This window comes from Phragmites australis, chromosome 22 (genome assembly GCF_958298935.1).
Source record: "Phragmites australis chromosome 22, lpPhrAust1.1, whole genome shotgun sequence".
NCBI lineage: Eukaryota > Viridiplantae > Streptophyta > Magnoliopsida > Poales > Poaceae > Phragmites > Phragmites australis.
The window spans coordinates 6115280-6187103 of NC_084942.1; the positions used below are offsets into that span (position 1 = coordinate 6115280).

At 43.7% G+C, this 71824-nt stretch overlaps 3 protein-coding genes, 1 non-coding gene and 2 pseudogenes across 6 annotated transcripts; 1 reads left to right on the forward strand and 5 right to left on the reverse strand.

Moving 5' to 3' along the window:
- Window positions 1-17556: 17556 nt before the first annotated feature.
- Window positions 17557-19188, reverse strand: LOC133905254 (peroxidase 43-like). Its single transcript, XM_062346987.1, has 4 exons — window positions 18740-19188; window positions 18450-18635; window positions 18191-18353; window positions 17557-18105 (listed from the first exon to the last, which is right to left on the reverse strand). The coding sequence occupies exons 1-4, from the start codon at window positions 18968-18970 to the stop codon at window positions 17684-17686; spliced, it is 1002 nt and encodes a 333-aa protein (XP_062202971.1). The 5' UTR covers window positions 18971-19188; the 3' UTR covers window positions 17557-17683.
- A 3356-nt stretch (window positions 19189-22544) lies between these two features.
- On the reverse strand, window positions 22545-26290 carry LOC133904485 (pentatricopeptide repeat-containing protein At2g46050, mitochondrial-like; annotated as a pseudogene).
- Window positions 26291-45502: 19212 nt separating this feature from the next.
- On the reverse strand, window positions 45503-45610 carry LOC133905597 (small nucleolar RNA Z279/snoR105/snoR108). The gene has a single exon (XR_009907649.1). It is a non-coding gene; the product is annotated as a small nucleolar RNA Z279/snoR105/snoR108 (small nucleolar RNA).
- A 1188-nt stretch (window positions 45611-46798) lies between these two features.
- On the reverse strand, window positions 46799-51136 carry LOC133904934 (probable thiamine biosynthetic bifunctional enzyme, chloroplastic). The gene is made up of 9 exons (XM_062346587.1): window positions 50791-51136; window positions 50629-50703; window positions 49860-49935; window positions 49696-49771; window positions 49428-49562; window positions 48858-48922; window positions 48630-48757; window positions 47723-47979; window positions 46799-47633 (listed from the first exon to the last, which is right to left on the reverse strand). Exons 1-9 carry the CDS (start codon window positions 51067-51069, stop codon window positions 47105-47107), a joined length of 1620 nt encoding a protein of 539 aa, XP_062202571.1. The 5' UTR covers window positions 51070-51136; the 3' UTR covers window positions 46799-47104.
- Window positions 51137-53646: 2510 nt separating this feature from the next.
- On the reverse strand, window positions 53647-62700 carry LOC133905588 (protein FLX-like 3). 3 transcript variants are annotated; one of them, XR_009907645.1, is made up of 6 exons: window positions 62427-62700; window positions 61111-61759; window positions 60865-61010; window positions 59903-59982; window positions 59663-59800; window positions 53647-54865 (listed from the first exon to the last, which is right to left on the reverse strand). XR_009907645.1 is itself a non-coding variant. In XM_062347410.1 (6 exons), exons 2-5 carry the CDS (start codon window positions 61740-61742, stop codon window positions 59717-59719), a joined length of 942 nt encoding a protein of 313 aa, XP_062203394.1. In that variant the 5' UTR covers window positions 61743-61759; window positions 62427-62700; the 3' UTR covers window positions 53647-54865; window positions 59672-59716. The 3 variants fall into 3 exon arrangements, 1 of the variants encoding a protein (XP_062203394.1); XR_009907644.1 differs by having other exon boundaries at window positions 59564-59800; XM_062347410.1 differs by having other exon boundaries at window positions 59672-59800.
- Window positions 62701-66362: 3662 nt separating this feature from the next.
- Window positions 66363-69164, forward strand: LOC133904486 (disease resistance protein RPS2-like; annotated as a pseudogene).
- The last annotated feature ends 2660 nt before the right edge of the window (window positions 69165-71824 follow it).

Sequence of the window (71824 nt, forward strand, 5' to 3'; positions counted from 1 at the left end):
TAGGAGGTGTTTGGGCTATCCCTCCATGCAATCTTTGCATGTAATTCAAGTTTTAACTAAATTGGGTTTGGTCAAGGCTCTCCAAAATTGCCCTTCGGTTATTGAATTGTATTTTAAGTTAAGGACGACCATGACAGTAACCAAGCATGCTTCAGCTTCCTGGGGAAAAAGTGCGTAGGTCATTTCTTTTCCCACAATTCCGTGGTCAGAGTAAAAAAAAGGAGTCAAACTTTAATAAAGCACTTCCTCGTGGAAATCAGTAAACGGTCCAAGCCACATTGCTACATTGCACTTGTAGTACCTCCTCCACATCATCATTTTTTTTCTTTTGAGAAATAGGTTGACTTTATTCTATCAGTAACAAACGCAGTACAGTTAAAAATCTAAAATTTATATAGCAAAATACACACAGGTCCCAATCAGCAACACCCCGAAACTTCCCCAAATGCCGCTGCCAAGCTAGATCGGAGAAGTCGATACCGATATATCCACCACCGACAAGGTAGGGCTATTAAAGACCAATAAACTTTTTTGAGCCACCAACAATAATGCAAAATGTTATTAGGACGCTGAACGAACCGATCGATCCGTCAGACGGGGTAGGATACACCTTCCCCCTTTCAAAAAGCTCCCGAGCGGAAGTGGTTCGGAGGCAACACCGAGGCGATCGGCGTTCGACCGACCCCCTCGCCCTGACGGCTTGCCAGCCTCGATGGAGGAGGGTGGTCCGGTCCTCCCGATGGTCAGTACTACTGTATCTAGTAGTTTGTTTACTTTCCAGTCTAGGTGTTATGTTAGTTTGTAGTTTCTTTTAGTGGATGTAGGGATAGAACCAATGGTACTTTTGTCCCTCTTAATTTCTTCACAGAGAAGGAATCAGAAGATTCTTTTGTTGTCTAACTTATTGGTTTACCGTATTGATTTTTGGTGGTGTTGTTGTCTCCGACCTATTGGCTTTCTGGATTGCACTTGGACTACTTTGAGACGACAGTACATGGAGAGCACGTCCAGTCCAGCCCAGCACAGATAGTCGGCCCAGAATCAAATGCTCAATCGGTCCATGTAGTTCCTCAGCTGCCACCGAGATAAGCCATAGGTTTCTTTGGTTTATAAAAATCGGTTTCTAAAACTGGAAACCAATTTAACCATGTAAATATACAAAACTAAAACTAATTAACTGATTTTATTTTGGTTCGGTTTCTGGGTTTTCAGTTTTAAATGAAGTTTCCACATGGGCTGCTGGGGAGACACGAGTGGGAACTTTTTAATATTATTTTTAGGAAATTATAGAAATAATATACTAAATCACAAATTTTCAAAAATATTACCCTATCACGGTAATAATTTTCACACATCTGTCCCGCAAAAATTAATTTTCGCACTTTGATCCCGCATAAATTAATTTTCACACAATGGTCTTGTGAAAATTATTTTTTAAACAAATTTCCACGCTACAGTGCCATGAATTTTTTTAAAATTAATTTACATAACCAATTATTTTTTATTTTTTATGCATGCAAAAAAATTATGTATTTTCAATGTAAATTGTTATTTTGTTGTGGTGCACAATCTTTTTTTACATAATTCGTTGTCATTTTATTTGTTTAAATGATAAAGTAGTAGGCGGAGCACATCCCATACGAGGAGCCTAAGAGTCTGTTTAGCAAAGCTCTCAGAGTAGTTTCCCAACTTGAATCAGGGGGAGTTCTGCTAAACAGCAGCTTTCAGCTTTTAGCTCCATAAGTAAAATTTATGGGAATGATTCTCTGAAATGAACTAAAAGTTATTGAGCTAAAAAAGTAGCTTCTCCTGATTCACTTTTCATACAGAATCACTTTCTTCATATAATTTGTTATAGAGAATCGCTTTCAATCACAGAATCATTTTCCTAAAAATGACTTTTTATATAGAATTTGAATCAGAATGAGATCTAACAAATAGACCTAAGTGCACGATAGTAATTTGATGTGTGATAGCATACTTTCTGCATTGAATGGACTATTATTGCACTAGCTCATGCCTTTTTTCTTTTCATATATAGCTGAGTCCCAGTTTCCATGCTTTTCTGATGGAGCCACAGTTTTTCTTCCTAGCTATAATTGAGCACCCGTGGGTGTGCTACGCATGGGATGTCCATTGCAACATGGGTCATATATTCGATCCGGAGCATGGACATTGTCAGCCTGACGAAGTTATATCGGCACACGCAGCAGTTGAATTACGTAAAAAAAGATTATGCACCAAAACAAAATAACAACTTACATAAAAAAATACACACAAAAAAATTTGCATGCATAAAACATGAAAATTAATTTTCGCATATTGGTTCTGTGAATCTTTTTTAATAATTTTTGCACTACAGTACCACAAAAAATTACCGCGAAAATTATTAAAAAACTTCACGGGATCAAAGCGCGAAAATTATTATTTTCACTCAACGGTTATCTGAAAATTAGTTTTCTCACTTTCGTCCCGTGATAGGGTAATATTTTTGAAATTTTGTGATTTTGTGTATTATTTTTGTAATTACCGTAGAAAAAATAATATTAAAAAAACTCGATACGAGTGCGTCCTTCGGCAAGGCTGTGGACGAGGGCTTGTGGGTATGCGCTGCAAGGTGTGGACCAGGGCTGATCGGACCGAGATCCTCTGCGACTTTGAAGAAAATGCAGATCACTGTGGCAGTCGCTACAGTGATTTGTGAGGGAACAAACAGTTATGTACAGTAACACTGTAGCAAGACAGTGCTCCTGTTTTTATGAGTCGAACTGATCTGAGCCATTGAATTTTGATTAAACGATTGGAAATAGATCTTAATGTACCTCATTGTTCACCCTCTGCATTTGCTTCAGCACTGCAGAGGATCTCGGTCCGAGCTGATCTGGGTGTGGTGGTATCATTGTGGGTGAGGGTAGTGACGGCTTGGGCAACGGTATGAGATTGGGTGAGGTTAGCAATGACAGGTGTGTGTGTGGGTGAGGGCGAGGGAAAGAAAAATTCTACTATGTAATCATTATACAGATCCGTTTGTGTAACTAACCAACAAAAATATTATGTTAGAAGTTATAAAAAAATCAAAAAAAAATATGATAGTGTAGAGTACACTATCATCTACTATCTCATAAATTTTAAGCTCAAACAACAACTTGTATAAGGAGAAACAAAAAAGAGAAATTTCATCTTTGAAAGGTATATATGTATGAATCATTGAATTTTCTCCTTTTTTTTATCTATGTACAAGTTATTATTTGAGTTTAAAAGATAGTGGATGATAATATACTCTACACTATCTTATTTTTGTTAGAATTTTTTATCTAACATGAAGTTTTGGTTAGGTGGTTAGCACAATAGAAATTTTCGTGGGCTAGGGCGAGAGAAAGCATGGCGGGATGGGCGGATGGAGGCATGCACACATGTGGGAAATGGATGAGACTCTGAGATGGTGAGAACTTATGTGCCTGTAGTGAAAGTGCGTGACGGTGTGGGAGGACTGGGTCAGAGGGCTGAGCTGCGGAGACCCTTGTCCATCCATTCACGATCCAATGGTTTACGGCGGAGTGAAGTCATAGGGATCCTGATACGAGCTGTGGAAAAGATAGTGTGCGGCAGTGAGCAGCGCGGTCAGCTGTGTGGTTTAGGGTTTAGTGGTTTAGGCACTGTGCCAAGGTTAAATGGGCCTTGCTGCCTTGGCCTTAGGGCGAGTACATGCTAATGTGCGAAAAGGATTGGAGATATTACCGTTATTCGGCTATTTTGATTTCTAGAGTCTTAAAACCGAACAATTAACTGTACCAAACAAATTTATTTTGAAAACCATTTTTTTTCTCGAATACGCAGGAGGATTGCGCATCATTGTATTAAGTAGGAGAAAAAATAGAAAGTTTGAGTACAGATGCAACATGTGGGGCCTGACACCCTCACTAAGCGGCATCGAAGTGCCGCAAAGATTAAGAAACTACTCCCAGATAAAATGACCTAAGTGACGTGCACCCACCATGAACCATAGCTCCGTGTCCGCCTTGATCCGCACGAGGAGCTGTGGCACCATTGAGGAGTGATGATCGAAAAGCCTGGTGTTGTGTTCCTTCCATAGATGCCAAGCTACAAGCATGAAGAGCGTGTTGGTGCCTTTCCGCATAACCGCCGGCTGCAGGGAGACGATGTGTGTCCACCAGTCTTGCAGGGATGCTTCTGAGAGGAAAGTGCAACACGATGAGCCTACGAAAGAGACTCCCACCAGATCGACTTAGAGTAGGAGCACTCAACCAAGAGATGGTCAACACGGTGAGCCTACGAAAGAGACTCCCACCAGCTCGACTTAGAGTAGGAGCACTCGACCAAGAGATGGTCCACTGTCTCAAGCTCCTGATTACATAGCCAGCAAGTGGAGTGAGCTTCCAACCCGTGCCTCAGGTGCCTATCCACCGTCCAAATATGTTGCCGTGATGCGAGCCAAATGAAGAACTTTACTTTCAGCAACGCCCATGTCTTCCAAATCCGACCGGCTCCTTGGTAGCGAACACCACCACGGTGAAGCATGTCGTAAGCTGAGTGTGTCGTGTATATCCCATCCGTGGTCCAGCGCCATACATAGACATCATCTCTTTGATCCTCCAACCGGATCTCTGAGAGCCGAGTCTAGAGCGTGATGTACTCCATGAGAGCTTGCACGGTTAGTGCCCCATTGATGTCTCGTATCCATTGCCAGCCATGTAGTGCTTGTGCTACCATCTGAGTGCAAATAGCATGACAGCTAATCGTTGCCCAGAGCACAGGTGCCAGAGACTTGATCGAGTGCCCGTTGAGCCAAGCATCCGACCAGAAGAGAGCACGCTCGCCATTACCAAGTAGTACAAAGACGGAGGCATCGAACAGTGCTTGAACCTTAGGCTCAAACTGCAGCTGCAGTGCCGACCAAGCCCGATCTCGATCAGTTTTCTACAGTCAAAGCCAGCGGAGGCACAGCACATAGTCGACAAGCCTGAGATCGGGAATGCCGAGGCCGCCAAGCTTCATCGGCCTGCAGACTGCACCCCACACGACCGCACACTTTCCCTGCACCAACGCATCGGTCCCCGTCTAAAGAAATTTGCGACGAATTGCATCAATTTCCTTAATTACCCAAGTGGGCAGTTTCTCCGCCATGAGGTTGTAAATTGGCATGGATGAAAGGATGGATTTCACAAGGATTAGGTGCCCACTCTTCTGCAACAGAGGCCCCTTCCATGACGGTAACTTGGCGATGAAGTTCTCCACGAGTGGGTGAAGCTGGGCTTTCAGAAGTTTCCTAGTGGACAACGGGAGTCCTAGATACTTGATCGGGAATTGTACAATCTGACACTGAAAGTTGGCTTGAATTCCTTGCAGTGCCTCCTCATAGCCAAAGATTGGAGTGATGGAACACTTGTCTAGATTTGTCATTAGGCTTGAGGCGGCCCCGAAGATGTCCATAATGCTTGTGATCACCCAAGCTTCTTGGAGCGTCGGCGAGGTGAAAAGGATCACATCATCAGCATACATGCTACATTGGTGCCTGATCACCAGATGACCAATAGGTTGGAGGAGGCCATCAGTGCTCGCCTTGGCAAAGAGCTGATTAAGGACATCCATCACCAAGATGAAAAGAATGGGAGACAACGGGTCGCCCTACCGCAAACCACGTCTGTGACAGATGAGCGGACATGGCTAGCCATTGAGCAGCACTCACGTCGACGATGTTGAAAGCAGAATCGTGATCCAATTCCTCGAACGCTGCCCGAAACCCCAAGCTTGCAAAATCTCCAGCACAAACAGCCACGCAACCATGTCAAAAGCCTTGGAAATGTCCAGCTTGAGCAGCAGCTTGGGTATTTTCCTGATCGACCCTTAATAAATGCACTTTGACTGAAGTGGATGAGCTCGCCAACGCACAGCGTGAGGTGGTTTGCCATCATCTTCGAGACCAACTTAGGGAAGCTGTGTATCAAACTAATCGGTCGATAGTCCTTTGGGGTTGCGACGTCCGGCCTTTTGGGTAGCAGGTAGAGCAGAGCACCATTCAAGGAGTGCAAATGCCACCCATCTTGTGCGAAGAAAGCATCAATCGCTTTGACCACATCACCCTTGATCCCTGGCCAAGCAGATTGGTAAAATGCATCGTTGAAACCATCAGGCCCAAGTGCCTTTTCTGACGGCAAATCGCAGATCACACTCCACACCTCCTCCTCGGTAAATGGTGCCTCGATGCAGGAAAGGTCCCGCAGTGAAATCCCCAATGAGTCCAAGTTAATCGTAGATGTTCTGTCCACCTCCACACCCAACACCTGATCAAAGTAGCACTGGAGAACATGCGCTTTCTCCACATGACTCTAGACCGTGTGGTCTCCAGCCCGTAGGCTGGCGATATGGTTATTTCGCCACCGATAACAGGCATGCAAGTGGAAGAAACAGGTATTAGCATCGCCCTCCCTCAGCTGTGTGATCCTTGATCTTTGTCAAGCGATGGTACGCTCCAGGGAAGACAGTCCGAGACAGAGACACTTCAGTTGCTTGCGGAGCTCGAACTCGTCATTAGAAAGCATCCTGTTGTCATGCGTGTGATCAAGCCTCATAATCACCTCCTTGGCCAGAAGTAGCTGCATCTTGACATTTCCAATTTTCTTAGCCGCCCAACTCTGAAGCTCTCTCGTCGTGTTATGGAGGAGACAGTCAAGACACCGGAAAGGGTCACAGACAGTCTCCGAGCAGTGCCAGCCCCTTTTGACAGCATCGAGAAAGTCATCGAACTTCATCCAAAAGATTTCAAAGTGAAATCTTGGCTTGGTCTTAATGGGTGCATTACATTGGAGTAGAAGGTGGCATGATCTGAGATGTCCGTTGATAACCCCTAAAGGAAGCAGAAGGGAAAGAGCTCCTCCAAGTCCAACGTGGCTAGCGCACGATCAAGCTTGATGAGTGTCAGATTGGCACTCTCGTTACTCCAAGTATAGGTACGGCCGTGCAGGTGCATGTCACGTAATTCAAGTTCATCGACAACTTGGCAGAAACGCATCGTGTTGCGCCGATTGATGCGCGTGTTGTTCTTATCCGCCGTGTCCAAGATCAAGTTGAAGTTGCCAAAAATGAACCAAGGTCCGGGGCAAGCGTCTCGAGTAGCCTGCAGCTCCTCCAAGAAAAGTGCCTTATCATTATCGTCCTGAGGACCATATATTGAAGTCAGCCACCTAGCGTGTTCTGCGGTGAGGAGGGAAATCTTGGTCGTGATAGAGAAATAGCCAATCTGCACGGTGTACATGGTTGTGACATCTGAACGACTGGCAATCAACACACCACCCCGAGTGTGGCTGGCCGGCAAATACAGGAAATCTTTAAAATTGGACCCAAGCATCAAGAGTACAATGCCGGATATTATCACATCAAGCTTAGTCTCCTGAAAACATAGAATTGGTGTCCTGGTGTCCTCGACGAGGAGACGGATAGCGTCACAACGAGCCGCGGAGTTAAGACCCCACACGTTCCATGAAAGGATAGCAGTTTGATCCATCTAAGCAAGCACAACAACCGCGGTTTGCGACCATGCACAAAAATCATGGCAATTAGAGAGCCGGCAATCCAACAGTGGAAGAGGTCTTGCCGAGGGACGGGAAGAGCTCTTTGACTGCCGCCAGATGCTTGTCGCTCAGTTTCACATTGAAGAATTCCTCATAGGCCTTCCTCTCCACCACAGTAACTGGTGCAATCTCAGCAAGGATGCCGACACAACGCATAAGCATGACCTCAGCGCACTTTGCCATCTTAACCTACGACAACATCTGGTTCACAATCTGCTAGCTTCACTTCGGTAGCGGAGCAGGCACCACGGCAATAGTGCGTGTGTCAGGAGCCGATTTTGAGGCAAGTGGCGTCTGAACCTTCCTCTGGACGTAGTTAGTAAAGACCCTTAGATCGCCCTCCGTGATGTTAAGGATCGCTTTCTAGGATACTGCGTATCTGGCCATTTGGCAATCATTTTGTTGAGTTGGGCTGCCAGAATGGTGAGGAAACTGTCGTCGAACCATCCGAGAAGCCCGCCGAGGTAGCCTGGCTGACCGTAGCATCCTTATCATGCACGTTATTATCAACAAGCAGGCACGACATGATGGTAATGTGTTTCATCTGACAACGGGATTGATCGCAAAGCCGGTGACCCGGCCGCATAGCTAAAGAACAGCGAGCGTGGCGCATGGAAGACCGGCCTCCATGGCCCACGGAAGTTGACGTAGCGTGGGGGCCCATGGCGACTTACAAAGCAAGCTCCAAACACAAGTCGCTAGGAGAGAAAGCGGTGGCCATATGACCAACGGGGCATTGAATTGCTTTGGCACGACACTGAGAATACACGAGAGTGATATGTTGCGACACCTCAAGAAAAGCATGGGCTCGGTTGACTATGAAATCACGGGCACAGAGCTCCACTGTCATGGGGTCGTAGATTCTCTGGTGGACATCGTCATGGGTGGGGATGGAGAAAGCAATAGGGTCATGCGTCCCTATCTACGGTACACCAAAAGTCGACAGCGTCTAGCCAAAGCCCACCTGATGAGGCATGTGGATGGGCGCATCCTCAGGTGGCGCGACAGGGAAAGATCCGAATTGGATGCGCATGGATACCGAGGACGGGGAAAGGACCCCATCCACCCAACAGACACCATGAGCGTAGCTAAGGTCCAGCGCTAGAGCAGTCCCGGCCATCATGAAATAGTCCTGACCGCCGTAGAGGGAGGCCTGAGGCAATGGAGCAGTTCCAACCGTCGTGGCCGGCAATGGCAAGAAAGACAACTGCCTCCCTAGAGGGAGGCTTGAGTGGCCCATGCCACTGCCCCGGCAGCCGACGAACCGGCCGGCCCCATCATCGGAAAAAGCAGCGCTGTCGCTGCTGGAGGAAAAAGGAATGTGAAATTCCATCAAGGAGGTAAGCCGAATGAAGCTCAAGGTCCGCGCCTCCATGATGTATGGTAGAATGCAGCCAAGGAGTTTCTGCATGACAGGGTCTTTGTAGCGGATGGTGTGGGCAGGTCCGTGACCTCCATGACCACCTTGTCGGGGATTTTCTCCGAACGGTCGCACCAAGCAACAACGCGGAGGTTCGCAAGGTTAGGCCAATTTGCTGGAACGGCCTCGCCCTCGAGCCTCTCAACCCAGCAGTGAGAACCCAGAAGATGCTGAGCTAAAGAGAAGGACCAGGTGTGAGGTGGAACGCCACGTAGGGAGATGATGACACGGTAGGCCAAAGTGCCATCGGCAGCATAAACCAGCCTTTGTCCAAGATCGATAAAACCAAAGGATGTCGGCCGCCAGGGGCTTGCCACTGGAGGCAAGGATGGTGTCGTGCGCTGCTTGCGACCGACAGACGATCAAGAAGCTTTTGGGGAAGAAGACCCTAACGGTGAACCGCTCCACCGAGACTCCAAGGACATCGAAGATGATGTTCGACAACTCTGGGCCTGGAAACCCAAACGGGCACGATCCGCATAAGCCACCGGAGATGTTTTGAAAACCATATTAAAAACTGAAAAACAACTAACCTTAAAAATTGGTTATTTTGGGATGGTTTTGGTTTGTGTTTGGTTTTTGGAACTTTTTCCCCAACCCTAGGCTCAAGGCGCCATATTAGTATGGGCCAGCCTAAGGCACGGTTTCTGAGAGTTTTTTTATTTTATATTTTTTGGATTAAAAAATTAAATAAAAAGATTCATCGTGGAAAAAATTACAAAACTAGACGCCTGCAGCCCCCTGAGAGGGCTACAGCCCTCTGGGAGGGCGGTTAGGCCTGCTAACCGCCCCCTGGGAGGGCGGGTGGCCTAACCGCCCCCTCAGAGGGCGGCAAGGGGGCTAACCGCCCTCTCAGGGGGCGGGTAGGGCCTGGGAGGGCGGTTAGCAGCCTAGTCGCCCTCTGAGGGGGCGGTAATGGCATTTTTTCCCCGAAAATTACAAAATTGTGTGTATTTCATCATAAATTAAAATAGGGCATTAAGAAAATTTGGAATTAAAAATATTGAAGAGGAGTGAAAACGGTATACTGAGGAAGCGAGAATTTGGAGTAGGTTATGTAATAGTCGAAGAATAAAAAATTAGTAATTAACACTCGCAGCATATTACGTGGGTATGTGGTGCGAACGACGACAAACATAGTATTAAACATAGGGTGAAAACATTACATAAGACTGTAACCACGACGACACAGTGAGGAAACGAAGGTGGCATGTACGGTTCATACTAAGACCTACTTATTAATGCGTCGTTCCTAATCATCACATGCCTTAGGGAGTGGAAATATGTCGGGTTACATTAGATACTCTCTACTGAGTGCATCTAGGATATTTTCCCTTTCGGAGGGCATCGGGACCTGCCGCCTTAGCACGGCGGGCTCTCTCCCGCTTCCTTACCCTCTCAACTTCCCGAGCCTAAGCCACAGTATGGTCTTGCGCCGCCTTCCTCATGCGCTTTTCTTCCTCACGCTTTAGGTGAAGTTCCTCTTGTTGTTGCTCGTACTCCCGACGTGCATACGCTTCCCTTCTCCACCTCATGTTCATGTCGACCCACTGCTTCTGTTTCTCATTTTGCTCATTATCGAGCCATTGAATAAAATCACAGAGTGGTGGAGGGGACTGAACAAATAGAACAAGATGAGCAGTTAGTAAAACATGGTGCGAAATCGGCAGAGATGTGGCTGATATTTGTTGTTATACCGGTGGATACTCATATGTTCCATGTTGAGGCTTGTCATATTCGTAGTTGACACACATGAAAAAACGCAGCCCATAGGTGTATGAGATGTCCTACAACTCGCGGAGCCTGCAAAGGTCACCACAAAAGTACATAGGTGGTTCGATACCTTGAGGGATGAAAATCCTCCCATGTTTCTTTGGTGGGCTTGCTGGAGCTAAGGAAGATATTGCACTTGAGAGATCTAAGAAATGAGTGGTGCATCAACGTATGGAGGTTCAGCTATTTATGGTTGGGGGAGGCAGGGGCATTGGATTCGTTCTTGAAGAAAGGAGTGAGTGCAAGGGCTCAGATGGTGGCAGGAGTATTAGATTCCATCTTGAAGAATGGAAAAGTTGTGTCATTGATGATGGATAGAGATTCCATATTTATTGGTACCTGTGTTGTCATTTATTGTGTGGTAAAAGCTGTCCGGCGTTGTCACTTCTTGTCTAAAGCCTACGCAAGGAGACATGTGTTGTCATGTCATGGTTAAAGTTCAGTAGTGTGGTCACTTCGTGATTAAAGTTACACTCCCGACAGAGTAAGCGATGTGTCACTTCTTGCATAAGTAGCTTTGTAAGATATACATTGGTGAGGACGATAGAATGTAGCGTGTGGTCATGTCGGATTAAGAAATGCAACTAGGATACCATTGTTTTGGAATAAGAAATGCAATTACGACATGCTAAGTGGACCATAAAGAGTACACATGTCTGAATACGTAGGAGTACATCGCGAATCGAATATGCATATGTAAGTTACAAAAATAAATCTAAAATTCTACTGCTATCTCCCCCGCTGCCGTCGGTCGTGCCCCCCATTGTGGTCCTGATGCCGCTGGTTGACCCTCACGTGGCCCCTGGAGTAGGTGAGGGGGTCGGGTGGACTGATCTGTCTGGTAGGCCTAGTAGGGAGCACCGGTGTCGATGCCTCGTCCTGCGTGGGCTGTGTCCGAAGGGGAGCACTGGGTACTTGGGACCGCTGGAAGACGTCGTATTCAGGTGTGCCCCTAAATAATTCATGAACAAGGTTGTACGCGGGGTCCAGGCCAGCCTCATCCTCCTAACTAGGGTATGATGACTGTGAAGGCTCTCCTGGCATCCATGTGTACTGGCTGGAGGGGCCTACAAACAAATAATTATGTTAGATATGAACAATGTGGAAAGGAAAGTAGTAGTAAAAAATGCACAATTGTACCTGTGTGGTATGCCGGTGCAGCAGAAGATGGCCAGGCGGGCGTGCCGTAGTATGGCTCGAACGGTGCTAGTGGGATAGGGCGTGGGGCCGCTGAAGACGGACCGGCCTCATCACCGAAGTAACCTGTGCATAATATTAGCTTAATTTACTGAATATATTGAAAACGGGGATGAAGGCGGCGCCCAATACTTCAGGGTGGACGCACATGGCTCAGTCTATGAGGTTGCGTCAAGGCTTGTGTAGTTGCACCTAATGAAAGTTTAATAATCAATGCACTAGTAAGAAACGAATATATTTGAAGATCATGCGAATTAAAAATTCGTACCTATTTGCTCCAAGCCTGCATGACGTGGTAAAAGGGGTCGTGTGGGTGCCGACACTGATGAACGATAGTGCACATCTGACCGCCGAGACGACTCGGCGTGGACCCCACTAGACCTGGGAGGTGCTCTAGCTACATCTGTGGTGGATCGGCAGGAGGCAAGCTTCAACACACGCGCGGTCTTGTTGAAAACCCACTTGATGAAGCCCGCAACATCCGACGCACTGAGGTGTTGGCCTTGTCGGAGGCGGTCCATGGCACCAGCTGCATCCCTATGGACATCGTAATGATATCAGCGTGCAGATACGAACAAGAAAAAAACAATTAAAATATACAGGTTTTGTTTGAGTATGGACTACTGACTTGTAAGTAAAACGTACCGCTAATGCAGCATCCTTGTCCCAATGCACCGGGTATGCCTCCGTAGTCGACGCGATGGGGGGTCGGACACCCTCAGGGGTGTAGGTAACCCGTGTGCGTGTACGTGGAATGTACCACCGTAGGTAGTCGTTGAAGCTCCGCTCGTTGAAGGACCGCGCCTCCTCCACGACATCCTGTAACGCTTGGACCCATGCTGCCACGTAAGGGGCCAAGCAATCTGCCCAGAGGTTGCCAGCCGGCTGGCCTTTGCGTCTGTACCTGCAAGTGAACCATGTTAAATGTAAATCACAGTAAGACGAAGGTTACGAAAATTTTAATTATGCATATATACCTGTGGACGTGCACGGGGACAGTACGAATGTGGACGAGAGGGAATGCCTGGTGACGGCCAAACTGCAGCATGACGCGGTGCGGTGAGTACTCCTCGACGTAGATGTCGAAGACAAGCATTGCCTTCGTAAGCCAGTAATCCTCATCGCGGGTACACAACGGCGACAAACCCAAACCTGCAAGGCCATGGACGGCCAAGATGTTGTACGGCTGTCATACCACGTCGTTCGGACGTAGCCTATCGAACTGGGCCCGAAAATGCTCGTAAGCGCTGCAAGGCTGCTCATGCGCCTAGTGTGGCTGTGTGACAAACATCGTTAGAAATCATTAGAGATAACAAGCTGCAGAAGAAGTGGACACCCGACAAAAGTGGCTAGTGGCTCTTTCTTTGTGCACGTGTCGCAGAGGGCCCGATACGTCGCAGCAAGGACAGCAGATGCCCAGCTGAACTGTGGTACCTCCTTGCCATCACCATCCACTATCAACCTGGCATACGGCACAAGCGTCCTAGCAACCAGGTGGCCTTAGCCGCTGGTGAACATAACCCACCCAAACAGCCAAAGCAGATAGGCCTCCAAATGCCTGGACACTGAATTTGCGTTGGCCTGGGGGTGTATGTACGCTGCTGCAAATATGACAGGTGTCAATAATGATCATTACTAGATACTCAAATAGTAAATGATACGTTGTATTGTACCGAACCTAAAACTGTAGGATCCACTTCTTCGTTGGCCCTCGTGCATCGGACAAGAACTCAGGCACGTAGGGGGGTGCATCCGCCTTCCGCTCAACGATGCCAAAGCGCTGATGCATGACGTTGATCCAGTCAGCATCCATATCGATGACCCCAACCGCAGCTCCGGCGCAAGGTAGGCCTAAGAGATAGGCTACGTCCTGCAAGGTCGAGGTCATCTCGCCGCACGGGAGATGGAACGTATGTGTCTCCGGCCTCCATCGGTCGACCAGGGCTGCTATCAGCGACCGTTCAAAGTAGAAACGACGCGCCGCTACCTCGAGGTTCTTCGTCGATTGGGCCTCAACCAAACGGCAAAGCGGTAGGAGTCCCGCCCCTGCCAACCTAAAAGTATTGAAGTACATCAATAATATGGAATTACATCAGTGATATGACAATTTCGTATGAAAGTATCGAAGTATCTGTGCTTCCATCGATCGTCGATCGTAAGCAGCTCTCCAGGGCCCCGTGGTTGGAACACTCCTAACTTCGTCTGGTGCTCGGCGGACAAAAAGCTGTGGTGCCTCTTGTCCACTGCAGGGTCCAGAAGCTCGGGGGTTGCAGGGTCCGCCATATCTGCATTTAAAAGATATGTACATTAATGCATTGTTAGATGTAGACAGAAACAATATACATTGAATGCAAATTCACTATATAACTATATGCAACATGAACACATTGCGACATGTACTTACAAATGAAGGTTCAAATGCTAGAAATCGATGTACAATTAAGACAGCAAGCTACGCTAAATACAATCAGACTACAACGCATCATAATACTCACCTAGACAACAGGTGCATCAACAGGTGTATTTTTAGGACAATACTTGTATGTGTGACCTGTTTCATTGCACTGAATGCATCGCTTGACCCTAGGACCTACCTCGGATTCATCCATATCATTGCGAATCCGCCGAGTTTGTTTGCGACCAGGTGTGTTCTTCATCTTTTTCAAATCAGGCATATAGATTCTTGAAGGCCCTGGATTACTTGTAAAAGTGTCAACAATGACGTAACCATACAACTCATGATTCTAGGTGTTCAGTATTTGATCTTTCATAAAGTATTTTAAAACATATTGCCTGGGAAGTATATGGTGCTCCGCACACGTAGCTATGACGTGTGTACAAGGTTTGTGGAGTAATTGTGGCTTCTGGCAACTACATTTGCAATAAAGGCAGATGACACGTTCCGGTGGACGAACTCTATTTCCTCAATGTGAAAATTATGTTCCTTAACTATTAAGCACTGCCAGTAGTCTACCCATTTCCTTCTGAATGTGTGCACCCACCAAGGACACTGAGGCACCAAACACTTCACATCTTACTCCCTTTTACTGGATTTAACAACCTTGAACTGCCTTCGAAGAGACAACGATCAAAATTTAACTGCATCAATAACTGCCTCCTTTGTAGGGCACATAGCACTCTGGGACACCTCGTTCTCATGGTACTGCCACGGTATCTGATCAGCCTCGCTAACCACCAGCTTTGAAAATCCATGATCCCTCCACTCTGTAGGCACTGGAGCTTTACCCTCCTCGTCAGATGAATCCCAATCCGCAAGGCCTTCCTCCAACTCTTGATCCTCCAACTTCATCTCTTCAATGATGCTAGAGATATGCTCTCCTTCATCGGCTACACCCATCAGTTGCAGCTCTGGAATATCTCCAACATCTTCCCTGGTCTCGACATTAACCTGCTCCGATTCATCTTCCACTGCCTCACTTGGTCCTGCTACTGCTTCCGCAGAGTTCACCTCAGTTTGATCTTTCAGGTACGCCTCAACTAACAAAACCAGAGGTAGGCCACGTTCACAAGATATATATACTGCCTCCAAGTTGATGTGGTTTCGATGGGAACAAGCTCGCCAAAGTATCCATGACTAGCACGGCTGAGGACAGCTTTCAGCTTTAGCTCATGTTGCTGCGGATCTAGTTGGAAAAACCGCATGAGCCATTTGGACACACCCACAATGGTCCTCTCACTAGCTTTACTAAGACCCTTCATGACATGACGAAATCCATACAGATCTACACCGTTAGGATCGTACCTAATTTCACCCTAACCATAATATATCTGAAAAATTAATTTATCTGTCATCCCTGGAAACACCCGCAAACATAACCAATGTTAAGACCGACGAACTATATTTCTCATTATCGGAGAAAATAATTTACCGACATCGATTCATACATAACAATAAGTTTTCAATAATAGTCCTACCCAAACTTACCTACAAATATTACTCTATACAATCTACATTTAATAGCTATTCTACTATGTGGAAATTAAACGCTACCATTTTCTAAACGCTACATCCTAGGTTCGCCTATTATCATACAGTGCTAGCTCCTAGGTCGCACAATACAACTCTACAATTATTATTCTATAAAATCTATATTTCTGAAACTAACATAGTAAAAATAGTATTCTATATCTCACTGCTATCATACTATGTTCTAAGTAAATTTGATAATTTTCTACTAAACATAGCATTTCTAAACCCTAGGTTATACATGTCTAAAACCTATGTCATATACTACTATTACACTAATTAACAACAATAAAAAGAAAAAAAGGACTTACCGGAAAGTGATCTTCAAATCCGTGGATCAAATGCAGCAGGGCTTCACTGAGCTCTCTTCCTCCCCTCTCCTCTCCTCTCTTCTCCTCCCTCTTCACAATTTTTTCTTTTTTCTGAATAAAATATGATTTTAGACTATTTTTAGCCCCTTTTAAGAGGATGGCGGAGGGGTGGAGGCCGGTTGGCGCGGGCGGGCAGCCCCCCTAACCGCCCCCTGAGAGGGCGGACAAGAGCCGTACCCGTCCCCTCAGGGAGCGGTAAGGACTGGGCAAGGGCGGGCACCCCCTTGCCACCCTTTGAGGGGGTGGTTAGGCCACCCGCCCTCCCCGAGGACGGTTAGCAGGTCTAACTATCCTCTCAGAGAGCTGCAGACGTCTAGTTTTGTAATTTTTTTCACGAAGAATCTATTTATTTAAATTTTTAATAAAAAATATATAAATAAAAAAAAACTCGGTTTCTGATCCTTCCAAGCGCGGGCCTGGCCTGTTTCTCACAGACCGGGGGCAATGGACCCAAGCAGGTCTAGTATGGGCCTGCATGTATGTGAAACAGCCCAATTTACTGAAGAGATTTGCACCAGTATTTTCAAAGTTTTGAACTAGTTTCAAGCGTAACTGTGACAAAACTAAGATTTATATGCCCGCGACAAGTTCAATTCACAAAACATGAACAAGTGAGCAAATTTCACTGTTAAGCTGTCGGCGAACATAATCAGATGTATTTGTCGGTTGCTACCCAACCCTCGTTTGGTTTTCTGGATTTGCTAACCGTCATCAGCAGATATTTATGCTCTGTTTCGCATTACGGTGGCTTTTTAAAAATACTGATTTTTTTAATCTGGAAGTTGTGGCTAGTTAGACGTATCTTTTACAATCCATAAAGCTACTATAAATATTCTCATAGAAGACTAGATTCTGCGGCGCAGCTCAGCACAGCACCGCGACCATAAACTGTCCTTTGATCTTCAGCAAAATCTACTGACCAGACGCGGTTTAGTTGGTGCTGCACGGCCCAAGAAGAAGGTGCCAGCATGATATATAGTGACTAGGGATAACTAGGGTTTCTTTATGCTGCTGTTCTTGGCAGCAATTAGTATTTCACAGTTCATAGCCGGTGAGTTACGACAACCACACCGGCTTTATAATCTTTTTTAGGGCATCCGTGCATTCACCGGCACCACGCATAGACAGCCTAAATCGACACGTGCAGTACTTGCATTGCATTGCTGCAACAAAAGTTCTTGTTTACCTCCATCGCACAATTTCTCCATTTTTGTGGAAACATTTCTCTACAATTTCTGACTGAATTTTTGGATCAATCCATTCTTTCCAAAGAAATATACACAACAAGTCCAGAGTTCAGACAAATTTTGTTCCTCGTACTGTATAATTTCATTTGCTGATCGAATCAATCGCTGTTGAACGAGGAGCACACGTCCCTGACCTCGCCGGCGTCGCCCGTGATGGCGCCGATGCTGCCCATCCTCACCATGGCGTCCGCGAAGTCCTGCTCGAACCTGCCCGCCGCGGCGCCGAGGTACGCGTCGACGAGCGCGCGTGTGGCGTTGCTGGCTTCGAGCGCGGCGTCGGAGGCGATGACGGCGAGGCCCACCCGGATGTTGCGGAGGATGGAGTCGTCGAAATCGGACTCGCTGCCGCGGTCTAGCGACAGCCGCGTGTTGAAGTCGCCGGGCGCGCACCGGGCCTTTAGCTCGACCAGGAACGCCGCTGGGATCGACGGGTCGGACCCCACGCCGCCGCCCGGCAGAGGGTAGTTATACAGCCGGTCCTTGACGAAGAAGCACGCCGTCGTGCCCACCGTGTGCGCCGCTGCGGTTGCGTTGCATTGCACGACGAAGTGTTAGTGTCTGGGCATGCACGTGCGTGTAGGTAGCTAGGTGTAGACGTGTAGTACCTGTGAGGAGGACGAGGTCGCGGTCGTCGAGGCCGCTCGCGGCGAACCTGGACCGGAGCACGTCGATGGGGTCGCCGGCGTCCGGCAGCACGTCGGCGTCGCGGAGGTTGGACGTCAGCCCGTCGCGCCGTCCCGTCGGCACGTCGAACGACGGCCCGCCCGTCTGATGGCATGCATGCATGCATCGAACAGCGTCAGCTAGCTAAAAGCGTAGTACAACGTGCGCGTGTGTACGTACGTGGTCTTGGTTAGTTGTTACCATGGCGACGGCGTCGCGGGCCGCGAGGGCGATGATGTCGGCGCATGAAACGACGCCGGGGCACTGCTCCTCGAGCTCTGCCTTGGCGGCGTCGACGACGTCCTGGCCGCGGAGGCCCTGGTTCTTGCTGTTGTCCACCTCGGCGTCGTTGCTCGCCCTCCTGATCAGCACCGACGCGTCGCACCCCTGCGATACCACGGAGCGCGACCGCCGGAGAACGAAGTCACAAACACATAAAGCACTGCTAACCAGCCGGACAAAGACACGACGACGCACGCTTACGTACGTACCCTGACGAAGCAGTCGTGGAATTGGAGGCGGAGGAGCGCGGGGAGGATGGTGGGGTCGTTGCCGGCAGCGTCCTGGACGGCGGCCGTGACCGTGTCCTCGGCCTCCGGGCAGGAATCGGAGTAGAACCCCTCCTGCAGCTGCCCGTGGACGACACCGACCTCAAGCAGCAGCACCAACAGCGCCATTCCTAGCGCTGCCGCCGCTCCAGGCACCATGGCGTGTTTGGCCATCGATTCCAGGAAGACGAGCAAGCTAACAAGTGATGGCACTTAGACAAACAAGAAGAGCACAAGTGAGTTTCTTGTCTTCAGGAATGTCTTCACAGTATCAGTGGCGGATCTAGAATTTATCGATGAAGTAAGATGAACAGTGACTTGGAACAAAGTGTGCTTAGTTTAGAAAGCAAGTGTGGGTCTCACTCTCACATATGGCTTGCTTCCATAGATTGCTTGACTTATGTGCCAAATGAGCAGTCCCAAAAGAGCAATCTTAAATAGAATTCAGAAACCACAGATAGATTTGCAAAGTTGAAAGATGAGATGCATTGGAGTGTGGTTGGAGCAGTTGGGTCCGATAGGAGGAAATTGATGGGACTCCTTGGCACTCTAGAAAAAAGTTGGAGCCATTTATGTGCATGATTTGGCTGTTCATGGCCATATCAATTCCACTTTCTTCTGTACCATCTGGTGACTGAGACTTACATTACATGCACCTGGCCATTTTCAAGTTGAGATCATATATAGAGGACAAATGAAAATACATACATATATATGAATGAATCTCAATGAATTCTGCCTCCTAGTGCCTTTTTCTGTACAAATTGCCATTGCTGTTGTGTACAAATTCCCCTTTGAAGCCGACCAGTTTTTTTCCTTTTCTCTTTTCTTTCAGCTTTCCAGAAAGTTTTCGACAACGATGTTTTGCAGGATCAAGCATACCATATCGGGAACAGCACACTAATCCACGGGCGCGTGTTATCTATCTACTGACGCAGCGTCCGGTCTCGGACAGCGTGTCCCGTCTCTTTCGCTAGCTCTTTTCACTCCGTGAGCACTGGCTGAGCTAGGGTGTTCCGGGTATGCTCGGCACGTAAAAAAATTCTAGATGTCAGTTTCATATTAAATATAAATTTGTATAACAATAGTTTAACTACACGTAGTCAGTTATATTGTTATGCTTATGCATGCTTACTTTTTTTTTAATCTCCGCTACTGTCCCTGAGTGCAAAATAACGGCAGCGTCTGCCACTGCAGCTTTGTCTTGTGCTTTGCCATGATTCACCGAACCGGAAATTTCAATGCAAGACAGGAAATGGGCCTGATGTTAGCCTTTGCTGCCATTAGCTATGTACTATGTCACGGTCGGATCCAAATCCTCTGCCGTTACGAAGCCAAGTCACGGGTGAACACTGCTTGTTACAGTAACTTGTGAGGTGTGTTACAGTATCCGTGATTTACTGTAGCAGATTCACTGTAGAACGATCACTGTTCATGAGTCTACTGTTCTGATTTTGCTGTGCATGTGTTCTGTAGCACACTATTGCTCTAAATGTGGCCATCCGTTTCCAATCCAATGGTTGCCATCTGCCTAAAGTCACAGTTACTATTTTCTTGTGACTTTATTGCTTAAAGTTAGAGGACCCTCTTCCATCACGGTCGGTTTTAGTAATTCTTTTTTCAACTTTTTTAAGTAGTATTTACTAATAGGCCCTCCCTAGATTTTATTTTGAAAGCACACTATTTTTTAGATATACCAGTACAATCATTAGACACACGCAAACGTTGACACCATCACAGATATGCACTTATACAACTATTAAAAATTAGAGGTATGGAGTTTAAAGATTAATGAAGTCAGCATATGTGTCTCACAGTCGATAGACAATTAATAAAATATCATTTAAGATTTAAATCTAAGAAATCGTTTTTAGTTAATTAGGTTCAAAATTTGAATTCTGATTTTTTTCCCCTGTCTCTACCTCAAATTTTTATACGTCTGGTTCAAAGCTTTGAATCCCTATTCAACGTTTTCGACCTCTACTTGAAAGTTATCTAGCTCAATATTTTTCTATCACGTGTTGGATGTCTTCAGTCTCTATTTAAGCATCGTCTAGTTGAAAGCTTTCAATCTCTGTTTGATAACCTTTTTTTTAATCTTTGATAGAACCTCTTAATTTCAATTTAGAAATATCCAATAAATTTGTCTCAATTTATGAACACATGAACTTTTTCTATATCTATCTCCCAAACCGGCCAATATTTTTATTTGTTTATAGAAAAATATACGTAGCATTGCCCGTCAGATTGCTTCCTGTTGCACCGATAATTAGACCTCCCCAAATAACCTGTTGCTCGAGGTCACATACCCAAATGACTGAAGATCACCATCAAGGATTGTTCTAGAGTAATCATTGTTCTACATAATGCGATTAGTGTTTCTTTCTCATGATGAACTCCCCTGATTGCTAAGAACTGTGAGTCCGTAAATACTTGTTTTGATGCATGAAGAGACTCAGAGAGGCTTGGACCATATGTGAATAATTTTGAATATACAATTTTGGAGTCCTGGAAATACTATGCATGCCTACAGCTTCCCATCATAAATCCAGAAAGAATTGAGGCATGGTACGAAAATAACCATGATATCTCTGAAAGATGTAACAGTTGGCTGACAGAAACGTAGTAACGCATATCCAGCCTTCAATGGTGGCACAAACCAAGGAACTAAGTACTTACATCATGATATTTCTGAAAGATCTGACACCAAGCTGACATAAACGTAGTAACATATATCCAGACTTCGATCTTCTTGTTCTCAACGTAGAATAATTTATCCACCTTGTAATTTATCGATTCAGAGAAACCGAGAGTTAACCTCGAGTTGTAAGCATGTCAAGTTTGGGCACAAGGTGATCTCATCAACAATCTATCAACTCAGCACGCGAATTGTTATTATCCTCATTACGGGACTATTCGCAGATACTGTCTTCGGAACCCATACCGTATTTCCGCTCTAATTGCCTGTGTGCCTTCAACAAGAACACCAAGAAAGAAAAAAGACTAAACTGAAAACTAGAGCAAGCCAGGGGTAGAACGGTGAGGGAAGTGAGGCACCACAAGGGGAGCCCCTCTGTCCTTCCCCTTCTTGCTCTTCTCCTTCCCCACAGCCTTCTCCTCCTTCTCACCAGCTTTTGAGGATGCTTCTTCTGCTGCTTCCTTCTGCTTAGATGACTTCGATACCTTCCGCTCAGTAAAACCAAAGCAATCCAAGCCCAGGACCATCTTCGTTCTAGAAGATTGATACAGATCCCTAACTCCTTTAACTTTAGTACACTTGCTTTGCTTTCTATGTCCTAGTTGTGGTGGTTCTTGTGCTGTGGTTAATTTCTCAATGCAGGCTGACAATTGTTTATATAGTGGAGGGGTAAGTTCCTTGTGACGCAAGATTAGTGGAAATTGCCAGGATAAGTCCAACATCTTGACAAGATTAGCAGGTGGCTGTTACTGTTACCTTAGTGACCAAGGATCTTGGGGAAATGTACAAGGATAAAAGTCACCACAAAAAACTTTCCTCTTTGGATTTTCCTGCACAAGAAGACAAATAGGATCCTTTGGAAGATAAATAGATAGCATTGGAGACAAGTTTCTTATACACTTTCCTTTTTTACATTAAGTGTTCTTCCCTATTAGGCTGTTTAGATTTCATTGGAATCAGACTTCTCTTATACTATTCTTAGGGCACATTTACATAGTAAGGGTTTGAACACAAACTGGATTGTGTTCAAATTTGAACTAAAAAAAAAAATACTAGAGCAACCTTCTCTTCCAAACAGCCCCTCACGGTTGACAGAAAATCTTAACATATACATGAATCTCACCTTGTATGCCCTCCTGTGGTCCCTCTCTAAAACTTATATTCTGATCAACAAATATTACAAATCTCAGTATGTCAATTCAATCACACATTTTTTTGGTCTATTCGTGTGTTCAAGAGTAGTCTTTACGTTAAAACCAAAAAAAACTGGTCTACGGCGCCAAAGAGGAAAATCATAACATAAAACAAATATGTCTTACTCCATCTAAGGACTTCAGAGCCCTCTCGTTCAGTAAGTTCATCGGGTGAGTCTTGATCACAGCTTCCTTGTGTTGCACTGTGGTACAATAACCAGCACAGCAAAAAACACATTCCTGAATTTAGAGTTGAACAGCAGTAAGGAGTTTTTATCAGAAGAGGAAAACTATACTCAACTGATCATGCAACTCCATGGTTATCTTGAGAACCTACGCCATGAACTGATTCGGATGTAGAAACCATAGCATGAATGTGACCCGTGCATTCAACTCTGCAGTTAAGTCCACCATTAGTCATTTCAGCTAAGCATAAAACAATGAATATTGGAGTAAAGCAAGCTACATAAGGAAAAAAAGGAAGGAAATATTGACTTTGTGAAGGGAGAAGAAAATAGACCTCCTGTACTGGCTTGATGTAGTCTTTGTAGTCACAAATTCAGTGCAGCAGAATTTTCTAGCTGAAAATGAGTATAGATTGGTTTAAAATTGAATGCAGATCCTAAAGGGAGCTTTTGGTTTTGGTAAACAAGGTGGGATCTGTATCCTCTTTAAGTTTCTTAGGTTTCAAGTCAACACCATTTATCCTTGATTCATGACAAAAGTAAGACAAGTACCATAATAAATTCTGGTGAAGTTAAATAAAGATCATGTGGCATATTTACTCATGCGACAGCAGGTTTGCAAAGCTGTAATCAACTTCCCAGCATCATCAACAGCATTTTCAGAGAATCTCATCCAATTTGTACCTGGAGATTATATTGATTGTTCAAATACTTGAATAAGTATAATACAGAATAAACATAGTCGTACTCTGCATTCCTAATGGTAGATAAATTCTATCTTTGAGTAACCTATTCAAGGCAATTTTGGCAACCCAGTTAGAGTTTAAATGCTCTAAAATAAAGACATATTCAACTTATATGAGAATGATCACACTGGTAAGCTTTGTGACGGTTGCAGGTGTCAAACTAATCCCTAGCAGCTGAACAAATCAACTCTTAAAAAAATATCACTTCCATTATGAAATTAAAGTTGGATCCTCGCAAAATGTGTCTTTGTCGCACTCTTTTTGCACTTCTGTAATGGTAAGTTCCATCATTTGTTGCGTGTCCAACAACTGATGGAGAAACATATCATTGGAGACAAATGTCTGAACTGTTCCATCTATCTCTATCCAGCTACAACCAGGCACCTTGTTGCCACGCCTGTCCCTCATCACACTTCTTACTTTTCAAAGCTTGCTCCAATCTCCTACAGCAGCAAATGTGTTGGACATAAGCAGATAATTTACTGGCTCATTTGGCTCCAGGCATAGTTGCATATCAGCTGCCCACCTTGTCAATTCAATTTTGCCTCACATTTTGCAAGCACCAAGGAATGCTCCAATAATATCAGCACTTCTTTCACAGGAAAGTTTGACTAAAGCATTGTAGGCATCTTCAATCCTGCCAGCTCTCCCTACGAGATCAACCAGACAAGCAACGTGCTGTGGACTTGTCGCAATTTGGTAGTCCCTCATCAACATAAGGAAGTACAGAAAGCCATCCTCAACGAGCTCATCATGACTGCAGGCAGAAAGAACTCCAAGGAAGGCAATGCCATCAGGCTGTACGCCCTGTTGGAGCATTATCTCAACACATGGAACGCATCCTTGGCAAGTCCAAGGTACGTGTAAGAAGAAACCATGAATGACCATGTGACTATATCTGGGTTGGCAATCATCACGAATGTCCGTGTCGCCTCTTGAACGAAACCGGTCTTACCATACGCCATGATAAGAGCGTTGGCAAGCTACAAAAAGCCCTGCAACCCCTTATTTATGGCGTAAGCATGCGCTTGAGTAGCCTCATTCACTGCTTCCATGTTGGCGCATGAACTAAGCACACTGGCAAGCGTGAGCTCATCTGGGCAGTAGCACCCGTCTCTCAGCATCCGTTGGAAGAGCTCGACGGCGTCCTTGCCTCCGCCGTGCCGGCCGTAACAGACAATGATCGCGTTCCAGGAGACATCATTCCTGACCACCATGACGTCGAACACTCGGCGCGCATCGGCGAGCCGGCCACATTTGGCGTACACATCGAGGAGCGCGGTAGCGACCACCACGTCCATGAGGAGCCCCAGCCTGAGCACGAGCCCATGAACCAGGGCTCCCATCATGAGCAGCAGCTCAGCGTCGGCGTCGCCGTGGCGCGGAGGATGGAGCAGGGCGCTGAAGGTGAAGGTGAACTCGTCCCCGGAGAGGCTACAGCTCCGCATGGAGGCGAAGAGCGACCAGGCCTGTCGCGCGAGGCCGTGGGAGGCGTAGCAGGAGATCATGGCGCTGCGGAGGACATGCTCCTTAGGCGGCGTTTCGTCGAACATCTGGAGCGCGTCGGAGACGAGGCCGGAGTTGGGTAGGCGACGGCGAGCGCCGTGGCCACGCGGGTGTCGGAGGCACGCCCGGTCTTGAGGACGAGCGGGTGGGTCTTCCGCGCTCAGGCGCCGGGGTGGTGGCGGCCGCCGCTGGAGCTGGAGCTGGCGCGGCGCAGCATGGCGAGGAGGCCGCGCGGCATTTCGTTTCAAAGCTGCATCTCATGTGTTATTGTAAATAGGCTAGTATTTCAAAAATGATGCAAATTCGTTAGAAAACCGACCATTCGGCCAATCTTAATAGTTTTAAACATATTAGTGGTAAAACTTTCAAAAGTTTGTATTTGATTTAACCGACCATACAGACATATTTGTCTTTAGAAATGCTTTAACATAAGTACAAGTTTATTAGTATATGTTGATATTAAGTTATAAAAATGCTAGTTAAAGTTATATTTTAAAATCACAAGAAATCAATAAGGATAAATAAAAAAGAACAAAGATAGAAATACATGGCTCCATATATTGGTGGGAGGTGATGCTTGTGAATGAGCCCACGGTGGTTGATTGCATTTGCATGGTTCAGAAGGTTGTGGGGCTGTGGCAACTACATGTTAGGTGATGCTTATTTTTCCCAATTCTACTGATCAATCAATGTAGCTAGGATAAATCAAATAATTATTCAATGAAAAAAAGTCTATTTTTCACCCCTTAATTATTAATACGGTTTAATTTTCATCCTCCAACTCTAATACCAGAAATCTTTTGTTCTTCATCTTTTAAAACCATTCATTTCTTGTCTCTCAGCTCGTTTCGGAGTGGTTTTGCACATGTGGTGTTGCTGACTTAAATCCCATGTGGCCTGGCCATGCTGAGTCAGCCTCTCCTAGATTCAAGCCCACCCGTTAGCATCATCATCTTCCTCCTCTCCAATTTCCATGGCTAGGCCCATATATCATCCACTTCCTCACTTTTTCCGTTCTCTCCCCCAACTCTCTTTATTTCTTCACAGAGAAGCCAACCGGCTGCCAGCTACCATGACTGCCATGCCTGGGAATGGAAGTCCAGTGCTCCAGGATCCCCTCCCTCTACTTCCTTTTTCTCTTGCTTCTTCCAATCCATCGCCGCCATCTCCGGCGAGCATTTCTCCCACTAGTCCGATGAGATGCCCTCATCCCCCTCCATCCCTAAATACCATCCTCGAGTCCGCGGAACCTCATGCTCCACTGTATAGAACTTCACGTCTCCAATGCACTACTAAAGCACCACTGGCCATGCTTTCTTCCCTTAATCCAATGAGAGGTGTTGCTTGCTCGATTCCTTGCATCTGCAGCACCACCGGCAACTGCAGTGCTCACCACCGGTGACTGCAGTGGGTGGAGCTCGACTTGGAGCTACCTACGGTGATCTACAGACGATAACGGACATGGTGGTGGGGTCCTTATATCAGGCGGTGACCGGAGTGGAGGGACAAGCTCATCAAAGTTGGAGGTGGTGGCGGTTCTCCATGAGAATGCGTTGTGAGCCGTTGTTCCTGGACTTGGTGCTGTTAGGGAGGTTTAGTGAGGTGTGGGAAAGCTGTCCGGGGGTGTGGCTCGGTTAGTGCGGCTCCGCAAGTGGTCAACGACAGAGAAGATAGGCAGCGGAGGTGATGTACACGGCGTCGGATGGTGAGGGCTCAGAGAGGGGGAAAAAGGGCTGGGAAAGGTAGAGAAGACGCTAAGGGTGCTCAACGTGCTCTCTGGGAGCTCTAGGGTGGTTAGAGTTGAGCTGGCGACGGTGAGGTGGAGCTTGGGCGGCGGCGACAATGGTGGAGCTGGATGCTGAGTGCCTTCCAAGGGTCTTGAGCTTCTGTGAGGGGCTTGAGAGTGAGAGGAGAGCTTGTTGATGCTACTGGAGTGGAAGAAGGGAAGAGAAGCTCACTAGAGGTGGCAAATTACTGCAATCTCCTCAACCTCACCATGGATCTGGTCCCCATGAGCCGTCTGACCTCATGGTGACCTACCCCACGCTGCAATGAAGCTCGCTGGCCCTTTTCCCTCCCTTTTGGAGCTATGTCACTCCATCCGCGCCATTGATTGAGCCATCGTGCCGCCATGGTTGCCACTACTCATGCTCTAATGGTTGCCGCTCACTCACCTGCTGCTCGCTCACCAAATACATGCGCGAACCACCACTTTAGCAGCTACTGCTATGCCGCACCTCGAGGCAGTCAACTAGGAACATGGGATGAAGCATGAAGGTAGGAGGAACAAGATGGAGGCAAGCAGCAGGCAAGAGGTCGGCATGGTGGGGAAATTGGGGGGAGAGAGAGAGAGAGAGAGAGAGAGAGAGAGAGAGAGAGAGAGAGAGAGAGAGAGAGAGAGAGAGAGAGAGAGAGAGACTGCTGAGTCATCAGCAACTGGTCATGTCGGATTTGAGTTAGAAGCCACATGTGCAAAACCACTCCGAAACAAGTCGAGGGACGAGAACTGAACGGTTTTAAAAGATGAAGAACAAAAGATTTCTGGTATTGGAGTTGAGGAACGAAAATTAAACTATCTCAATAGCTGAGGAACGAAAAATAGACTTTTTCCTTATCAATCTGAGATTTACCAAATTTAGAATTTCAATTTACTTAGTGATTACTACTTGGTCTTAGTAGCACCCTCCCACATGTGTCCTAGGTCTGGATTACTGCTTGGTTTTAGTAGCACCGATTCCTACATATGTCCTAGGTTTTCTGTTGACAGTATAGAAATTATGCTAGTCATTGATATTTTATAATTAATGCATCCATTAGTGTAATCAAGTAATGAGGTCAACAAATATCTGTTCGAACTCTTGAATCTTTCCATTGGTCAGAAGTCCCTCAATAATTTTAATTATAAGGATGTTGATATTGATTAGTTTGAAAGGGTTGAATTCACCTTTAAGAATGGAACTAAGTGTACATAAGATTAGATTCCAACTTGTAATATACCTCATAGGTTTACATAAGTCAAGAGCTTGGGACCTGGTATGCATGTCGCTGCCCAGCATGAGTTACTTTGTTCTATACATATGCAGTTGCACTGTTTCAGATTTTTAATCTATGCTCAGCAAACTTTGGCAATTTAATGTTCTGATTCGGATTCAAAATCCATATCAAACATTTAGATTTAGGATCTGTATTATATTTAACACATTCCAGATTTTATGGTAGAATATGTAGTTTACTAAGACCATATATGTACTAACATCGTGTTTGATATGCATCCTCACCTAAGGTTGAACTTACCGATAGCCCAACGGTTACCGAGCTCTAGCGGTTACCGAAAGTTCGCAATAACCGCGATAACCGCTCGAAATTTGAATAAAATTCAGACAAAATTCGTTTGATAAAATTTAAAATTTGGGAAAAAATTTGTGAAATTGACCTCTCGGTAACCGGTCGAATTGGACCGGTTACTGAGCGGTTTTTGCGATAAACTGAGCTATTTACGTGATAATCGAGCTTCGAATAACCGACTGATTTGCAACGAAAACCGATCGATTTTGAGCGATTACCGAGCGGTATGAACACGTTATCAATAATTCTGTAGGAAAATCATAAAAACACAAAACATCACCGATAAACCAGGGAAAAAATAGTAACAAATGTGGCACGACATTTGCAATGTTTTATAACATCAGAAAATTTTTTGGCATGACCTTTATATTTTGGAAGTTTCCAGTTTCCAAGGCAACAAATAGATACTAATAGCAATACGAGCACGAACATATAATTGTTTCATCGAATATATACTTACATTACATATGCAGCGCCTCAAATTAATAAATATATATTGAATTGTCTGTAGTAAAGCTAAAAACGTAACCACATGCCATCCATCAGTACTTACCAAAGTGATTGTTGATGCTTAAAATGTAGTTTGCATAGTATACACGCCATGTGCAACCTAGGAGATGAAAAAAATTAGGATAATACCATGGTATGAAAATAAAGTAGTTGCAAAAAGGTAAATTTTCATTACCTTTAGAACCACCAGCTTGGGGGGCGATTAAATTCAGTTATATTGTACTCCTCGGTGGACATGAGTATTATCCGTCGTATAGACAACAACTCTGCCTTAAACTCTATCCAAGTTTGCCCCGTCCATGCAGAAGTGGTTGACCATTGTCCTTGCAAAATGGCATAAAACTTAGGGTCTTGCCACTCATAGACCCACTGAATAGGAAGCTCTGACTAAGTATCGGGGACGGGATAGTGGTATGGATAAGATCCAGAACTACTCTCCATGCCATAACTGCTAGAATAGCTCCCACTATCTTGTGGTCCATCATGGCCACCCTGTATGACAACAAGAAATTCATTACAAACTTAATCACTCACCCCATTTCTGTGTTTCTTTCACTACAGTGACAAAGAATGCATCGTCCGCCCTTCTACTAGGAATGCCTGAAGTGTGGAAAAATTTGGACCATGCCAAACCATTCTACTAGGAATGCCTGAAGTGTGGAAAAATTTGGACCATGCCAAACCAATAGCTTCCTTCGTTTTCTTTTCCCTTCGCGCTCCATGACCCAGTGTCAATCCTTGGCTGCACAGGGGCTTTTGCTAAAGCAACATTGCAATCTCTGACACTTGGTGGTAGCTCCCTTGTTGAAGATGCTCTCCTAAGCATCCTCTTTAATACAGAGCCCCCTCTGTCACTACCACTACCACCTCCACGCTCATAAGACTCGCCTGCCCTCCTCCTGAACTTTTCCTCGTCCCTTGATTGAGTCATTCCTCTTTCATGTCCTCATTGTCGCTTGTCAAATCTACCTGAACTCTTGCTGATTCTTGCCTTCAAACCCCCTCCTCAGCCTTTCCGTTCCTCTTATCTCTTGCTCTATCCAGCTCACATCTGAAATAATCACGCACAACTGGAGGCACCCTATCACAATGTATAACATTCGATCCGCGTCCTGCTAAATGTTCTTTCAACCTTGTGGCACCATCGCTTTTCTTTTCCTTGTTGCAGTAATTGCACCTAAACCCCAGGACCAAATTGTCCCCGTGCTGCCACACCACATCTCTATCCGTCATCGATTAGTTTGCGATTTCTCTATTGGAAGAAGAAAACTCAATGGTTAGCCTACTAACCATTATCTCCATACATGTTAAAATCGCTAGTAAACTCAATTAAACGAATATTATCAATGGTTAGCCTACTAATAAACTCCATTGAATGAATATTAGCAACATTTGCACCTAAAATCACTAGTAAATGGTCGATTATCTTGCGCGAATAAACATTCGCCTGTATACGGTAACCGACGTAATAAGGTCGATAACCGAGCGAATCAACCACTACATCTTCCTAATCGACTACACAACGAACTGCTGCCCTTCTAACACCGATTACTGACCATATTACACGAAAAGTGCTACTAAATGGTTGATAACCGAGCGTATCACGCACTGCATCGTCGGAATCGACCGCACACATCCCATACCGACCCCATAGCCACGGTTACCGATCGAAAAACACGAGAAATCGCAGAAGATAGAGCGGTTACTGAGCCACCTTCGTCGGTTACCGATCTGCGTGAGGGAGTCCGCGTAGCTCGTCGAAGTCGGTCAGTAATCGCTGCACCGACGCCGGATTCACATAGGATAGCGGCAGATTTGGTCGGACGGGCGATGAAGCTGCTATTTTGGCTGTGGAGAGGAGCGTAGGGAATTTCTGCTGTGCACAACGCTCACCACACCATGCATTTCTGGCGGTAACCATCAAATTTTTGAACCCTGCCCTCACCTCGACAAATTTTATTAATGACCCAAAGGATCCAGCTTTCTTAGTATGGTTGTCAAATTTTAACAGGTCCATGTTCCTTTGGTCATATATGATGCACTTTTTCACCTATCCTTGTGAAACCTGGTAGCCACAATTTTACCAAGCTTGGTTGGGGAACAAACCAAATACACCCTGAATGCATACAAGTAGTGCTCGCTCCAGCTGCCTACGAAATTCTTTTTTTTTTTTGGTGCTAGCATAGTGTCTAAGAATTACTTGGTTCATAGGACTAGTCGAAAAGCACAAAATTAATTATGAACAATGACAAGAATATGGTGTCATATGTTGGTTTGCAAGTATTTTTTGGTCCATCATAACAAATTTCATTAGACGTGGACAAAATCTTGTTTTGTGAAATTTATAAAGTATAGTTCAGACTCACATAAAGCAAATCTGGAAGGTATTTTTGCTTATTAGAAACTTTTTTTTCATGTGTTTTTTGCTGTCAAACATGTAGGTGCATATGAAATAAAATTGCAGAATTACCTACGAATTTGTTCTCTCTGAGTTTGTAGGGAATTAGATTTTCTTGCCAATTTGTAGCGATTTTGTTTCTGAATCTGCATGGATTTATTCTCATTGAGCTTTGTGCAAATTTTCTTGTAAATTGATATAAATTTGCTCTTTGGGTTTGTATATATTTGCTTATAAATTGAAACAGATTTGCTTGCAAATGGAAACAAATTTGTTCTTTGAGTTTGTACAAATTTGCTTGTAAAATGAAACAAATTTGTTCTTTTGACTTGTATATATTTTCTTGTAAACTAAAACAAATTGGATATCTGAGTTTGTGCTTGAAATTTGAAACATGTTTGCTCTCCAAGTTCATACAAATTTGCATATAAAATGAAAAAAAGTTTATATCTGAAATCCTATAGATTTTGCTTATGAATTAGAACAAAGTTTTCTCTGAGTTCACACGGATTTGCTTGTAAACTGAAATAAATTTGCTTGTAAGTTAGACCAAAGTTGCTCTTTTGAATTCCTAGATCTGAGTTTTCCTTTTAAGTCCATACTGGCTTGTATTCCAATTTAATAATTGTTGTCTAAGAATTCAGTGTTTCTTTTCTTCTGAGCAATTCTATATGGTTTCATTAAGAAATTTATGGATAAATTCTATATGTTCTTTGAGCAATTTATAATTATTCATAAACATTTTTTTCATACACTTTAATAAGTTATCATTTCTTGTAATTTCAATCAGGTGGCAATTCTATATATTTTCAATCATGAATTATGATGGTGATGAAACTAATGATAATGTAATTTTCACAATCTGAAACTCTATATCACCACATGATAAAGTGCTACAATTTTTTATTAGCTTAAGCGGAAATTATTTATCCATGCACATACAATGACTATTATATGTGCAGCAGAAATGATTAATATATCCAGTTCAGCTTTCTTCTCTTGACATGTTCCATGGATACCTTAATTTTTCTCAAGAGGAGGTTGACAATGAACAACAATTGTTTTAGCACTAAAAAGCATATAAAGAGAAGCAAATCTGAGGTTATAATGAGCAATTCAGAGCACAAGAGATGCAAAGAAAATTGTGTACTCCCTGGTTTGTGAGAAGTCACAAAAATGTATCCAGATACATGATGCGGCATGAGAAAGCGTCCTTTCTTATATTTTATTTTTGCTTCTTTTGTTTTTTCTTGGAGCACAGTACTATTTTATCTCCTGAGATCTTGTGTTTCTCCTCTTTTTTGTCTTTTGATCCCTTCCTAAGTGAACTAATCTATTACATATATTAAAGGTATAAGAATTAGAGCACTTCTAGGTCAAGCTACTGTAGCTACTGTTTATATAAGTCTCCCGTATGTGTACATATATGTATATGTGTGTGTGTATATATATACATACACACTTACACATGATTTTTTTTCCCGAAATTCCAGAAAAATAGCAAAAGAAATAATAGTTATATTGATAAATCAACTAAAATAATCTAAAATACATAGGAAAATATCTAAAACTTTTAAAAATATGAAACAAATTTAGTTATGTTCGTATTATTATCGTCTACATGTTAAAATTATGTACATACATGAAAGTACCACTATTTTCTTCATAATTAAATGAATCTGTTAAATATTGATAAATTTATAAATAAATATTGAGATGTCCAAAAATGGTCAATCTAATTTTTTTAGTCTTATTTTGTCATGCTCTGTGTAACAAAAAAATGGGTGTGGCGTAGGAGCGCCAATCCGCTTAGTATAATGTACAGCGTGTTACAATTTCGGCAATCAAACTTATTTTTTTTTTGTTAATATGTACACAACTATTTAAATTGGTCAAAGGAAGATAGTTCCATAAGATTTATTTAAAGAAATACTTTGAGTGACACGTTCGTATATATGATCGATGATTTATTAAGTTGCTTATTAGATACCATGCCTTGCATGCCCTGAGTGTTAAATGATCTTGACTAGCGGGTGATACAATTTTTTTTATAGATGCTATATATAAGGACACAAAAATTCCACTAAGTATACGAGCATATGATTTATTAGGATTATTTATTTATGTTAAGATTCGTACTAAAAAGTAGATAAAAAATTATAAAATATATAAGAAAATTAATATATAGATTATTATCAGGTGAGAGCGATAGACAATCAAGATATACTGTGCATATAAAGAGCACGTGAAGTTGCACCATTTGCAATTAGGACTTGGCCTATGCAGGTTAGAGCGTTAGGCTATTACTTTGCGATAGTTGTAGTCCACTAAGAGGAGTTTTTTATTTTTATATTTTTTTAAGTTAAAATTTAAATAAATAGATTTCTGGCGAAGATATTTGCAAAACTAGACGCCTGCAGCCCTCTCAGGGAGCTGCAGCCCTCTGAAAGAGCGGTTACAGGTCCTAACCGCCCCCTAAGAGGGCGGTAGGCCTAACCGCCCCTTTAGAGGGCGGGTGGGGCCTTCCCGCCCGGCCCAGAGGCTTACCGCGCCCTAAGGGAGTAGGTAGAGCTCCTTACCGCCCTCTTAGGGGGCGGTAAGGGCTCCTCCCCGCCCGTCGCGCCGCACCGCCCTCCCGCGCCCTGCTACTATAAAAAGGCCAAAAAATAGCCAAAAAACCATAAAAATCGGAAAAAAGGAAAAGTTGAGAAGAGAGAGGAGAAGAGAGGAGAGGAGAGGGGAGGAAGAGAGGTCGGTGAAGCTCTGCTGTATTTGGACCGCGGATTTGAAGAAAAATTTTGGGTAAATCTTTTTTTCCTTTTTATTGTTGTTAATTAGTGCAGTAGTAGTATATGACATAGGTTTTAGACATTTATGACCTAGGGTTTAGAAAATTGTCAAATTTATTTAGAAAATGGTACGATAGCAGTTCAATATAAAATATTATTTTTAGTATATTATTTTCAGTATGTTATCTGTAGTATATTATTTTTAGTATATTATTTTTAGTATGTTATTTGTATTATATTATTTTTAGTATATTATTTGTATCTGCGGACGTAAGAGGCAACAGTAGATGATAATTTGCGAACCTAGGGTAGCATTTAAAAATTATTTTATCCGATAATCAGAAATATAGTTTGTTGTCTTAACATGAGTTATGTTTGCGGGTGTTTCCAGGGATGGCAGATAAATTAATTTTTCAGATATATTATGGTGAGGGTGAAATTAGGTACGGTCCCAACGGTGTAGATCTGTCTGGATTTCGTCATGTTATGAAGGGCTTAGTAAAGCTAATGAGAAGACTATTGTGGGTGTGTGCAAATAGCTCATGCGGTTTTTTCAACTGGATCTGCAGCAATATGAGCTGAAGTTGAAAGCTTTCCTGAGTCGTGCTAGTCATGGATACTTTGGTGAGCTTGTTCCCATCGAAGCCACATCAACTTGGAGGCAGTATGTAGATATATCCTGTGAACGTGGCCTGCCACTTGTTTTGTTAGCTGAGGCGTACCTGAAATATCAAAATGAGGTGAACTCTGCAGAAGCAGTAGCAGGACCAAGTGAGGCAGTGGAAGATGAGTTAGAGGCGGCTAATGTAGGGTCCAGGGAGGAGGTTGATGATGTTCCAAAGCTACAGCCGATGGGTGTAGCTGATGAAGGAGAGCACATCCCTAGCATCATTGAAGATATGGATTTGGAGGATGAAGAGTTGGAGGAAGGCCTTGCCGATGGGGATTCTTCTGATGAGGAGGGTAATGCTCCAGTTCCTGCAGAGTGGCGGGATCAAGAATTTTCGAAGTTGGTGGTTAGCGAGGCTGACCAGACACCGTGGCAGTACCATGAGAATGAGGTGTCATAGGGTGCTATGTACCCTACAAAAGAGGCGGTTATTGATGCAGTGAAATTCTAGTCGCTGTCTCTTCATAGGCAATTCAAGGTTGTTAAATCAAGTAAAAGAGAGTATGATGTGAAGTGCTTGGTGCCTCAGTGCCCTTGGCTGGTGCACGCATTCAGAGGGAAATGGGCAGACTACTGGCAATGCTCAATAGTTAAGGAACATAATTGTCACATTGAGAAAATAGAGTTCGCCCACCGGAACCTATCTTCTGCTTTCATTGCAAATGTTATGTACGGAGAGATTGTGCACAACCTAAGGTATGAGCCACGATCAATAATTCGTGCTATTGAGCAAAGGTTCCAGTACACAATAAACTATGTGAAGATATGGAGGGCGAAACAAAAGGCTATTGAGATGAGGTTTGGTACATATGAATATTCGTATCACAATCTACCTCGTTAATTAGCCACAATTTATGCAAGAAATCAAGGCAGCTACTATGATATCAAGCATTACCCCTCTACTGATGTGGAGTACAGCGAAAAAAGAGTGTTGCAGTGTGCTTTCTTTGCATTCGCTGCAACTATCAAAGTATTTAGATATTGCCGACCCATCATATGCCTAGATGGAACATTCCTGACTGGGAAGTACAAATGGCAGATTTTGTCTGCAATAGGGGTCGACGGTAACAACCAAGTCCTGCCACTAGGGTTTGCGTTCGTGGAGAGTGAGAACGGGGACAGCTGGTATTGGTTCCTAGAGCGGGTTAAGCATGCAATTGTTCTTGACCGACAAGATGTGTGTCTCATTCATGCTAGACATGCAGGATTGTTGCAGGTTTTGCTGGATATGCAACATGGTAGCATGCGACGGGGTGTACCAGTACAGTGGCCAGATCTCAAAAGTAGGTGGTGCATGCGCCATATGGGTGCGAACTTCTACAGACAGTTTAAAAACAAAGAGTTAATGAAGCTCTTTAAGAAGTTGTACAGTCAGAACCAGCAACGTAAGTTCAATGCATTATGGGCAAGACTTGATGAACTGACTCTTAAACAAACTGCGGAGGCTGCACCTAACGGTGAGGAACCAATAGCTCTCGGTCCTCTTCCAACTGATACTCCGCAGATTGTAAGGAGATCGGGCTCATCTATTAGGAGCTTTTCATAGTGGATACGCAATGAGCCGAATGAAAAATGCGCTCTGCTGTACAACAGTGGTAGTGCCAGATATGGAGTAATGACTACAAACTTTGCAGAGGTTTATAACTGGGTCATGCGAGAAATGAGATCCCTACCACTAGTTGGAATTGTAGAAGACATTTTGCATGGGACCTGCAAGTACTTCATTGATCGGTATGCAGCTGCTAAGGTTGTAATGGAGGACAATCGTATGCTTTACAGGCGAATGCTATGTGAGTATATGGAGAAGGCAAATAGGAAGGCCCACATGCATCGGGCAAGTCAACAGGGCACTGCAGAGCACAGGTTCAGTGTCCTGTGTTGGGATAAGGGTCGGAGGGGGGTAGACGTGAGCGGCATGTTCAAGAGTGTGTGCTAAGGAGTGGGACATGCATATGTAGTTGTCAGAAGCCACAATTACTCCACAAACCTTGTACACACGTCATAGCTGCGTGCACGGAGCACCATATGCTTCCCAGGCAATATGTGTCACAATATTTCATGAAAGATCAAATACTGAACACCTGGAACCAGGAGCTGTATGGTTACGGCATTGTTGACACTTTTACAAGTAACCCAGGGCCTGCAAGAATATATGTGCCTGATTTGGGAAAGATGAAGAACGCACCGGGCTGAAGCCAAACTCGTCGGATTCACAACGATATGGATGAATCCAAGGCTGGCCCTAGGATTAAGCGATGCAGTCAGTGCAATGAAGTAGGTCACACTTATAAATATTGTCCCAAAAATGCAGGCGGTGATGCACCTGTTGTCTAGGTGAGCTTCATGTGTGTTGAGCTAGTTTTGTACCATTTTAATATTTGTTAATTTTGCATATAGTTAATTTGCATTCAAAGTATATTGTTGTTGTATTTATTTATCAATGTATTAATGTACATGTCTTTCAAATACAGAGATGGCTCACCCTTCGACCCCCGAGCTTTTGGACCCTACCGTGGACAAGAAGCATCGCAGCTTCTTATCCGCCGAGCACCAGACGGAGCTAGGAGTGTTTTGCCCACGAGGCCCTGGAGAGCTGCTGACGATAGACGAGCGATGGAGCCACAGGTACTTAGAAAATTTGATACGAAATTGTCATATCACTGTTGTTGTTACATATTATTGATATACTGCAATACTTATAGGTTGGCAGCGGCCGGACTCCTACCGCTTTGCCGGTTGGTCGAGGCCCGATCGACGGAGAACCCCGAGGTTGCGGCCTATCGTTTCTACTTCAATCGGTCGCTAATAGCAGCACTGGTTGACCGTTGGAGGCCGGAGACACATACGTTCCACCTCCCGTGCAGAGAGATGACCCCGACCCTGCAGGACGTCTCCTACCTCTTAGGCCTTCCTTACGCAGGAGCTGCGGTTGGGGTCATCGATATGCAGGCTGACTAGATGAACGACATGCATCAGGGATTTGGGCTGGTGGAGCGAAAGGCGGACGCACCCCCCTACGTGCCTGAGTTCTTATCCAATGCACGAGGGCCAACGAAGAAGTGGATCCTACAGTTCCAGGTACAGTAACATACAACCTATCGAATACTAACAAAGTATGTCGTAATGATCCTTTCTGACACCAGTCATATGTGCAGCCGGCGTACATACACCCACACGCCACCGCATATGCAGTCTCGAGACATTTGGAAGCCTTCCTGCTTTGGTTGTTTGGGTGGGTGATGTTCACTAGTGGCCAAGGCCACCTGGTTACAAGGACGCTTGTGCCGTACGCCCGGTCGATAGTGGACGCTGATGCGGAAGACGTACCGCAGTTCAGCTGGGCATCCGCTGTTCTTGCTACGATGTATCAGGCGCTCTGCGACGCATGCACGAAGAAGGAGGCACTAGCCACTTTCGCCGGGTGTCCACTTCTTCTTCAGCTATGGTCGTACGAGCATTTCGCCATAGGCAGGCCGGTGGTGGACCGCTCCCCGTACCCAGAGGAATGGTATGGCGAGACGGACGAGGACGCGCCTACAATGGCCTCGATGTGGTGTCGTCGACGGGTACGTATTTTACATTAACAGTTTCCTTCGTATTGTGTTAGTCTCTAAATATTTGTATTGATGTTTGTCACTCGGCCACACTGGGCACACGAGCAGCCTCGCAGCGCGTACGAGCATTTTCGTACCCAGTTTGACAGGCTACGTCCTAACGATATGGTATGGGAGCCATACAGCGTTCCGTCCGTGCAGGCACGTGCAGGGTTGAGTTTGTCACCCTTGTGCACCCGCGAAGAGGAGTACTGGCTCACCAGGGCGCCCCTTGTCTTCGACATCTACGTCGAAGAGTACTCACCGCACCGCGTCATACGGCAGTTTGGCCGTCACCAGGCATTCCCTCTCGTCCCCATTCGTACCGTCCCCGTGCAAGTCCACAGGTACATTTGCAAAATTATAGTTTGAGCAACCTTCGTTTCAGTGTGACTTACATTTACCGTGGTTTCAATGCAGGTACACGCGGAAAGGCCAGCCAGCTGGCTACCTCTGGGCGGAGCGCTTGGCCCCTTACGTGGCAACATGGGCCCAAGCGCTACAGGACATCGTTGAGGAGGCACGTCCCCACAGCGAGCGGAACTACAGGGAGTACCTACAGTGGTATGTACCACGTACGCGGACCCGTGTCACCTACACCCCTGAGGATGTCCGGCCCCACATCGCGTCGACAACGGAGACATACCCGGTGCATTGGGACGAGGACGCCGCTTTAGCAGTAAGTAACTTTTTGAAGTCCGTACTCCATATTGAATGAACATAACCGTATACTTTAATTGTTCACTTTTGTTCGTATCCGCAGACAGATATCATTTATGACGTAAATAGGGATGCAGCTGCTGCCATGGACCGCGTCCGGCAAGGGCACCACCTAAGTGCATCGGATGTTGCGAGCTTCATTAGACGGGTTTTCGACAAGACGACGCGCGCCTTAAAGCTCACCTCCTACCGATCTACCACAGATGTAGCAGGGCTACCTCCCAGGACGAGTGGTGTACACGTCGAGTCGTCTCGGCCGTCAAACGTGCACCGACGTTCTTCAGTGTCGGCACCCACACGACCCCTTCTACCACGTCATGGAGGGTCGGAGCAACATGGTACAAATTATACTTTTGAATAATATTGAACAATATCCTTTACTTATTATTATTAAACATTCATTAGGTCCGTCTGCACAAGTCTCGACACAGCCTCGTAGATTGAGCCCTGTGCGTCCACAGTCAGGTACTCCGGGAACCCTTATTCCTAGTTTCTAATACTTTCAGCAAAATAAGTTAATATTATGCTCAGGTTACTTTGGTGACGAGGCAGATCCGTCTTCGATGGCCCCACGCCCTACCCCGCCCGCAACGTACTACGGCACGTCAGCGTGACCTTCTTCTGCTGCACCGTCGTACCACGCAGGTACAATTATACATTTTTTACTACTATTTTCAATATCATATTGTTCGTATCTAACGTGATTATTTGTTCATAGGCCCCTCCAGCCAGTACACATGGACGCCTGCCAAGCCTTCACTGTCCTCCTACCCTAGTCAGGAGGATAAGGCTGGCCCCGACACCGCATACGACATCGTTCGTGACTTCTTCGGGGGCACATCTGACTACGACGTCCTTCAGCGGTCCCAGGTTTTCAGTGCACCGCTTCGGACACAGCCCACGCAGGACGAGCCCTCGACACCGGTGGTCCCTACTAGGTCTACCAGACACGTCGGTCCACCCGACCCCTCACCTACTCCAGGGGTCACGTAAGGGTTAACCAGCGGCATCGGGACCACGATGGGGCGCACGGGCGACGGCAACGAGGGAGGCATGAGTAGCATTTTACATTTTATGTAACTAACATATGCATATTCGCTTCATGATGTACTCCTATGTATTAAAACACGTTTACTTTGTATGGTCGACTTAGCATTTCGTAAATACATTTTATATTTAGACACGTTAAATAAAGAAGTGACCTCAGCACTAAACTTTAACCATGACTTGACAACACATGCCTCCTGCCGCGGGCTTTAAACAAGATGTGACAACACTACCCAGCTTTTTCCAATCAGTAAATGACAACACGGGTACCAATAAACGTGGAATCTCTGACCATGGGCAATGACACAACTTTCCCATTCTTCAAGATGGAATCCAATGCTCCTCCCACCAGCTACGCCCATACCCTCACTCCTTTCTTCAAGAGCGAATCCAATGCTCCTGCCTCCCCCAACTATTAATAGTCAAACCTCCTTACGGTGAAGCATCGCTCATTTCTCATATCTCTCAAGTGCAATATCTTCCTCAGCTCAATCGAGCCCACCAAAGAAACATTGGGGGACTACCATACCTGAAGGTCTCGAACCACCAATGTGCTTTTGTGGTGACCTTTGTAAGCTCCGCGAGTCGCAGGACATCACATACACCTATGGGTTGCGCTTCTTCATATGTGTCAACTACGAGTATGACAAGCCTCACCATGCAACAACTGGTTATCGACCGGTACGGTAACAGATATCCGCCTCATCTCTTCCGATTACGCACCCTCTTTTACTAACCGTTCATCTTGTTCCATTTGTTCAGTCCCTCCACCGCTCTGTGATTTTATTCAGTGGCTCGACAATGAGCAAAATGACTCACAGAAAATGTGGGTCGACATGAACATGAGGTGGAGAAGGGAAGCGTACGCACGTCGGGAGTACGAGCAACAACAAGAGGAACTTCGCCTCAAGCGGGAGGAAGAAGAGCGCATGAGGAAGGCGGCGCACGACCGTACCGTGGCTCAGGCTCGAGAGGCTGAGAGGGAAAGGAAGCGGGAGAGAGCCCGCCGTGCTAAGGCGGCAGGTCCCGATGCCCTCCGAAAGGGAAAGTATCCTAGATGCACGCAGTAGAGAGCACCTAATGTAACCCGACATACTTTTCCTCCCTAAGGCATGTTATGATTAGGATCGGCGCACTAATAAGTAGGTCTTAGTGTGAACCGTACATGCCACATTTGTTTCCTCATAGTGTCGTCGCGGTTACAGTGTATTGTAATATTTTCACCATGTGTTTAATACTATGTTTGTCCTCGTTCGCACCCCATACCCACGTAAAATATTGCCACAACTAATTACTGATTTTTTCTCCCGTTATTACATAACCTACTTCAAATTTAATTTCTTAATTTCCTTACATCCCTTCCTTTTTTATTTCTTTAATTACAAAAATAATACATTTTTAGAGGATAAAAGGGGAAAAATATTTTTAGAGGAAAAAATGCCCCTAACCGCCCCCTGAGAGGGCGGCTAGGGGCTAACAACCCCCTCAGGGCCTAACCGCCCCCTGAGATGGCGGTTAGCCCCTCTTGCCGCTCTCTGAGGGGGCAGTTAGGCCTACCGCCCTCTCGGGGGGCGGTTAGGAACCGTAACCGCCCTCTCAGAAGGCTGCAGGCGTCTAGTTTTACAAATATCTTCACCGAAAATCTATTTATTTAAATTTTAACTAAAAAAAAAAAAAAAAAACTCCACTAAGAGTGCCGATCACACATGAAGGCCCATATAGTTGCAGTCAAACGTGGATCTCCGGTGTCCAAGCCTTTCCGCCACGAGTGGATGATATGGACCCGTACTTCCATTTGCACCTTTTGGGAACATCCAAGAAAGCGACCCAAGTAGCAGCATGATTCACATAATTATTCTTTGCACACCAGGAAATTCAAGCGAAGCATATTTATATGCAAATTAATAGAAAATAGTTTTATATATATCCAACGAGCAAAAAATCTCAAAGATGGACCCAGCTAATTTATCAATTCCTGCATCAAATTGAGAAAAACGCAAACTAGGTATCTCACAAATAACCTGATGATGTGCACGTTGAAACTATTTGTTCTAAGCCTTTTTCCATGCTAAATGACTATATTATGTGCGTAGTTACGGTTAAGGCTCTATTTAGCATTGTTGCGGCATCTTTGGTATAATAGTTTGTTAGAACTTAATTAGAAGTATATTTCCTAACTAGATTCGACAAAGCAATAGCAACCAACTCGATGCATTAACACCCTAACTTAATTAGAAGCATATTTCCTAACTTAATTAGAAGCATATTTCCTAACTAGATTCCACCCATGAGTATAGGTGGGTACGTAATACCAGGGTTCGAAAATTCAACAGTTACCGAGCAAAAATCACGATAACCAGCTATCTCGGTCCAGCTTGGTTTCAGAAACCGAACGGTAACTGAATTTGAATTAAAAAATTCAAAAAAATAAAAAAAAATCAAAACAATTCAAAAAAATCTTTAAAAAAACTAGACACAATTCTAAAACCTTCTGTGAAAAAAATTCAAAAACAATGTCGTTTGCATCATATTCTATAGGGAGGAAGTTAAAAAAAAAAAGTTGAAACATGCGGCTCGGTTATTAACTCATGTTAAGGAAATGTTTAACATGCAAACACATATTTTTTGTGTAGAACGTATCTTAAGAGGATCTTTAAAATTGATTTCACTTTATTTAGAGTTTTATTAATTTCTCTATGATTTTTACAAAGTTCACAAGCATAAAGTGAATATATTAAGAAACAGCACTGTAATTAACTTTTTCATGTCTACTATTATTTTTTCTATGTAAATCATAGTATAAATAAACTAATAAGAGTGGTTTCACTAATTTTTGAGGTGTGATGGGCCAGTTATGAATTAATCTAGTCGCAATATATTTACACAATCATGTATGTTACAATAACTAATTTATGAGTTCATATATTTTTAAAATACATAGGATCATATAAGAAGACTAACAAAATTAGTTTCATGATTTTTGGATTAGCAAAGAGTAAACTATGTATTTAACTTGGTTTAACAAATACATTTTCTCACAGAAAATTTTGAACTTTTTATGATTATAAATACTTTTATCATGTAGATAATGCTAGAAGAAAATCAACAAAATTTGTTTCACTTGATTTGAAGCTCAGATGAATTAGTTATTGATTTTACAAGATTGAGATAAATTTTGAATTTTTTGTTTAAACTTCACTGAAAATCGAGAAAACCGCTCGATAAATCGAGAAAACCGAGCGGTTACCAATAATACTGAAAATTTGACAAAACCACTCGATAAATCGGAAAAACCGCTCGGTAACCGATCCAATTCGACCAGTTACCGAGCGGCTAAAATCGCGATTTTTCTCCCAATTTAAAAATTTATTCAAATGAATTTTGTCCGAAATTTTTTGAAAATTCGAGCGGTTACCACGGTAATCGTGATTTTTCGGTTAGCGTCGGAGCTCGGTAACCGAGCTCTGGTCGGTAACGTAAACCTTGTGTAATACCCGCTTCACCCGTACCCATAACCAGGGTTCAAAATGCGATGATTACCGCTCGAAAATCACGATAACCGTCCTTATCGTTCTGCTCTAGTTTCATAATGCGAGCGATTTCCGAATTTGAATTAAAAAATTCAAATCGGATTTAAAAAAATAAAAAATTCATTAAAAAAATTCATAAAAAGCTAGAGACAATTCTAAGACTATATGTGAAAAAAAAAATTGTTTGCATCACGAAATATGTGATCAAACATTGAGAGTTAAAAAAAGGCCAAAAAATTAGAGAAGTCTGAAACGGACCGAATGTACAGTGCAAACGGTTCGTTTCGCCTCACCTCAATGGGATAAGGGCGTAGGAGGTCTCCTCCTCTACTCAGAGTTTCCTACTTCGTTTCATAGCAAAAACCTTCACCCTCCTCGCCTGGCTGTCCAGATCCATCACGCTGCCGTGCAAATCCGGTGGAGACAGCGTACATCTCGAGCGAGAAGGAGCGGTTACTGAGCGATAACGGTTGGTTACCGACCGAGAAGAAGCGGTTACTGACCTCAGAGGCAGCGCTGATGGCGGAGCGAAAAATCGCTCGATTCGATCAGTAACCGTTAAAACTCTAGCGATTTTTTTTTTGCTTAATTTGGTCATATGTGTGTTTAGAAGGTTTGTCAGTTCGATTAATATATTGTTGTGTAAGGATAGTTAAGTTTGATGAAATTAATTGTTTTTTGAGAAATTTATGTATGATTAGTAACGTATACAAACTAGTTTTTGTTTGTTCCTCTGGCTCAGCCTCAATCTATAATTACGTTGCTTCTAGAAATTAAATAGAAGATAAATAATCATATTAGCTGTCATTGACAGAGCAGACCGCAGCGCCTGGAGTGCCCATTTGCTAGAAACGGAGAGGAGCAACGCAAATAGGCTTGGGTTGGAAGAGATGCGCTTCAGAGGATTTCTCTGTTTTGGACAACCGGTGTAAAATACAGGCCTGAATTTTTTTTTTTTTTTTTTTTTTTGCCATGGGCTGAAAAAAGTTGTTTGGATGGATTGTGAGCCCCTAATTTTACCCATGCTTTGACCAATTTGACCCAAAAAATAATGTTAGGTGTCGAGGCGACGATAAACCCGTGGTAAAGGAGGATAGTGTGCCTTTCGATAGCAGCGACAAGTACTGTGTGAAGATGACAAATGCAGTGACTCCACGCACGGTTTTTGAAAATTTTATTTTAATACAATTTCAACTTTGCTAATTAAAAGAACATGTTTAGAAAATAGTTTCTCTATTTTTGTTTGAGGTCTCACGAAAGTAGCGAGATATAAGATAAGACCCACTACACAACAACTAGAACTTTTAAAAATTATAATTATAGGAAACGTGTCCAAGAGAACAGAACTACTAGTGCCACTGAATCAGAATAACTTCTCATTAAAAATACAGAAAGGCGTTTTTACATATGGTCTTGTTGATGTAATTAACTTGTTGCCATTTAATAATTACTTTGATGAATCGAAAGAAATGCCTTTTTTACGGCATTGATGAGGAAGGAGACCTCGAACAAGATTTTCTCATATCTACTAACGAGAAGAACTACATGGATACAATTAACATTACATTTTGAACCAGTACCTGAAAAAGGGTTCTCTGAAGCATTTTCTACCAAACGCTGAAAAGAAAGAGAAAATGAAACCCAACCCATCTGACTTATAAATTAGGCAAAAGATGAAACTCGAAAAATATTTTTCAAATAGAACAGTTGGAACAAAACAAAAAGAGAATTTCCTAAAATACGTGCAAATGTTTGTAATTTTTTCGCTTTGAGGTCGGGATCAGATGGTAAATCATGAGGGTGCCCTGTTGTCGTAACAGGCTTAGTTGGGGCGGGCACCCCTCGTCGCATAAACTTGCGAGTTCGTACCACTCCTCATTTCCCTTTAACTGCCTGAAGGATCATGGCTTCCAAGGCCGCACCCCGACCCTTTTTAAAGCCGTCGCCAGAGCGGCCGCGTCTCCCCTCGCCGGTGTGGGACTAAAATGCTCCAGCCCTGCTACTGGCACCGGTGCCGGATCCTTCCATGGTCATGGGCTGACCTGGCCCGGTACGATGGGCCTTATATCTTACTATGTCGCTTGTAGGCCCAGCTCAACTCCTCAGGTTGCTTGGCTCGGTTCACAGTAAAGATTGATCTTTTTTTAAATGAATGGCAGCATAACTGCCTATCTTATTAATTGATTCAGGTCGTATAGGGAACAAGGTTTAAATAGTTCATTTGTTAGGATACCTCAGCTCCAAACATGCACTTCCACATGAAACCTATTTAAACGGTTTGTCTCGCCGCTATTTTATCCTATTTTTATACTTTTGTCATTCCATCCCGGTATGGGTGGCATTGTCTCAACTATGCCACCATAGGCTCTAGGGAAGCTGCCTTATACTTGATAGCTGTGTCACCTTGAAGTTTTGAATGCAATTCATGGACTCTGCATATGTAGACCTACTTTGTGCAGTAGACTCAAGTTATAACATGACCGCTTCGTTTGGACTGTGTCTGTGCAGCATTTCGTGTGTGACGTGTCATTATTGTGTCATACTGATATGTTCTTGCATCCATATATTACTACAGCTATGTCCATGCTTCAAGCATAGCTCTGGACCTCGGAGTGGCATTGCTACTTTATGGTCGCGTTTCACCAATTTGATCATATGGGTTTAGACCAAATTCTGAGCATATGTTTGTAGCCTTTGATCTGTCCATACGGTATTCGTTTTGGGGGCAAGACCGAGCGTGAGAGCATCTCTGATTCTCTGCCTTCTGGCGCTCAACTCTCGAGGAAGAAGCCAAGGAACACAACAAAAAATGACTTGGCTTTTCTACCCTCCTTTGATGCTCGTGGAGCTTACGGAAGAGTCCACAGCTTGGCTGAAAGTTATGTTCACAACCTATGCGGACTAAAAAAAACATGTAAAAAACCCAAATTGTCATATCTTTTCCCCAATTAATTAATTTGATGAGAGCGCCAGATCCAGTAGTGGTCACGTTAGCTTCTTTCTTCTAATTAAGCATAGTGCGACCAAATCTTCAGACACTTATTGGAATGAAATAGTTCAGAAACAGAAACATACGGTCATACTTCAAATTATACCTGATGTCAAATTGATTCCAAAAATGAAAAAACATTCCCTTGCATCATCTATGAATTTGATGCATTTTTCGTTTATTATTACAAGTTCAGTTGCTGAAATGTCTCCAAATTATTCTTTTTTGAGGGAATTGTCTCCAAATTATTCCTTTTCAAGGGAATTGTCTCCAATTATTGAACAGCAGAACACATTTTTCTCTTTTGACAAAGGGAATAAGAAACACTTGATTAGAAGTGAAAACAAATCTCCCTGCACAAAGGAAGAGTGAAGACTTGTCAGCTAGCTCTAGGATCTGGAGCAAGCATTCATCAGGATCGATCTGAGGTGTTTTGTCTCGGTTGTGACACATTCTCGGTCAAACAGAGCAGAGACCACAGCGACACCTTTGAGATTTGGGAGGCTGAGGTCCATCACTGAACCTGCATTTGTGGGATTGATGCCACCGATGGCCACCACAGGCAACTTTGACGCTGAGCACACGGCCTTCAAGCCCTCAAACCCCAAGGTGGGATTGTTCGCCTTAGTTGTGGTTGGGAAGACACCACCACAGCCAATGTAGTCTGCTCCGTCCTTCCAGGCCTGCTCGGCTTGAGTGGGGGTCTTGCACGAGACACCGATGATTTTTCCTGGTCCCAGGAGCTCCCGCACTTCCCATGCCGGCATGTCTGATTGACCAACATGGACGCCATCAGCGTTACATGCCAGGGCAACGTCTATGCGATCATTGATCAGTAGAGGCACCCCACTGGACCTGCAGATTTCCATGCAAGCCTTGGCAGCTTCCAGAAACTCCCGTGTTTCAGCATCTTTTTCTCTGAACATTAGAAATTCAAAGAATGTCAGCGAAATACAATGAAGAGACTGAATCGCAAGCAAAACCTTGATCTTTTTCAATAAAGATACCTCAGTTGGACAATGGTAGCACCTCCTTCAATGGCAGCCTTCACGGCATCTTTTATTGAACGACCCCACTTCTTGTTCATCCCAGAGTCTGTCACTGCATACAGGAAGATGTCATCTGGATTGAACTTGTGCAGTGATCCCATCTTGTATAAGGGAGACTTGAGCCTGAAGAGGTGGTCAAAAGGGCCTTGAGGTCCATTCCCAATCACAAGATCTTTACTGTGATAAAGAGCAGATTCCACAAATTTCTTTGCGTCCTGCCGAGATCATGTATGACAGAAAACACACTGTAAGATCCTACTATTTTGAACAGCTCATCTACAAAGAAGAAAGATGCATACAACACCAATCAAGGTTCAGAAACCACTAGGAACTGACTTAAGCACCAAGACTGGTATTTGATAAAACAACCAAAGATCTGATAATCGTGATAACAGTTGAATGTATACACATTCTGACTAAAAAATTACATCTCTTAAAAAGTAATCCAAAACAGCCTAACTTTTGTTCTACACTCTACAGTAGATTTTTGGATGGTTAGTGGTACAAGATGCCAGATGCAGTAAATGTGCACTGCAATATATCATCTAAAACAACACAAATTACCACCAGCCACATACTGATTTTCCAGATGTTGGTAATAAAGAGTCACCCATCATATGGGAGAGTTTTCTTAGGTAGCAACTTTTGTAGCAGAAAAACAGTTGCAAGTAAGATATTATACGAACATGATTAGAGAAACTGTTTCAATCTATGTAATGTTGCCAAAGAATTATTTTTCTAGTGATAACAAAAGGTGGGGGACTAAATTGTCTGTTTGACAAAAATCACTTAAAAAGATGCCTTCTGCCTCAGTTTCTTCACTGTTTTCAGGTATCATTGAGTAAAAAAGTACTCGAGCACTTACCTGAACAGCATGCAGCATTGGTGCACCTTTTGCTAATTCAGCAGCTATACATGAAGCTAAAGTGCAACCAGTTCCATGTGTGTTACGGGTCTTTATATGCTGGCCACGAAGTTCAATGAACTCCTTACCTGATTAAATAGGTCAGACCTTGTATGAGGCTGCTAAAAAGGGAGGGAAAGAAACAAGACAATTGATGAAGAAAAATGCTATTATTTTACAGAATCATACCATCAAAAAATACATCAATTGCTTCTGACGAATCAGGCATATCCCCACCTTTCACAAGTACATGTCTGCAAATGGTAAATTTGCATCAGTAAACTACACATTCATTTTATTGGTTGAAACAACCATAGATCTAATTATCAATAGGAATTTAGTGATTGCATTGTTAATTCAGGCATTCACTGATGTAATTGACAATGTTATGGATGAAGAGCTTTCAACTAGCAAGGCACAGTGGCATGTTTTAGCACTCATCCAAGACAGGGCAACAATAAATCTCATGTGGAAGTCTGTGAGGGGTTCAAATGGTATGAACAATGGTCAATGGATACTTGGATAGCTCCCCATGGTGGAACTAACAGAAATTCTGTATATCAGATAGATGACAAATCAACACAAATAAATAACAATTGCTTCTACAGATATACTTAAAAGATTCATAGCATTGATATAACACTAGGAGATCTGGTTACATCTGGATGTATGTGCACGTGCAGGCTAAGGCTAAGATGAAACATAATGTACGAAGCACTTTATAACAATGATTTTTTTACAGAAATAAGAAACACATACTTTGGACCAAAACTGTAGATGGATTCAGCTGCGCTGCGCATGTCAGAAACTGTTTGCAATGAAACATTCCCAAGTAATTTTGACGCTTCTTTCACATTAGGAGTGACTATATCAGCCATAGAAAACAGTTCATCCCTGCTCAAAATAATTGCAACAGTATCTCCATAAGTGGTATGATACTGAGGATGTAAAATAACAATCCATCAAGCACTCATAAAATAACAATCAATCAAGCACTCACAAAACAAAACAAATATTAGTCATGTACCTATATTTAGCGAGAGAAGATGGTCCTGAAAGAGTATGTCCACTTGTGGATACCATGACCGGATCCACCACCAAAGCTGCCTTCAGAAGCATAAGTCATGGTATGTAAATAGCTGAGCTGGCCTAACTACGTTTCAATCGCAGACTTGCAACAATACAGAATACCTTTGACTGGAAACTTCCTGAGACTCTCACACAGAACTTTAACTACTCCAGCTGAAGGGAGCATCCCTGTTTTCACCTAACCAACTCAAGAACAAAAAACGTGTGCTGTATAAGTTACAAGTGGAACTAGTATGAAAATCACATAACTCCAAGTTCCAGGTTCATATGACAACTTTTAAAAACAGGATTGTTGGAGAATCATGAAGCTTTCTGGAATACAAACATAGCTGCGTCAACCAAAAACCATGCTTGAGGGAGAGAGAAATGTATCTTGTAAGCATGGAGGATTAGGATTGCAAGATACAACAAACACAATCTACCATCAGTAACTATATATCATAAACTGTTGGTGATACCCTCGGCAGTGTGAAATGGGAACACAGTTCGATTGCATAGGTTCAAGCCCCTAATCTCCTTAAAATCAAAGATGTGCAGTTCCTCATATGTATTCTCGTGCTTTGAAGAGTATTTTGAAGCAATCTATTCTCATGGGAATTTTTAGTCCCCAACACCCAAACTACCCGAACAAACTAATTCACAGAAACCTTCAAACTTCTTCCACGAATAACTTTGCCAAACATACTACATACCATAGAAATTCATAGCAACGGTCCGAACAACACAACCACTTGTATGTCGCACGCATATGGACAATCACAGACACTGTGCGCGCTAAGTTTACAAAGAACTAACCCCAAATTAAGTTACTCCTGGGACATTAGTGGGTCAAGGCATCGTTACTGAATACTGAAAGGCAAAGAGGGCTCACCACGTCCACCGACATGTCCGAGAGAACCGACCGGAGCTGCTCCTCGACGAACTCCTCTGGCACCGCGTGGACCCCCTGAACTACCGATTGATCCCCCTGTCTCGATCAGATAGCGAACTAGTGTAGTAAAAGAAACGAGGAGCAGATCGGGGCAAAACGTGCCTGGACGCCGACGGTGTTCTGCGCCGTGACGGCGGTGATGACGGTGGAGCAGTAAGCGCCGAGGGCCGCGCAGGCCTTGATGTCGGCTTGGACGCCCGCGCCGGCGCCGGAATCGGAGCCGGCCACCGTCAGCACGTGCGGCCAAGGCATCGAGCGGGCCGCCGCCGCAACGAGCCTGCGTGGCCGGGTCCGCGGCGAGGAGGAGGGGGAGGTGAAGAGGCGGGTGGCGGTGGTGGAGGGGCGGTGCGGGGCGAGGAGTGGTGGCGGCGCGGACGCCATCGAGAGGGCTTTATGCCTTCGAGGATTGGGAGTCAAACTTTTTCAATTGGGAATTTTATGTTTTAGCGTTATCCAAATATCTATATTTAAAGTCATCTTTCAAAAAACATCAAATATCATATTTATATATATATATATATATATATAGAAAGAACTAAAAGACACGAACCTTATCTTGAAATGGACAAAAGTCGATCTGTTACAACGGTTTATTTAAGCACCGGAACTGAGTTCTTAAAAAACTATAGAAATTACAAATGCGCCATTGTTAAGGTTTTTAAACTCGGTTTTTTCATAAATATCAGCTCTTTCTTTTTCTTTTATACAGTAAAATTGACTTCACGGTGCCGTCCTTTCGAGAGAAAAAATTAGAACATTTTATAACTGAGTTCTTCATTCGATCTCCAAAGTTATTATACGTCGTGTCTGTGGGCCGTATTGGGCCGGAGCGGGCTCACCGAACTGGGACCGAAGGGCGTCTTGGAGAGCAAAGAAAAATAAAACTAAAAGGCCCAAGAAAAGCTATGCCTCCTGGTGTACAAATGAAAAAGAGATGCAAGCCATGGCTGTGGATTCTTTTCAGGAATTGTACCCGGCAGATCAAACACTGAGCCCTGATCTGATCCAACTTATTGACACTAAAGTAACTGATAACATGATTTTGAACTATGCAAGCCGTTCACAGAACAGGAAGCAGGTGATACTTTGTTTCAAATCGGTCCACTCAAAGCACCAGGTCCTGACCGTTTCTCGGTATGTTTTTCATGGAGGAGAATGTAATTGAAGCAGTTCTGAACTTTTTCAGCAAGGGTGTTATGCCGGACCAAGTCAATGACACGGCAGTTATCCCCGAAAAGCACTCTCCGGAAGATTTGAAATATTTTCGCCCCATTAGTGTTTGCAATGTGATTTAACAGGTGGTTTCGAAATGCCTAGTGAACCAGCTGGGACCTCTTCTTCATGATATCATCTCGCCAGCACAAATTGTGTTTGTGCCATGAGAAGAAAAGAACAGAAATTACATGCATGGTGTGGACCAAGCGAAGTGATCACACGTTCAGACATGTATCCAATTCCACAAATATAGTATATGCTTTTATTGTTCATAGGAATTCATCAAGGGTCGCCCCTAGCCGATCATGGGAACTTTGGCAACCTTATCGTTGGAGTCCACAAAGATCCTTACTCGCCCGGTATTGTAGTCCATGGTGACGAAGGCGTCAGCCGGGACGACCTGCACGTCGGCCCCCGGCTTCTCCGCCTTGATCTTCTTCTTGGCCTCCTCCGACGAGAGGCCCACCAATTCCGGCCATGACTCCTTTTCTGCCGTGGCGACACTGCCGGCGCTTGTTGCCATCACCTGCCAGAAAGAAAGAAGGAGAAAGGAACCGATTGCAAGAAGAGTCAGCGCTTGATCAGTTTGTAGCATTAGCTTGGTGTGATGGAATAGCAAGAGGAGGGAGGAGTGATGGAATTACTAGCCTTTTTACCTTCTTTTCTGTGAGGTAGATAGCTAATGAATTGGACTGGCTTGGGTACAGATGGGTAGCATTGGATGTGCATCTGTTGTGTGGGATTTATAGACGATAGAACAAGTTTGTGTGCCAAAGGAGGAAGAGAGATTATAGGTAGCTCCGATGGAACGTTTGGAAGCAACGTTCTGAACAGTCGCGCGTCAACAAATGGCACCCCAATGCTGCTCTCTTTCTTCGTTGATTGTCGAGCAACTTCTAGAGTAGAATTGGTAGATTATCCAATCCATTGGCCGGCCGTCCAGCCGGCCGGCCGGCCGTCCAGTTACAATAGGATCGCTGCTTATTAGTAATCAATTTCACGATGCTTATTAATAATCAATTTCTTAAGCCAGCGTTCCTACAATTTGCTGAGACTAGCATCTCACGATACTGACGCTAATGAAGTGTTGCTGCGTAGAGGCTGAGCCATTGCTGCTTTAAGACCAACCAGAACAGGCCAACAGCTACATAAAACTGAATAATAGCTTAAATATACACCTCCTTCAGCAAAGGCAAAGAATGAACTTCTGTCCTACCAGAAGCTTCGATTCGTCATCAACAGATTAGGGCCGGTTTGACGGAGATCTAACTCCAATAATTTTTTTAAGCTAAATGTTCCTCTCGAATTCATAGTTAAAACTATAGGTACATCAAAGTTGTTTAAATAAGCTATTTTATTTTTATTTTAGTCTAAAATTAAAGACTTAAACCACTTTATTATAACCTACAAACTCAAAATGTGTGACGTGAAACTAAAAGTTAGAACCCTACAGAACGAGTCCTTAAATAGGGAGGACGAGATGAAGCAAGGCGCTGATTACCAGTAGTCATGGCAATCAACCACGCTCCTTGCGCATAAACGCTGAAATCGGAACCCATAACCGCGTTATGGACATAATTTCTTTAAAAACAACGGCAATAGTACAACTTAGGCCACCTCGAACATGTATTTTTAGTTTTTCATCGTCTTGATTTTTGTGGTAATTGATTTTTTTTTTTTTTTGTCAAATTCGTAGTTCCTCGCACCAGTCCTCACTGAAAGGTAACAGCCCCGAACCAGTCCTCACTGAAATGTCGACACATGCGACTGAGCACAGCTGAACAGCATTTTGTACAGCTCAAATCCGTGCAGCCAACATTCTCAGCCTACGATATCAGAAGCTTCTTGCAGCAATGGTCCATACACCACAGACCACACGATTGTTTCGTTGGCTTCAGAAAACGCAATGCAGGGCAGTGAATCTGCAGAGACATGGCTGGCATATACCAAAGTCCAATGCTGCAAGACTACAGAGGCATGGATGAATACTGCATGGAGCACATCAGCACATGATGATCACAGTTTTTAGCGGAGTATGGGGATTTGAACAATCTTCACTTCCAGCAAAGAGTCAGAGAAGGTATCACAGCAAAATCAAGCACCATAAACATGGTATACATACTACATAATCAGCTTGTTGGAAACATCGTTCGTGGGCAGGTCCTGTGGTCTGTAACTTTGTTTTGCTATGAGTGCCATCATCACCATAGTTAGTGAGCAAAATGACAGTGTGCATCAACAGCATCAGCACCAGAGCCACATTCTGGCCTCAATCACATCTACAGGAAATGGATTTTCTGTTCAACTCTTTAAAGGTTCTTGCATCATGTCTTCACTGCCTGAAGTTTATGTAGATATAACTTACTATACTCCCAACTGCTGAAGCTCTGATGGCTCCACCGACCTCACGCTCTATTGCTGTACAAACTGGTAAGTTCATCCAGATACTGACCAGAAATCATATGACATGAGGCAAAGGCTTCCAAACAAACCAAAGTTTCCCCAGCTTTGATGCACAGAAAACATTTTCCCTAGCTCCAAAGAGAACTGCAACAAAATAATGGCTGCTTATGAACAAAGTCACCCATGGTGTCACATGTCAAGTGTTGCAACAATCGATGTTGTGCCTTTATCGGATTTCTCAAGGATTTTGCTCATATTCCTAATTGGTAAAACATTTCATGCTTGAATGCTTGTGCGCGTGTCTGGATATCTTGATATGATGTTTTGAGTTTGAAAAAGTTCTTGTACACATTTCATGCTCAAGTTCTTGACTCTTGTACACATGTCAGGATATCTTGATCTGAGGTCTGGTTCATGAAAATGATCTGAGAGAGAACCTTTGGCTTAGCACGGCACCAAATATATCCCACTTTAACTGTGTTCTTGTAGTAGCCGTTCCTTTCTTCTCACAAATCAAATATATGTCCTGCTGGTGGTAAGGATAACCAAGGATTTCACCCTGCAAGGTTAAAAACAACAGAATTAGGCATTAGGCATTTGTGCCAAAACAGAAAATCATATGGACAGTTTGCATAATTGTAAATAACATAACAAAATATAGTATGATAAAGCAGCACACACCGCAGAAATCATACTGTGACGAGCGTAGTGCAACCACTTGGCACTTATACAGCATCAAGAAACATAACAACCAAAAGGTAAAGAACAGAATAAAAGCAGAACTTAAACATGGCTAACTACTTGAAAATATCAACGCAATCTGCAAAACTTTCACAGCAAAGGAGTTGGCATTAGGTTTTTCCTTCTCAAAATAAAAAACCATATGCTAGGTAATCTCCATTTCTTATACTTGTTTCACTTCCATGCCCCAATTGCACCACACTGAAAAGTGCATATCTGGGATTTGCTGCTATCTAGTATATTTCAAGTAGAAAGATCAAAGATCTATAAAAGCTCTAGAGGATGCGGATATCAGCATACCTGGGATGTGCTGCTATCTAGTATATTTCAAGTAGAAAGATCAAAGATCTTTAGAAGCTCTAAAGGATGCAGCAAGGATATCAAGCTTCCGGAGTTTCAGGCTAAGGCAATTTGTAATTATCAAAACAATCTCACAACTACAGCACAGCTAACCTTCAAAGCAAAGATAGCAGGATATCTCGATATGATGTGGAAGATCCAAAGAAAAATTCATAGACTCAATAGTTAATTGTGGTATCTGGGTCATTTAACTAGATCAAATCTAAGATAGAGATATAGGAAAATGATTAAAAAAATGTAGAGGCCATGGCCTAGTGCTTCAATAATCCTCTTGCAGATACAACACATCTCTACTTAAAGCAAGGATGCCACTTTTTATCAGCATGTGCTCAAAAGCTCAACTGAGTGAAATTATGGCAAGACAAACTAAACCATTCTCAAGATACAACTTGTATATTCCTCCATATGGTACATGAAAGTAAAATGTAGCTGAATAATGTTTTCCAAAGAAGATGGCAATTTCTGTTCTGTAGTTCTGCTCCGCAACAACTCTTCTTCCCAAGGTAGTATATCTAACTTTTCTTCTCTTCATGATAGCTGACAGAGAAACAGCCAACATTGCAATGATTCTCTAAAACTAATGGAATGGCACGAGAAACAGCTGTTAACCATGAAGCTTTAACCGTTTCCTCCTCTATTTCTGAACCAGTAACGCTCATACTCAATAAGTCCCCAATCCATGATTTGCAAGATAAGATCTGTAGAGCTTAATTGCTATCAGCTTATGGAGTTGCAGCCACACCCCATCCTATGATGATATTAATGTCACCAAAGAAACTACCAGATATGGCACCTTAAGTCCAACTGTTTCAAGATCAACCATTTATGTTCCTAAAGCAGCACACATAACCACAATAGAGGCAATCCAGGAGAGGCCCTAGAACCTTAATTGACCTCAACTTCTCTCTTAACCCATAGGTTATAAGCGGCGAATTGCACCTCTTGAGAAGACTGATCATACATAGTCTCTGCAAATCCTAGTTGGATTCTAGAATTGTAAAGGATACCTTATAATTTAGATCAAAAAGTGATTAGGCTAAGAAACTACTAAACTACCATCAATTGCCAACATGCTAATGATGAGACCTGATTCCTAAAGGTCTTTGAGATCACATTCAGCTAAGCTTACTGGTGGCAATAAATCATCATATACAGGTCTGTCCACCAGAAAAGAAAAAGGCTCATCAGCACTGAGGCTTCTCCAATGGATAGTATATCTAACAGCTTCACTAAGATAAACTTCCAAAAGATATGGACCACAAAAAACAGTTCAGAAATATGGAGGGCGTGATTGCAATGACCCAGGATCTTGAGCCACAAATCTTCATATTGAAAATGGAATCTATCCTACAGTAAATAAAATAACAGGGTTCTGTAGGATTTATTTGACTATCCTAAATTAAGCTGCAAATTAACAAATTAAGGAGCACTATAAAATGATCATTTAAGAGCCGATAGAAACACAGTACAACTTCTGCTTGGATGAAGAAACTACTTGCCTCATGGTTGGTATACCATCACCAGCTTTCCACTGTCATTTGAAAAACTTTGGAATGATCGTCACCGTTTGAACAATCCTAGATTGATCTTCACAAGCTAGCAACACGATCACATCCCAGAACACCAATATAACTAATATCCATTAGCTCTGTACATGGCGTAATCAAGTCCAGCATGTTAGGACTTAATTTAGACCTAATACAGGTAAGTATATCCATATAGTCCAGCTGTTCACTAAACTCTTCAACCAAGTTGTATTCAAGTATGCAGTATGCTTTAAGCATCATGTGGAAGAACACATCAAACTTCCATATGCTACTGTCATACAAAAATAGTGAAATGCTTTCCACTTCTCAGAGCCTTGGCAAAAGATCTTTGTACCACCAAACTTCCATCTGCTGCTATGACATAAAAACATCATAATCCTTTTGCTTTTGTCCAAAAGGGGGTGAGAGAATTAGAACACCCTTAACTAAGATCTTGTCTTGCTGCGCCTTTTCCCTTGCGGTTGTACAGATCTTCCTACAAGGAGTCCTAAACTGGGGGAGGGGTGAATGGAAAAGCCCAGCTGCCTCTACCAGCAGCAAAGAAGCTAAATTCTAGTACCATCAAACTTCTATCTGCTGCTATCACAAAAACATCATAATTCTTCTGCTTTCTCCCAAATGGGGAGAAGTTCTAATCTAACTGCTCATACAGTTCAGGCACAGTACTCTAAGTATCCTCAACTGTTCATGCCTGCGGGAGTACTGCAGCAACACAACGAAGATCAAAGAATGACCAAACATATGTATGGCATGATAGCTACATGCATGCCAGGGGATAAATCAGAAATCATCTTATAGTTCTCCAGCAAAATGGTGGTTAGCACAGATAACTAGATCAACATGTGCGCCAAAAACCACCATATTTTGGATCAGAACATGAAGTAGATCCGGCCTCTTTGGGATCTGGCAAATGAAAGCTCTTGCAAACTTTAACCGAAGTTGCATGGTTGCAGACAAGCAAGCAGCTCATTGCGGATGATCTCTTATATGGATGTAAATAATGCTTCTCTAAACGTTTATTTACACGAGAAGGTGAATATGGAATCACCTGCAGGTTGAGGCTTCGATAGATTATGTTCGCCTACTTCATCATGCTCTTTATGACCTGAAGTGAACACCCCAAGCCTGGTTTAAGCACTTGGGTCCGGTTGTCAAAGTTGCTGGGTTTACTCCTAATGATCGCAATCCTTCTTTGTTCATTCATACCTCTGAGTGTTTCTGCACTTTCACTTTTGGTTATAGTGGATAACATGTTGATCATTGGAGATGACAGGCAATATCTTGCTTTTCCAAGAACCATCTCAATGATGTCTGACTTGGGTCCTCTAAGCTTCTTCTTGGTGATTGAGGTCACTTCTACATCTGATAGCTATTACATATCTCAGCATAGATATATTCAGGATCTCATTGCTCCTTCTGATCTCACTGATACATGGATAGCTGCTGTACCCATGGACCTACATCTTTAACCACGGTGTACTTGTTAGTCCTCCTACTTCAGTACACTGTTGGCACTTGCTTTGTATGCTAAGATACTTGATGGGGACAGCCTCACAGCGCCTGTTTGATGAACATTCGAGTCAGTTTCAGCTCTGTGCTTGCTCCGATTCCACTTAAACAAGTGATCCTGTTGATCATTCTATTACTGGTTATTGGATTTTTCTTTGTACTTTTCTCATTGCATGAAAGTCCAAGAAGAAGACTGTTGTATCATGCTATAGAGATTAACCAGCTTCGTTAGTTGTTGGTTGATCTTGGAATTTCATATGTTGATCCTACTCTTATTCTATGTGGTAGTACCAGTGCAATTCACAACTGTCAATGATCCAGTGAAACAGGAACTGAAATAAGCTCATTGGTGTCAATGCATCTTTCATTGTCGACAGTCATCAATATGTGCCTTCTGAGCTTCAAGCTTCTCCACAAAGGCTTGAGTCAAGCTCAACATTGTATTCACCTTCTCAAACTCAGTGTTTCAGATTAAGAACCTCCTGATCCACCTTGAGTTTTAGGGGTCAGTTATCTGTTTATGTATATAGAGCTATCTTGGACCATATGACCCATACAGGTCAATGTGGTCCAACTCTCTTGTATCTAAACCTAATATTTGAATGAGATGTGCAGAACTGTAGACAACTTCTCCTATCTCTAGCTGATACATGTAATGATGCATATCGTCTCATATGAAGCTCAATAATTTGTTGTGTAGAATGCTACCTACTGCGCAATGTGCCAATGTAAGAAGTATTTTTGTCTCATTCAACATTTTGCAGTTAATATTAGATTCAGGCTAGATATACCATATGGAGCATGTATGATCTACTCTAATAAATGCATATCATATATGTCCAAGCCCTATCAAAATATTATTAGTCGTAGATCCATATAGCCATGGAAACCTAGACATTGGTATCAACAACAACAACAACAACAACAAAGCCTTTGTCCTAAGCAAGTTGGGGTAGGCTATAGATGAAGCCCACAAGATTCAACTAAAAAGATGATGAGACAACAACAACAACAACAACAATAATAATAATAATAAACAACTTTAATACTATTTAGCCAAAACGTAAGCAGTACTTGGATAGCATCGGAAAAAAAATTACCATAGACATTAAAATGATTAGAAGCATTCAAACAAGACAACTCTTAATGGTAACGCAAGCAAGTATAAAACATAGGTATCGTAAACCATGTGGCATGACCATTAACACCTAGAAGGTGACTCTTTCTCCCAGGAATATATAACAGTTGTGATCTTAGCGGTACTGAAGACGATTCTTGTCATATGAGCCCCATGAACTAGATTCAGGAGGATGCAAAGGACCTTTCTCAGAAGCCCCCTGGTAACAAAATAGAAAGTTACGGATAAAATGAGGAACCATCTTGAGCTAATAAGGGAAGAATCGAATGGTCTCATATTGCCATCTTTTAGGATATCATACCGCTTGGATATTGTAATTATCTCCATATGGAGTAGCGAAGGTCACTTCAGGGCTACCCATCTGCATCTCATACGCTCCACCTTAAAGAGTACGTAAAAGTAATAACATGAGAATAATTCTACCTTATATTAAAGAAATAAAAAATGGCAAACACAAAACATCAACGATGCTGACAAGAATTACAATTTCAGGAAGCCTACTTTGAAAAAAATCACTGTCCATGCTACATTTGTAATGATTAAGTCTTAACAAATTATTTAAGCACTCATTGTTGATGAGGAACATTCCTGAGTTTACTCTTATTATGGGCAAGTGTTGCCCACAGCGGCCACCTAGCCCTGCCTAGTACTGCCAACCAACTAGCGCCTAGGAGAACACTGATTAAGGCATGCTAATACATAATTTTCCACCATATTTTATCAGTCCATTAAACAATAATTGTTGAGTTAAGCCATATAGAGGACAACGATGGAAAATGTCAGACTATTGGACTATCAATCGTCAATTCTGCATGTCCCAAACTAATGTCTAATTTCACATCAGCATAAAGAATAGCCAACACACGTAAAATATGTATTTGATTAATGGATAATTCTCTAATTAAAGAAACGAATATTATTGCTTCTACACATTTTGGATATGTCCTAAGTAACCCAGAGAAAGTATTGTTTCATTTTTAAACTATCATATCCAGCCCAATTAGCAAACTCAACAGGGCTCGGTAAGCACATAGCTAAGTAATTATTTCTGTCCAAGAATATGAAACAAGCCCCCTCAATTTATATTATTTAAAACATATACAGTAAGGGCTCCTCTCTTGTGCAGGATACTATTATTGTAGTAAGCTGTTTATTTCACATCTCATATTAATATTACTGCCCAAGAAAGGAGGAACTGCATGCAACAAGAATAAGATTTACAGATGCTGTTCTGTAGATTAGTCTCAACTCCCAACAACGTACCTGTGCCCCATGGTCTCGCTTCAAAGTTAGCTACTTCAGCTCGCATTTGTTTAATCTCTTGTGCCATAGAAATCATATTCTTCTCCATCGCCTTCCTTTGTTCCACCAACTCAAAATTCCCCTTCTGCTCTAATCCACATGCAGTCCTGTGGAAGACAAAGCAATGACCTTAAAAGTATATAAATATTTGAATGACTAACTCATGTACCTGAGAATCAGATGGAGCAAAAGAGACTGCAGATGTACCTCACATGAGTAAGTTCCTGTTGCAGACCATCAAGCTCTGCTTTCAGCATAGGTAACTGCTGTTTGGCAGATTTTTCCCTGGTCAGCTCTTGCATGAGAGATGCAGCCTCTGCAGAGAGTTCTTTCCTAGCAGCAGCGAGCTTATCAATTTCACCACGAAGATGCACAACCTCATCACGTAAGTGCTCATGTGCTCTAAGTTCAGATTCAAGCTTCCTCCTCTTGTCAACAAGCTTACTGATATAATCTTCCTTCTCGGTTTTAATGTCTGCAATGATCATGTTCAGGTAGCGGACCTCATCTTTTCCACCTTGTACCTCTCTGTGTAAGGCTGTGCGTTCCTCAACCAGAGCACGGTTGTCTGCCAACAGCCTGCAGAGTTCAACCTGCTGTAATTCAAGCTCTTCATCCAGAATAGCTGGGTGAGGGCGAGGAGCTCCCCTCATGCGTGGACCTTCATGGATGTCATGATAACCCCTACGTTCTTCAGCCACATGAATGCCAGGATAGCCCCTACGATCCTCAACCACACGGATGTCAGGATAGGCCCTACGATCCTCAACTACACGGACTTCAGGATACCCCCTGCGATCGTCAATGAAACGCCGCGGCAGGCGACCTCTTTCCGGCATGATGCTTGGTGCCTTGGCTGAAACAAACATCAAAACACAATAGAGTTATACGAAATCCATCACTATGGGTATGTGAAAACCGGTGTATACATCAAATAAAATTGCAGCAGCAGATATGACACTGGTAAGATAGAGCCCATATCATCTTCCTACAGACCTAAAATGACAAGGTATGGCCTACAAAGGAACGGCAGCTACAAAGTCTTTGAATCCTCGAACTGTGCAGACTACCTCTCGGTGACTGACTTGGCAAATTAAAACAAAAAAGGACCAGCTTGCAGTCAGCACTTCCATCATTAACAAGCAGCAGTCACAACAATACGGATGGCACATCGGTTGGAATTCGAGGAATCAAATTGGAACCCCGTAAGTTCTCTTGGCGATTCTACCCTGTACGCCAAGACACCGCATACTCTAGGCGTGGGGCATGGGATTCAGTTCAAACCCCAATCTACCAGGATGCCAAGCCCTAGGTGTGAACAGATATCGATCGATCGATCTTGTGCGCGAGCCGAAGAAGAAGAGCCTAATCGAACCGAACCGGAACCATGGATGGATGGATTTGAACAGTACTCCACGATGTAGCAAATAAACCCCGCAAAAAAAAAAATGATGGAAAGAAGAAAAAAATTGGATTTGATTTCTCACATCGAAAACCCATCCAATCGAGCTAGGGTTCCGTACCAACGAAAGAAGCGGCGGATCTCCACTTCACCCCAAATCCAATGCCTGCCGAACGGAGGCGGGGAGGAGTTCCTCACGGGGTGGCTGCCGCGCTTCGGCGGAAGCAGGAGGGTGGAGGCGTGTTCGTGGAACGCCGCCTTGTCAGGGTCGTGTGAGGCTGGGCGTGTCGAGGCTCGAGGCTTGGCGTGCCCGCTCTGGCGTTGGCTGGTGCGGGTGGCTCGGTCGGGTGAACCGGACTGTGGGTGCGTTCGGTGTCTGAGTCGCGTGTGTGAGTTGGCCGTGCGCCTGGATGGCTTATAAAGCCCGGCGTTGTAATGACTAGAGTCGGCTATGACTTGAATTCTATCTTCCCTCTACGGTATGTTTGGTTTTATGGATATTTAGGGATGGGAGATGATAGTTTCATATTTACTAGTGTTTGGTTTGATGGCGTATAAGATTAGGATGGTCACTGACATAAAATATGTCATAAGATTCGAAATAAATATAATCACAAAAAATTGACAGACCGTGCGGCATGTTCCTCCGTGCCCCTCACGTGAGTCGCACGACCCGTTGCAATCATCTTATTTTCTAGGAAACAAATAACTCACCTCTCCTCAGTCCTTATTAGGGATAACAATCGGGTGTGATGGGTACGGATAGTGCTCACCCATACCTATACCTATCAATTTTTACCTGCCTGTAGATATACCCGCGAACGCTCGCGAGCGAAGAGCGGACACCAAACCTATCACCCGTAGGTACCCATCGCCCGAGGATATACCCGTTTACCCGCTGACCATTTGCACTCATGTGAATACAACATTCAGCAATACATCACATATAGCAGCACATAAGATTTGAAATATGGTTCTTAATACATCACATATGGTTATGAAATCTGAATACAATTTACAGACAACATAATACTTAAACATCATACTCAGTATTAGGATTCATACTCAGACATGGGATTCATTACTTTCAAAATAACATGACATGTTAGGTAAAACTAATGCCCAAGCTTATAGTGGTCCCAGTCCTAGAAACTGATACTCTAGTGTTATGGTCCATTATTCCATTTCATCGGTCCTTCACCTAAAAATAGGCTGAGCAGATTCAAAGGAGGGAGGAGGAATGATGCCTTTGGAAGGAGGAATTAGAGAGGCAGGAAGCCGAACTTTAGAGGCGCGAGAAACTACTTCAGATGCGCCAAGCTCTCCTGCGTCGCCAAAAAGAGGAGGAGCACGAAGTGTCGCGTGAGAGAATGGGGAAATATCCCCGCTCTGTGCAGTAGAATCCTTATTTCATCCCTGACATTGTAATATTGAAAACCATGTACCGCGAATTTTATAATAACCCTAGCTAGACGCCTACTTGTATGAATAAAAATATCGACTTCTACTCTCCTATTCATATAAATATGCAACCTATGAAGAACTGCAGTTGAAGAAATATGGACAGGAGATAAGTAGTCATCTCTGATTGGACGCACAGGGGCCAATGAACTTGTCGCTCGTACTTATCACTGGATGAACGGGCAGCAAGTTTCAATCATGTTCCCCCTGATGGGTCACATGGACATATCGCATGTTCAATGGGTGACGAGTATTTATCTCCCATTGAATGGCAGACGGGCGTACATTTTTGTCAATTTTCAAAACGAGCACACATTTTTACTAATTTTGAAAATAAAAAATATATAAATAAAAAATTCAGTTGGCTCGACCAGAGAAGGAACGATGGGACGAGGAGTTGGATTCGGCCCAGGGAGGAGAGGAGGCTGGTGGCCTGTTGGAAGAAGAAAGAGGATTTTTTTATTTTTTTATTTTTATATTTATAAAATACACGGTTATTTCAAAATATTGTATATCTAAGGTACTGTCGCCCGTTGGATAGGCAACACCAAGATGTCGCGCTTCCAACGGGCGATACCTTTAAAAAAAATAAAAAACACTGCATTCTATTACTCTCAAAATTTGAAACAATGTCGAAATAGTTATAAACAATTCTGAAAAAATATATGTCATAGGGTACTATGATCTAACTCAAAAACATTTCAGACAAAACTATGATTTCTACAATGAGAAACAAAAAAGATAAATTTCATTGTACAAGTTATTGTTTGAATTGATTTTTTTTAGAGATAGATTATAGAATCCTCTGCAACATACTTTGTTTTTAGAATTTTTTATAATAATTTTGATATTGTTTTAAATTTTAAGAGCAACGGAACACATTGTTTTTTGATTTTTTAAAGGTGTCGCCTGTTGAATGGACGACACCTTTATATTTTTAAAGTTGTCGTCCATTGGAAGGACGATATCTTAGTATTGCTCATCCAACGGTCGATGGTAGCTTAGATGTGCAATATTTTTAATGGCCATGTATTTTTACAAATATTAGAATATAAAAATACAAAAATAAAGAAAATTCAAAGAAAGAGAAGGTGAGCTTGGCTCTGGAAAGGGATTGGGCTTCAGCCCGTAGGTGTTTTCAGTTTTCTTGAACTCTTGTTTATGTTCTCTGTTGTTTGATCCAGATAAGGAAATAAAGCTCAAACAAGTATCAAATCAGCTCAATTAATTATGGGAAAATTCTAGCAATCCCAATTAAGCATGATGAATCTAAGAAAATTATTTTGGGCCTATGAATATGTTTATAATGGCTCAAGTTTAGTTATATGTATTATCTAGCTACTTTGATTTGTTGCTTTACCATTATCTCTTCTGATTAATTTATATCCTATTAAAATGTGAAAATGGGTTGTTACAGTTTTCTATGAGTCCAAGGTGTTTGATAAAATGGCCAACTCGTGCTTGGATGTGCCGACATCGGTGAGAGCTTGTAGCGCATATTTACTATAGACAAATCTCTCTTATGCACCTAATTACCAAACGCAATTATTTAGTCACAAATGGGCTGGACACCGCAGGGTTGCTCTGCTCAATCAAAAGAATATTTCCCTGTTGTCCTCTGTCGTTCCCATAGGAAGACAAGGAGTTGGCCAACTCCTCTTAGCTATTGGTCGTGCTGTACAACAGCAGAAGTGTCCTCTTGAATCTTGGTACGGCTCCTACCTCCGATCGGCTCCCTCCTGCAAGTCACCTAGGTAATGATAGATCTCTCTCTGACATACAACGAAGCTCATTCATTTGCCTTGGTTGAGATAATTGCTTGTATGTCTTCAAAAAATCTCGAAATTCTATTGCCACCAAAAAAAGGTTTTTGTCTCTCATGTGTCACTATTTAAATTTTTTTCCCATGTGTACCACTGTCAACCTAATGGAGTTGACGACGGTGGCATATAGGGGAAAGAAAATTTAGTTTTTTCATCTCCTGTGTGTCAGCGGTGCTATACAAGGTAAAGACAATTTTAAATAGTAGCACATGAGAGATAATGACTTTTTTTGGCAGATCGAGGATTTTGATAAGTTTTGATGACATACATGCTGGTTTATTGGAGCAATGGTTTCCCAAGAAATACGTAATTATTTATTTCACTTACTTTTGTGTTGGGTGAAGTGCCCTTCTTTTTGCATATCAACGCTCTAGGCAAAAGAAAACAATTGTTTTGTTTCCATTCCATAGCAGACAAGAATATTTCGGTTTCCTCTGAGATAGATAGTACATGTATCTCCAATCTCTCGGTCATCCAATATATCCCGCCGCTATATTTTCCTTCTTGATATCAAAACAGTCTAGAAAGTAGAAGTATGCGATCAATATCACTATAAATGATTTTGCGAGTTCTCCATAGTTCTATTAGTTTTCAGCAGAATAAACAATTTTTTAATATCCTAAAGCCTGAGAGTAAAGCTAATTCTTTTTTCTTGACTCCTACTTAATTCTGAAAAAATCTTGAATTATTTCTGATATGCTTTTCCCAATGACCTAATAATTCTAGTCCAGGTACTGATTTGTAACATACTTTCATTTCCTCTTGCTAGCCACATGGTTGATCAGTTACTTCATGCGATACTCTCCCCAGTTGTTGGCCTCTTTGTGAATGTGATATGGAAGCCGATTAATAAGCACTTAGGCTATTGTCTCAAACCTGAAAGAAAAGTTCGTAATCTAGCAGAAGCTGCTGATGATTTGAGAGACACCATCGATACCGTCGTGGAGAAAATTCAATTTGGTGAACTCGAGGGCAAGAGACCGAGGGTGCAAGCAACTAGGTGGATAGAGCGTGCTAAGTCTGTTGAAGAAGAATCACATAGAATCAAGAATGAGTACGAGAGAAGGAGCATACATATCTTTGGTTGCTCCTGGAATTGTTTCTTCAACTACAAGATTAGCAATGCTGCCACCAAGAAAAAGACTTGTGCTGATGAGCTCAATAAGAGAACTCCCAAGGACGATAGCATCTTCAGTTTGCTCCCACCAGTTGGCAGAGAGCTGCCTCTGCCACCTCACATTGTGGGGCAAAAGAAGTACATGGATGAGATTGTTGCTTACGTCAAACAAGGCACCTCGAGCTTCATTGGGATATGTGGCATGGGAGGGGCTGGCAAAACTACTCTCCTTAAGCAGTTAAACAACGTCTTCAGCTGTACTGCAGAAATACGTGAATTCGATCATGTCATTTATGTGGAAGTCGGACAGCAGCAAAATCTGCGTACAATTCAACAAAATATTGCATCCCAGCTCGGCCTGACGCTAGGACAGGATGAAAGCATCATTTCTAGATCTGCATCCCTGTACAACTTCCTGAAAAAAAGGAAGTTTCTGTTGTTGATGGATGACCTTTGGGAAACACTGGACCTAGTGAAGGTTGGCATACCGCAAGATTACATGAAAACTGTTCCTCACAATAAGCAGATAACAGTAATCACCACACGTTTAGTAAGTGTCTGTACAATGCAAGCGCATGGTCAGGTGATTGTGTTACAAAGTCTGAAGTCTGACGAATCGTGGAGTCTCTTTGAAGCAAATGTGGGTGAAAGACTAATCTACAGTAGTGCGAAAATCAGAGGTTATGCTGAGAGAATTGTGGACAAGTGTCGAGGCCTTCCACTAGCTCTTAAGATAGTTGGTCAGGCTATGGCATCAAAGGAAAGTGAACATGAATGGAAGCATGCTGTGATGTTGCTTCGACAGTCTCAGTTCCACAAAGTTCCAGATGCAGGAAGTGACCTATATTCTGTACTGTATATTAGTTATGACCACCTGCCAGATGAGAGGACAAAGCAATGTTTTCTTTTCTTTGTCTTGACTACACATGATTGTATGTATGTGCCATATACAATGGATTTTTGGATGAGCCATGGATTAATAGGGGAGGATGGTGATGTCAGGAACAGCTACGTGAGAGGTCACTCTGTTATTGGTTGCTTAAAAAGAGCTTGTCTGTTGGAAGAACATCCTAGAGGGGAAAGTTATCTGAGGATGCATGATATCATTCGAGATCTAGCTCTTTGGATTGTAGCAACCCAACATGGAGATGGACCTAACAAGAACTGGCTAGTGCGTCACTATGGAGAAGATGTGGAGCCAGAAGAGTGGTGCACGGCCGAAAGGATTTCCCTTAGGGACAAGAGTGACGCGAAGATCTCTGTTTCTTGCAGTTGCCCTCGCTTATTAACTCTTTTCCTGCACGGTAATGGGATGATTTGCAAGGTTCCTACAGGCTTTTTTAGAACTGCTCCATCTCTCACCTGCTTGAATCTATGTAGAACTAGTATTCAAGAACTCCCATCGGATATTGGAGCATTAGTGAACTTGCAGTACCTTAATCTTTCAGAAACTCCAACCCAATCGATCCCAATGGAGCTGAAGCTGCTTAAAAATTTGAGGTACCTATATTTAGGATATACAATTTGTCTGAAAACTATCCCAGATGGGACCATATCTGCACTAAGTATGTTGAGGGTGCTCGATTTGTACAAAAGTGGTCCTTCCCCAAAGGACAAAACACGGGCATACATTGAGGAGTTGGAGAGTTTGGCATTTTTACAATTTCTTGGGTTCACGGTTACTGACCGTGATTCCCTTCAAAGAGTTTTCAACCTACCTAACACCTCCTTGAGATTCGTTCATGTAGAAGGAGTTGAAGGCTTGCAACGTCTCCATATTTCACCTACACTTGTTGGCACAACAAGGGCACAAGAACTCGATACCTTGTCACTGTATGGAATTGAAAGTTTGGAGGAGTTGCTGATAGGTGAAGCCAATGTGGATTCAGATTGGCACTTCAAAATCCTTGATTTGCTCCGATTGCAGAACCTCCAAAAACTGAAAAGTATCGCATGGAAAGGGGTGGTTCCTCATGCTTGCCTTCCCTTACTTCGTCTGCTATAGATCGACGGCTGCCACAGCATCAGGACGATCACGTGGATCAGGCAGCTGCCGTACCTAGAAGAGGTGTTTGTGGTTGAGTGTAGTTCAATGTCGGAGTTGGTGGCCGATGATGGAGGAGCAAGAGCAACCATGTCGTCTGCTACGGCTTCGTTTCCTCGTCTCAAGGTACTCGGACTAAGCCATCTCGGGGACCTGCACAACATTTGTGATGGCACACTCGCATTCCCGTGCTTGCAGCGCTTGCTTGTGTACAAGTGTCCTATGCTCGCAACATTGCCATCCAGGTTACTGACAGAAGAGCGTGCGCAACTGATACTCGGCGAACAAGACTGGTGGGAACAACTAGTTTGGGAGGATAGTATCGTGAAATCTACTTTATTCCCGTTCTTCAGAGAACTGCCTACAAGTTTCCCAGGAAGACCCGAAGATGTTTACAAGGCGTTAATTGTATAGTGTAGGTAGCAGAAGGAACAAAACTGTTGGAAGCTGATGGCCGTGGACAGAGACGATCGATCCTCTGTGGTTCACCGTCTGACAATGCCGAAGCAGCTCGCAAATGGCAGGGAGGGAGTTCCTGACCCATGGGCATGGCTAGGCCCTCCTCTATCATACTCGCTGGCATCCTGACTTCGTCGCGAGAAGCAGAAATCTGAAGACATTGTCCAAAGGCCAGCTGCTGCTTAACCTGCTCCGGTGTTGATTAGTGAGTGACTCCCTCTCAATTTGATTACTGTGCGATGCCTGAACTGCTTGCTGTCCATTGCTGTGGCCGCATTAAGCTGTTGTGTTGTTGTTATATATGTGTTTGGTTATCCGTATGAGTTTTCATAGAGCTGCAATTTATATTCTAGATGAGTAGAAGCAGGCTAAGCGAATGCAGTGACTTCGAAAAAAATAGTGTTTGGTTGTTTGTATAGACGGATCCAATGATTATGTATTTACGGATGCAATGGCGTGGATGCAATGATTCTGCACTTGAGACTAACGAGTGGGTCCGTTACAACATTATAGCAGATATAATGCATCTATCGGGCCAGACTTCAAAGAGAAGCTCGATTCAAATGTATCCACCGGAACAACCTCCAACCGTATAATTGCATCCGCAGATAGAAGAAGGAACAATACATGCAGTCAACCAAACGACCTTTTTTTAGAAATATATACACGGGTAAATCCAAAATACTCATGATGTGGACAGCTAAACACACCCTGTATGTCAAGAACTGAGTTAACGGGCCTAACTGTGAGCTAGACTGCATCAGGTCAGCGTGGCCCACACGACTAGTAGGCGTATATGAGCTGATCAATCCATCAAGCGGGGACATCGAAGAACAATACAAAGAACATACTTCCTTTGAGGGGCTAACGATCAGAGTTGGTTACGGAGGGCAACCCCTAGAGGGCCGATTTGGGTTCGATCCCAACCCTCCTACTCGAGGCACCCCTCAGCTTCTTTTGTGGCTAGAGGTGTGAGCTTTCTTTGTGGAAAAAAAGAGCATACTTCCTCTTCTTCCTCCTCCGGTTTCCTCTCCTCTTCTCTACTCGAGCCCTCTCCTACTACTGCCCTCTCTCTTCCTAGTCTCCTCATCTCCTACCCATTCTAGTTTGCTTACCCATTTTGAGTTCTCTCTTCTCCGAATCTGTACCTTAGATATTGTACTGTACTTGTGTTGGCTGTTGAGTTTTCGAATTGGATCGATTTGGGTGTGCTTATGTGTTGATAGGTGTGTTGTGATCCTCTGAGCACGTGACAATTAGCATTAGAGCCTTTAATCCCAGGAATATGTGGTGCGAGATGTCAAGAATTATTGCCGAGCGCTGTCGAGCGTGATGCGCCATGCTCTCCACGGACAAGGTGTTCGCTGTCAAGCGTGATACGCCATGCCTCAACTCCAATTGTTTCCGCATGGATCCTCCAGAGCATCTTACTACCACGCCCACGGAATGAGATCCTTTGATTTGGGAGAGTGAAGTCATGGGTAAACAGTACCCGTAGTACCCATGACTTTATCCCGCTGCGAACCGTCGAATCGGAAATAAACAAACGAAATCGATTGCTACAATTCTGATACATCAATGTGCTACAGTACAATCGCTATAGTATTTTCATATACAATATATTTGCTACAAAAAATACTGGATTTCACTATTTCAAATTAGAGGATCCGGTTCCCATGCCCACAAGGTGTTCGAGGCAGGAGGGGGAGGGGGGGCTCCACCAGTCCGAAGTGGCTTCGTCCGGACACAGACTTGCCCCCGCGTTGCGCGCCACGTCAATTCGGCTTCCTCGATGCACGCCTTGGTCTTCCGCCCCTCGTGCCTCCGTGCAAGCAGCACCGCGAGGCCATGGTGGGCGGCGTCGCCATGCTCGTGCAACCCGCTCGGTGGCCTCCGCCGCGACGGTCCGCTCGGTTGGGTGCAGTGCGCGAGCCACCTGACACCGGGGAAACCCCCGCTGCACCAGCGCGTCAGGGGCGCCCCTCACCGTGGCTTCCTCCACGCGCAGACGCCGGAACTCAGCGTGTCTGCCACTCCTCCGTCGACATCGTACTCGCACTCGGAGGCCAGGTGAACATCTTCACAGCGCACTCCGTCAACAGCCTCGCCAGCAGCCACCCGCTCTCGGCAGGCGCCTTCCGGGAGGACATCGGGTAGTACCTCCAGCTGCTGCTCAACGTCCACGCCAAGGTCGGCCTGCTGTTCATGATCGACGCGTACCCGTTCTTCGCCTATGAGGCGAGCCCCGGGAGCGTGTCACTTCAGTATGTGCGGTTCAAGTCTAACCTCAGAGTGCCGCTCCAGTTCAGCCTGGGCGATGCTTCCCCGTCCGGCGCCTATGGTGCCATGCTCGATGACAGCTTGGGTTGGGCTGCCATGAGGGAATCCTGCGCATTCATCGTCCACGTCGGCCCGGATCCGGGCCACGACATCGTCGCCCTATGCAGTCGCTCAAAACGAGGGCCAGCGGCTCTAACTGGATGCGCAACGAAAGTGTGCTTGCTGGTCGCGAGGGTGCCATCCTCTCCGAGTAGCCGCGAGCGGGCGTCCAGCTCCCTTGGGCGCACCATCCTCGCCAAGGTCTCCAGCGCGGCTATGACGACAGCACGATATTG

Bases quoted from the DNA above. Each gene is read 5' to 3' on its own strand.
- LOC133905254 (XM_062346987.1), bottom strand. From the start codon at position 18,970: ATGGCCAAACACGCCATGGTGCCTGGAGCGGCGGCAGCGCTAGGAATG. The intron at 18,636-18,739 runs GTACGTACGTAA...GTGGTATCGCAG, and splicing joins TCCACGACTGCTTCGTCAGG to GGGTGCGACGCGTCGGTGCT. The intron at 18,354-18,449 runs GTAACAACTAAC...GCATGCCATCAG, and splicing joins CCCGCGACGCCGTCGCCATG to ACGGGCGGGCCGTCGTTCGA.
- LOC133904934 (XM_062346587.1), bottom strand. From the start codon at position 51,069: ATGGCGTCCGCGCCGCCACCACTCCTCGCCCCGCACCGCCCCTCCACC. The intron at 48,923-49,427 runs GTATGTGTTTCT...TACCATTTGCAG, and splicing joins ATCTACAGTTTTGGTCCAAA to ACATGTACTTGTGAAAGGTG. The intron at 47,634-47,722 runs GTATCTTTATTG...TCTAATGTTCAG, and splicing joins GCTACCATTGTCCAACTGAG to AGAAAAAGATGCTGAAACAC.
- LOC133905588 (XM_062347410.1), bottom strand. From the start codon at position 61,742: ATGCCGGAAAGAGGTCGCCTGCCGCGGCGTTTCATTGACGATCGCAGG. The intron at 61,011-61,110 runs GTACATCTGCAG...TGTCTTCCACAG, and splicing joins CAGGAACTTACTCATGTGAG to GACTGCATGTGGATTAGAGC. The intron at 59,983-60,864 runs GTACGTTGTTGG...GTACTCTTTAAG, and splicing joins AGCGAGACCATGGGGCACAG to GTGGAGCGTATGAGATGCAG.